At 46.4% G+C, this 71,820-nt stretch overlaps 1 protein-coding gene across 2 annotated transcripts; it reads left to right on the top strand.

The window, feature by feature from the left end:
* Window positions 1-22,976: 22,976 nt before the first annotated feature.
* Window positions 22,977-69,911, top strand: ST3GAL5 (ST3 beta-galactoside alpha-2,3-sialyltransferase 5; the record flags this gene model as incomplete). Of its 2 annotated transcripts, XM_079721371.1 has the most annotated exons (7): window positions 22,977-23,070; window positions 46,489-46,612; window positions 49,923-50,034; window positions 60,722-61,065; window positions 64,536-64,722; window positions 66,190-66,348; window positions 69,663-69,911. In XM_079721371.1, the coding sequence occupies 7 exons, from the start codon at window positions 22,977-22,979 to the stop codon at window positions 69,909-69,911; spliced, it is 1,269 nt and encodes a 422-aa protein (XP_079577497.1). The 2 variants fall into 2 exon arrangements, with proteins under 2 accessions (XP_079577497.1, XP_079577498.1); XM_079721372.1 differs by lacking the exon at window positions 66,190-66,348.
* Between the last annotated feature and the right edge of the window lie 1,909 nt (window positions 69,912-71,820).

The raw sequence follows: 71,820 nt of genomic DNA, 5'->3' as shown, positions 1-71,820 counted from the left end.
CTCCTGACACAGTTCTCAAGACAGTTTTTACTAAATCTGATAAATACTTGTGATATTACTTAGAAGCAGACTATTGTGCGGCAACAACCAACTGTTTGATAGAAATCAAAATGGGTACAACGTTAAACAGTCTAAAACTAAGTCTCTTGGGAGGGAGAATGGGGAGTGACTGATAACGGCTGTGGGTCCCTTTAGAGGTGATAAAATTGTTCTAATATGAGATAGTGGTGATGGCTGCACAACTCTGAATACATGAAAAACAATGAAAGTGTATCCTTTCAAAGGGTGAATTTTACACTCTGTGAATTATAGCTCAATAACCTGTTAAAAAAAATCGCTCACTTCTTCACTGTTTGCACCCTCGTGAGGCAGGTGCTATCATTTTCCCGTACGTCTCGGTACCTGAAACGAAGTCTCAGAGAGCTGAGGTGACTCTCTCAGTTTGTCTACCTCATAAATGTCAGAGACTAGGCTGGAACTTAGGTCTCCTGACACCAGTGCCCATGCAGCTCCCACTTCAATCCCCTCGGTGTGGTTCCCACCCCCGCCTTAGGGCTACAGGGAAACTGGACTCAGGGGCGATTTAGACAACACTGAATTGTGAGTAAAGCTCATTTTCCGCTCTTCCTTCTAGCACTTTCTCCTCTGGCACCCTCTTCCCTCCAGTCACTCTTTCTTATGTCAATGGCCCTAGTGATTGAACATCCCTGCCCACTCTATTTTACAAGCATTCTTGTCAAGAAATGTAAGAAGATACTTGACTGATAGAAATCAACATACGACGTAATTGCAAGTAATTTTTCCCACCTTGCCAGGTACCTCGACTCCCAAGTGCCCCTCCCCCACCACTCAGGTTGGATGGAGGTGGGGCACCTTTTCCTTTGGGGCTCCGTCACCTGCGGAGCTTTCAGTTGACAGCAACACACATTTACGGGAGGTCTCCTATGAACTGGCGATTTGGATGAATGCTTAAATACATTCTGACTTGAATTCCTGCACAATCCATAAAGTATGTGCATTCATGAGCCCATTTTACAGATAAGGAAACTGAAGCTCAGAGAGGTTAGGGAAGCTACCCAATTCTCGCAGAGAGTGAGTGATCAAAGCAGGGTCCGAACCCAGGTCTCCCAATTCGAAGTCCCACATCTTTTTCCGTATTTTGTATAAGCATTTGTTCCTCAGTATCCCCATGGGGTCTACCGCCGGCCTGGAGCAGAAGGGGTGCTCAGAAAGGGGGTGACAAGGAAGTGAATGAAAGCCAAGCTTTGCCAGGTTGCTCAAAGGCCTTTCTTCTTCAAGCAAGATTTTTTTTTTTTTTTGCGGTACGCGGGCCTCTCACTGCTGTGGCCTCTCCCGTTGCGGAGCACAGGCTCCGGACGCGCAGGCTCAGCGGCCATGGCTCACGGGCACAGCCGCTCCACGGCATGTGGGATTCTCCCAGACTGGGGCACGAACCCGTGTCTCCTGCATCGGCAGACGGACTCTCAACCACTGTGCCACCAGGAAAGCCCGTATTTGGGTTTTATAACTAAACATAGTCATAGGAATTTTTAGGGCAGTGAAACTATTCTATATATGATACTATAATGGTGAATCCATATCATTATACATTTTGTCAAAGCCCATAGAATGAACAACACAAACAGAGACCTCTAATATAAACCAGAGACTCTAATAACCAGGTATTATTGGTTCATCAATTGTACCTAATGTACCACACTAATGCAAGATGGTCATAACAAGGGAACCTTGGTGTGGGTGAGGGTGTGTGTGGGAACTCTGTATTTTCCATTCCATTTTTCTGTAAACCTCAAACTGCTAAAAAAAAAAGAGTCTATTAATTGAAAAACTAATAATAAATGTATATTAGAGGAAATGCTCTCATTCTTGCTTCTGTCTGCCTGTTATTACTCTTTCTCAGGCAGACATATCCTAACCAACAGACTGGAAAGATAAAGAGGAGGTTTTGTTGTGAGCTCAGGAGAAAGGCCAAAAGATGGCCTCGGACCCAAGGCCACCGTGTACAACTGCCCAAGGCACCTTGTGCCACTGCACAAGGGCACCACGTCAAAGAAGGAACGGTGTCCTTGTTGACATTACAGCTTTGTGTACTTATTGTGCAAAATCCAAGAGGTACATTTCCCTGTTTTGCTCTAGGCTAGTAGCCCTGTCTAGGCCCTAAACCTTTCCAAGGTGAAGAGGTGGGCCATGGGGCCCAACCTTGCCAACCTACCTGGAGGCAGCTTTGGAGTTTGGGGAATAAAAGCCCTTCTGCATTTACCTTTCTTCAGAACTTTGAGGTATGGCAGGTCGTGGGGAGACCCGTGCATGGGAAGCCCAGAATCGGACCTAAACGCAAAATCTGAAGCCCTGTCCCCCGGGTGCAGAGAAGGAGAGATTTCCCAGATCTGGTTCAGCCACAAGGTCAGGAGGAGCTGAGTAGTGCTGCTTCCTGAATGGCGGAACGAATGTCACATATGACAGCATAAGTGGCTTCGGGATGCTGACATGGCCGGGGGTGTAAAAGGCTGAGCGCCTGCAGCCCTTACCGCCTCCACCCAGGTTGCCGAGAGCACGGAGTCTCCTGCCTGTCCACTGAAGGTACAAAGGGGAGTGGCGTCCATCCATTCATCACCACCTTTCACGCGGCTTATGTGCTGTTTCGAGATCAAGGCCAAGTAGGCGCCCTGAGCGCACACATGCCTGTCCCCTGCACTTGACTTCAGGTGTGGCCTCGGGCAGGAGACGTGGGGTTGGCTGTGGCAGCTCAGGTGCATGGGCAACTCTCTCCATATAGATAAACGTCTCGTAGCCCACTAGCATACGTACAGTGATGCTTTGTAGGAAAGAATTTTAGGAGGAGACAATAGCAATAACATTTTGGAAGCGGGAAAGTAAAGCAAGGAGGAATAACTGGCCGAGCAGTCTTTTTAGCCCAATCCCAAGTCTGACTTGGAAAAGGATAGAGCAAATGTTTCACACCGCAGAATCCTCAAACGGAGGAAGCGGGAGCCCCAGGGACTACTGGATCCAGCAGGCAGATCACGTGTCATTAGGTCAGGACTAGGAGAAGCGCTGTTCGAGGAGTAGTCAATGTATGTAAATATATGTTTATAGATGCAAACAGAGCTAGGATATGTAAATTACCTTGGACTTACCATAAGCAGTGTTTGCACTGGGTAAGCAATCTCTGAGTGTCTGCTGTTACTACATTTCCTAGGTCCCTTGAGACCCTTTTTATTCCACTGGGCACCTACCCTCCTCTCACCACAGCAGAAATCTGGAGTTTTACCCTCTGGAGAGGGTAACAGAGTGGGCCTCTGGGTTGAGGACCAAGGCACAGTGCAGTGTGGGATGCAGAACAGAAGGACAGAGGATCCATGCCATTAATTTCTTCCACTCCACCCCCAGGCTGTGCTGTGTGGCTTGTGGGATCTTAGTTCCCCGACCAGTGATCAAACCTGCGCCCTCCTGTGCCTCGGCAGCGAAAGTATGGAGTCCTAACCACTGGACCGCCAGGGAATTCCCTCATGCCATTAATTTCTAAATTCAGGGAGTCCCAGCTCTTCTTGCCGCTCGGGGTCCAGACATGCTGGCAGCCTGACCCCACCTTCCAGGAAGATTCCTCTCTGGGCAGTCTGTGCAGCTCTGGGCTGAGCGGGAGACAACCCACCCAGATCCCCTACAATATGGTCAAGCTCTGTCTATACATGCTTGACTGATGAGGAAGTGCCATCTGAGATGGGCCTTGGGAGGCTTTAAGAGGGAAGTTAAAGAAATTGGGGTGGAAGGAATAGTATAACAAGTGTGCAGATACAGGATAGTTGAGGCCTTTGAGAGAGGCAGTGGGAGGGTGCTGGGCTAGGGAGAAGGGAGAATTAGGAGATGAGTTTGGAAAGGGTGTCTGGGACCAACAGGTGTCTGACAAAGGCACCGGGGTGATCAGGGCAACGGGGTTCACCTGCAGTTCAAATGCCCCTTTCTGAGCCTTGCGCCCCAACCTGGGGCTGCATCAGCCAGTGCAAACAGTGCGTCTGGCTTTGGGTCTGTGCTGGCTGTTGCCCTGGGGACCAGATGGAAGAAAGCCGAGCTCAGGAGATGGAAGTTATTTCAGTAGATAATGAGGAGCCTGATGAGAGTTTGGAAACAGGCGAGTGACATACAGAATTGAGTTAGACTTGAGAGAAGAATTAATTTATGAGCCAGATGCTGAGAAAGACGATGCAGGACTACACCAAGGAGAACTGGAAAACTCTGATGAATCAGTGTCCATATTTATAGGATAAAGAAGAGATCAGGGACTAGAAAACGGAAATCACTCAAAAAGGAGTTGAGCCCTTTGGATAGGAAGCAAGAGCTCTGATGGAATGCAGGAGGAAGGATTAAGCAAGAGAGAAAGAAAGCAGGTGCCAGCCTAGCCTATGGAAACAAGCACCTTGAACTTGACAGGCGACTGCAAACGTTACTAAACTTTTTGGTAGTTTTCTCCCCCTTAACCAGCCTAACACAGGAATGAAAGGAGAGAATTATTTCCCTTTCCCACTGCTGTGGTGTTTTCAGCTTTCCAACTGAAAACAGCCTCATGGAAGCATCAGCTTGTTCCAAGCAGCTGACCAATGGAGGAAGTTTGGGAAGTTGGGTTTCCCAGTGGGTGTCTTGTCCTTGGAAATTCTTTTCCCCTCAGGCTTCTGCACAAGAACTTCCCTGATGACGTAGATAACAAGGTCTGTCCTTTCATGAGGAGAGAGATGGCAATGCCAGCAAAGTCTCCCGTGAAGGAAGCAGGACCCTCAGAAGTCCCTCTTCTCCACCTGCCTGCAAACTTGAAATTTATTCCCTATTCTTTTCTCTGATTAAAGACATGGGAGGTCTTGGTTACAAATGCAAATAATTGTCCGGAAATGGAAATGAGAAGCTCGTTACTAACCATTCACACGTTGGTTCATGTAGCAGGGCCCGAAGGAAGGAAAGGGTTCCAGAGTAAATATTAGTAACATATACTGATCAGGCTTTAGAGTAAATTGAAGACGTTCACACTTATCAACTCGATCCTCAAGGTCACACTGAGGACCCTATAGGATTATTATCTCCCTCTGACAGCTGAGGGAGTCAAGACGCAGAGAAGTTAAGTGACTTGCCCAAGAATACACAAGTAGTTGGTGTTGGGAGAATTAGGACTTGAGGCCCCGATGTCCAGTTTGGTGCCCTTTCCCACGTGTGGAGGTGGTAGGAGCTGTGACAGTCTGGGTTATGTGTGGTGGAAGGGTCCAGAGGACCTTGGGCACACCACCACCTGCTAGGGGTTGAAGCCACAGTTAGGCTCCTCTAAATTTCACCCATTGCCAAGGCCTCTTCCTTCAGCTGAGTGAGACACAGTAAAGAGAAGAGAATAGTGGGCAGTAAAAACCTGGCCACACATCAGTCCCCAAACCCCACCCTGCAACCCAGTTCTTTTCCTCTAAAGGAGACAGTCCTGGAGAGCCAGCCCTACAATCACTACACGCTCCAGATTTCCCTGCCAGAGCCGATGTTGCTGTCTAAGAACTTGGCCCCTTTTGGGGAACTCTGTCCTCCTGACGTGTGACCACTTTAGCTCACAGTCCAAGGTCCCTGAGGTGCTCAGAGCAGGGAGTTGACTGACCGTGGGTCAGCCCACCGTCAGTGGTAAACACGGAGGCCGCTCTGGATGCTCTCCAGAAAGAACTTTGCCCCCCAAGCTCAGGCCCTGGACAGACGCTCACAGGAACGATGTCTGAAAGAGGCAATAACATGGCGATGACTCTGGATTCAAACACCTAGATCCCAAATAAGCTGCCTCTGAGGCCAACACGACCCTTCCTCAAGGCCCCCATGGGAGATCCATACAGACAGGAGAAGCCCAGCAAGAATAGTTGATAACTTGCGGGGGCTTTGACCCAACCTCAGACGTGGAGCTCAACAAGGCCACCTTCCTCTTCAAGGCCAAAGGAAGGAAGCGGGGAGGCCAAAGTGTTCTTTGGAGCTGAGTCCCTCTGGGAATTCAAGGAGAGCTCTGAGGCTCCCCCCCGACCCTCCCCCACCCCACTCCCCAAGGGACGCACTCACTCAACAGTTTGCACATGATTACTGGGGTTTACAGGGCCGGTGCTGCCCATCTACGGACCTCAGTTAGAGGACCCCGGACCCAAAATGAAACTGGGTGACCACTCCCTTGCCCCATTCCCTCAGGCCTCCCAGGGGAAGAATAAGAGACTGGGGAGAGGCCCCCCCCGGGATCCCACCCTTGACTCAGACCGTCTTATCAATATAGCATTTGAAAATAAATAATCACTAAAAATGACCAGGATAGGCATTCACCTTGGACTCATCAGAACATCTGTCACACTTTGATGCTCTTGATGGGCCCCATGAATGCAATTTAATTCGACATAGCACAGTGAAGGGGCTATTGGAGTCAGAAAGAGAAATCCAGCAAGACCATTCGTAGAAGCAGTCATAGAGTCGTCAGGAAAACACATACACAACTAGTCACCATTCAGGCCAGTGTTAACTTTAGAGTTTTGGGAGAACAGGGGAGGCATGATTCTTTCTGGATAGAGGAGAAAAGTTAGGCAGCGAGCATATATAGAGGAAGAGGTGTTTGGGTCAGGCCTTTGGGCCTCCCCTGGGAAGGCCCCCTGATCAAAGCAGAGAGGTGATGCAGGTGTGTCTGAGAAAAGGCAAGTACTCTGGGAGGGTAGACGCAGGACACACGTGAGTGTCGGGTTAGGGGAAGGAAGGAATGAGCCAGCTGTGATGCAGGTACATTTGGGGCCCAGCAACAGATGGAGAAGGACAGGGAAGGGAGTGTAAGAGAGAGATTGCTCAGGGGACTTGCAATACAGTACGTCCCCTACATACGAACGAGTTCCATTCCAAGAGCTCATTCATTAAGTCCAATTTGTTTGCAAGTCCAACAAAGTTAGCCTAGGTACCCAGCTAACACGATCGGCTATATAGTACTGTCCTGTAGTAGGTTTATAATACTTTTCACACAAATGATACATAAAAAACAAACAAAAAATAAAGAAAACATTTTTAATCTTACAGTACCTTGAAAAGTACAGTAGTACAGTCCAACAGCTGGCATACATACAGGGCTGGCATCGAGTGAACAGGCAAGAAGAGTTACTGACCGGAGGAGGGAGGGGAGGTGGGAGATGGCAGAGCTGAAGGATCCTCAGCAAGAGGAGACGGACAAGCTGCAATGTCACTCACGCCTCGCGTTGACGGCACAGGTTCTGGTTCCTTGCTGCAACCAGCTGCACATTCGCATCTTTGAAAGTTCGCAACTTGGAGGTTCATATGTAGGGGACTTATTGTACTGAACACTCGGGCACTGTTATCAGAACGGACCAGTTTCTCCCCTGAGAAGTAACATTTACGGTGAGAAGTGCGTTGAATCAGGGAGACCGTTCCTAGCTCTGGCACTCACAGCTGGGGGACCTTGGATGAGTGTGTTCCCCCCTGGGTATCAGCTAGCACCTGTACATGTGGAAGGAAAGGATGCTTACCATTGGTGATGTTTGACATCGCATCCCTCCTAGCAGGAAGCAGATGGCCCCATGAAAGGGAGAAGTTGAGGAGGGCTCAGGGAAGGGATTGTTGACAAAGGGATGGGCACAATTAAGGGTGCCAACAGGAGGCGGTAAAATGCCAGGGACTTGCAACATCTGGAAGCCATGACCACTCCTCGACCTGAAGGGATGTGTTGAGAAGCTAGAAGCTGGTGTACTGAATTAAGAATATGCCGATTATGGGGCTTCCCTGGTGGCGCAGTGGTTAAGAATCCACCTGCCAATGCAGGGGACGTGGGTTTGAGCCCTGGTCCGGAAAGATGCCACATGTCGTGGAGCAACTAAGCCCCTGCGCCACAACTACTGAGCCTGCGTGCCACAACTACTGAGCCCACATGACGCATCTACTGAAGCCCCCTGCGCTCTAGAGCCCGTGCTCCGCAACAAGAGAAGCCACCACAGTGAGAAGCCCACGCACCGCAACGAAGAGTAGCCCCAGCTCGCCGCAACTAGAGAAAAGCCCGCACGCAGCAATGAAGACCCAATGCAGCAAAAAAATAATAAATAAATAAAAATTAATAAATTAAAAAAAAAAAGAATATGCCAATTATGACCTGCTGAATGAGGAGACAGAACCACTCTTCAGGGGGGGCATGGCCCGGAGCTCCCTCAGCATCCGAGCTCCCACTTCAAGGAAGTGAAACCCGTGGGGTCAGCTTGATTGAAGGCACAGTTCTAATACACCCACACGAAGGAAATAGAGTCATAAGATTTATTATTCACAAGATTCTAGAAGCTGGGGGAGGGGCCGTCCTACATCCCAGGTCATGAGCAAGCAGCACAGAGAGAGCAGGGTAGCAAGCTGGAGTGCAGGTCACTAGGCTTTCCGGGGCTTAACTCTAAACGGTTATTTTAAAGCTGCCTCTGGGGATTCCCTGGCGATACAGCGATGAGGACTTTGTACCTCCACCACTGTGGGTCTGGGTTCGACCCCTGGTCGGGGAACTAAGATCCCACAAGCCATGCTGCTTGGACAAAAAACAAAAACAAGCAAAAAAACTGCCTCGCAAAGCGGGAACTTAGGGCGGGCAACCTAAACTCAAGTCCATAACTAAAATGTCCACACTCTGGGTGTGAACAGGGTCATCATACTGTAAAATGCCTAGGCAGTAACTCAGAAAAAAAAAAAGTTGTTTTTCTCATCACAAGGGGCAAGAAGATGAAACTTTAGCTGTGAGAGAGGGTCTGCCTGACCAGATCTGCGGCCTTTGATAGAGAATGTGGCCACTGCCAACTGGGGCAGGGCAGGGCAGAGGCCAGGGGCATGAGTACCCTGACCTCTAGCTACCCTCCAACGCCTCGCAGCTGAACACACGCAAAAGCCGAAAGGCAAGGGAGCTGCTTGAGGCAGTCTGCAGGGGTCAGCTTCCCAGACAGAGCAAGGCGGGGATGGACCAAAAGGAGACACGGAGAATACATCACACAGGAAGCAGGCTGACAAATTTACTTAAATAGTTATGTGTTTATTTTTTTTTAATATCTGTCTCATGTTTGAAGAGGAGGTTATTTGAAACTGTCGTCTTTCTTTTTAAGCTTTTAAAAATATATATATTTATTTTTTGGCTGCGTTGGGTCTTAGTTGCGGCACGCAGGATCTTTCATTGAGGCACGCGTGCTCTTCGTTGCAGGACGCAGGCTTCTCTCTAGTTGTGGCATGTGGGCTTCTCTTTCTCTAGTTGTGACATGCGGGCGTAGTTGCCCTGTGGCATGTGGGATCTTAGTTCCCCTACCAGGGATCAAACCGGCATCCCCTGCATTGCAAGACAGATTCTTAACCACTGGACCACCAGGAAAGTCCCCATGTGTTTATTTTAATGTGTAATAGAAAGAGCATAGCTAGCACATCAAAGCTATCTGTTCACAGCTGTCATTGTTTAAGGTAAGGCGGAAGCAGATCTTTAAATGATACAAAGTTAGACAGTGGAAAGAAACATATTAAGTGATGGTAAGGTGGTACAAGAACATGGCAAAAATCACAGCGATGGCATTTGTACAGTTGAAGTTTGGGAAATTCTGGGCTGGATGATATGTAAGATTTCTTCCATCTCTGACTCTCATTGAGTTTCTAAGTGTCTCCACGTAGCTATACTGAGTACAAGAACTATCTCAGATCATCCAGGTTCGGTAAAATGTTATGATCACGAGTGACGGGGTGGGATGATAGCGGGACTCCTAGTGACTTCACTACTCCCTTAAGACTCTTCTTCCTCTTCTTGAAGGTTAAAAAAAGGCACAAGGCCACCAAAACACATGAATAAGACCATTTACAGCACCACTATTTGTTATAGTCTCAAATTTGAAACAACTCAAATGTCAATCAAAGGGATAAAAAAATTGTCATATATCCACACTAGGCAGCAGTGAAAATGAATAAATTTAAGCTGCATTCGGCAACACAGATGAAACTCACCAACCCAACATTGAATGAAAGGAACCAGACACAGAGTCCATACAGTGGGATTTCTTTTGTATAAAGTTCAAAAACAGGCTAGGGCTTCCCTGGTGGCGCAGTGGTTGAGAGTCCGCCTGCTGATGCAGGGGACACGGGTTCGTGCCCCAGTCCGGGAAGATCCCACATGCCGTGAAGCGGCTGGGCCCATGAGCCATGGCCGCTGAGCCTGCGCGTCCAGAGCCTGTGCTCCGCAGCGGGAGAGGCCACAACAGTGATGAGGCCCGAGTACCACAAAAAAATAAATAAATAAAAAATAAAGGCTAAAATCTATGAGGTAGAAATCAGAAGAGTGGCTGCCATTGCAGAGGGGAGGGTGGAGGTGGTGACCAGAAAGGAGTCGTGAGGCAGGCTTTGGGAATGTAGGCTACGTTCTCTTTCTTGACATGGTATCTTCACTGAGTCAGAATTCACTGAGCTGTACCGTTGTGATTTTTGAACTTCTTGGTTGGTATCCTATACTTCAGTAAAAATTTTAATTTTAAGTGTATAGAAAATAGAAAAGCTGTGATTATTCCCTTGTTGATCCTAGTAAAATGGCCACAAAGGATGAATTGTCCTTCTGGGATAAGCAGAAGTGACATGTCCCTGATGGTTGAAGGAAATTTATGGGAATTGTCTCAGGCTTGGGTCTAAAAAGCATGTCTCTAGAGGTGATTTGCTTCTTACAGGGACCTGAGAGAACTACCAACCTAGGACCACTTTAAAAGGTTTTTGGTTCCGAAGGTGATATGAACTCCAGCCCCAAACCTGTATGAGTGCAGGCTTTTGGTTGAGAATTCTCAGGGGAAAATTTCCTTTTTATGTTGGTTCCACTCTGAACTAAAATTAAGTATCTTAAGGCAAGTAATTACCTATAGTGAGTATTCCACTGCTTCCCTTGGGGAGCGAAATCTGACTACACCCATTGAAACTTCTACCCTTTGAGGGTTCTGGGGTACCCATAAGGATCGCCATTCTAATCTCACATTCTGCTTCAGCCTAGGTTTTGTCTCCCATCTCCAATCTACTTGACAAGAATTAACAGATGGCTCCAAGGCAAACTCTGGTTCCCGCTCACCTCTCTGTAGTCACATTTTTCCATTGTTTCTGCCTCAGAGGGGCAGCTCAGCCTTCCTGTAAAAAAAATGCCTTTGATAGTTTCCTCAGCATCTTAAGGATTTTTAAAAATAAATTTATTTATTTAATTTATTTAGTTTTGGCCGCATTGGGTCTTCATTGCTGCGTGCGGGCTTTTCTCTAGTTGCAGTGAACGAGGGCTACTCTTTGTTGCGGTGCGTGGGCTTCTCACTGCGGTGGCTTCTCTTGTTGCGGGTCACGGGCTCTAGGTAAGCAGCCTTTAGTAGTTGTGGCACACGGACTCAGTAGTTGGGGCTCGCGGGCTCTAGAGCGCAAGCTCAGTAGTTGTGGCACACGGGCTTAGTTGCTCCGTGGCATGTGGGATCTTCTCGGACCAGCGCTTGAACCCGTGTCCCTGCATTGGCAGGCAGATTCTTAACCACTGCACCACCAGGGAAGCCCCCAGCATCTTAAGGATTTTTGACTTGGCAGATTTCTTCAGAATTTAGCCTGCCATGTTGCTGGAAACATGGCATTCACTTTTCTATTTTCATTCTCCAACGGTCTCTCGGAATCCTTTGCTAATCTTATTTCCTCTTCTTGGATTGATCTTCCTTGTCTTCTCCATTTGCTAAATCCTACTGTGGCAGGCAGAATTCTAAGATGGCTCCCCAAATCCCAAGCCTCTCGTGTACACATACTTTCTCCTGGTTATTCAATCAAACATGAATCTAGGTGTTGCTGTGAAGGGATTTTCCAAGTGTAATTATTTCCCAAATCAGTTAATCTTTTTTTTAAAAAAAATATTTATTTATTTATTTGGCTATGCCGGGTCTTAGTTGCAACACGTGGGATCTTCATTGCCGCATGTGGGATATTCTTTGAGGCATGAGGGATCTAGTTCCCTGACCAGGGATTGAACCCAGGCCCCCTGCATTGGGAGCACAGAGTCTTAACCGCTGGACCACCAGGGAAGTCCCCCAAATCAGCTGATCTTAAAATAAGAAGATTTTTCTGGGTGGGCCTGACTTAATTACGTGAGATTTTTTTAAAGCAGAGAGTTTATCTGACTGGTAGCAGAAGGGATAGTCATGGAGCTGTGCTCCGGCTGGTCTGGAAGAAAGCAAACATCCATGTTGTGAACTTCCTATGGGGTCAACAAAGCAAGGAACTGTGGGCGGCCCCTAGGAGCTGAGGGTGGTCCTTGGTCCACAGCTAGCAAAAAACATGAGGACCGCAACGCCGGAACTGCAAGGAAATCAGTTCAGCCAAAAACCAGTGAACTTGACTGAGGACCCAGAGCCCACATGAGGACTGCAGTCAAGGCCAACACCTTGATTTCAGTCACGTGAGATCCTGAGCAGAGAATCTAGTCACACTGTACCTGAACTTAAAGTGTGAGATAATAAATTGGTGTTGTTTTAATCTGCTGTTTGCGGTGATTTATGCAGCAACAGAAAATGAATACAGCCCCAAATGAATGTACCTGCCAGTCTACCCTACCCTACCTTTCGATGCCAAATTCAAGTTTCACTCCTCCAAGAGATGTCCTTGAGCTCTGAGGCAGATCCAGCCACGTCCCCGTGATGCTCCCTTGGTGCTTTGTTCATTGTCTTTCTCTTATATCTCGTGGCGTGACTGGTTTTGTTTGCTCATTTGTTTCTCAAGTGTCCTTCTCTTTAGTTAGACCATTTGGTCCTGAAGGTCCTGAAGGTCCTGAAGGGCAAGGATCATGTCTTAGGTGGGCTCTGGAGTCTGATAGCCTGGGTTCAAATCCTGACATTGCTACTTCTTAGCCATGTGATCTTGGGCAGGTTATTTCCTTTCCCTAAGTTTCCCCAGGCCTCAACTTCCTTAGATAAGACATCCCTCACCTCAAAGGGGAGTTGTGAAGATAAAACACAGCCCTGACCAACACCTTGATTAGCATAATACCATATACTACTAATAATTAAGGCACATAATAGGCACTTGGCAAATGTTTGTGCAATGCACATAGGGGTGGAGGATGGACGGAATGAGGGCCTGCTTGAGTCTCTGTGTGTGAAGACGTGTCCCACAGCTTCCAAAAGGATTCAGTCTGGGCGGAACTGTTTCCTCAATAAGCCGCCCTCTGCCAACAGACAGCCTCTCCTGATGGAACGTCTCTTTCCCTCCCTTGTGTTTTACTTCTGCTGCTCCCTTGATTGTTCACAGGAAACATTCCCAGTAAAACCTCAAGGGACCAACTTTCTTTGTGCTTTGGGGCAGCAGAGAGAGTCTGTGTTGTTTTGGCTGCAGCTGTGCTCCAGCCCCTTGGGGCTGCGGGAGGCACAGCACCACCGGAGGACTCGGATGGGGGTCGAACAGAAGGTGAAGCACACCAGGGGGAAAAGACAAAGACAGTGCCTGGGCCAGAACCCCCGTGAGGTGGTGGTGGAGGGCAAGGGATTCCTGAACCCTCACCTCACCTTCATCCTCAGTCGTGGCTGCTACAACTTCCTTCCCTTCTTTCCCTCTGGCCGCTTACAAAAGAGTTGCATCAGCATCACCACGAACAGCTTCAAGGATGTCAGGCCCTGGGGAAGGCACAGCTTCTGTCTTGGTGTCAGATGAGAGCCATTTGGCAGGTGAAAAGAAACAGGCCATCTGGAGAGGCCTCTGAGACCTCGGTAATTTGAACCAATGACTCCCCGCATTTTTATTTATTGTAAAAAACAACATTTAGCAACATGGAAGGACATTCCTTAAAAAGGAAGAGAAGATTATTCATGATCTCTCCACCTTAATGACACAGCTGGTTTCTTTTTCCAAGTTATCTTCCAGTTTTTGGCCACATGATAGAAATTTGCATACAATCTGTATCCTCTTTTTGTTGTTGTTTTTTCACTTAAGTTCTGTCTTAAGCCTTTTCCAGTGTTGGAGTAATCTTCACATTTGTCTCTCTCCCTCTCTCTCTCTCTCTCTCTCTCTCTCTCTCTGTTTTTTAACTGCAAATATTCCAACCAATTTGATTGAGGCGTAATTAATGATTCCTTAACCCTACCGAATGTTGTTCACTCCCCTGAATCTTTGAAGTTGACTCCTGGCAAAGCTGGAAATGAAAGGAAGTTTGTTTCCTAGGCCCATCTGCATGCCTTACAGATCTTACTTCCCTGCTAGCAATTTTAGCCCAAGAGTTCTCTCGCCGTGGGAGAAATCTGCTCTCCAATCCCAACCTGCAAAGCCTTGCCCCCATTCGATAGGCTATGAAAAAAATAAGAATATAGTTCTACTTTTTTCTCAACATAAAAGTGATACATGCACATGTTATCCAATCTGAGAATACATAAAAGCAAAAGAAAATAAAAATCTGCTGTAATCTTCCTATTCAAGGTCAGATGCACTGTTCCTTGTTCCTCTCAAAAATGTTGGCAGTTTTGACGTCACTCATCTGTGCTAGGTTCCTTTCCTCCCAGACCCTACTCTGCCTTCCAAGTTCACTTTAGAAGCTAATTTGTGTTGCAGTGATGAGGCCTGAATGAGTAAACCCTAGAAAGTATATTATCCTGAGGCCTTAGGCACCTGTTGAGGAAAAAAAGAAATACACACAAACAGGTACGTAATGCATCAATTGCGGCACCTGAGGTTGGCTAGTTTAACCACAGTGGAATTCGTTGGCTCATAAAACTGGAATGTGTAGAAGTAGGATGGGCTGCAGGTCTGGTTTGATCAAGTGGCTCAAAATGTCAAAAAGGAAATGGCTTCTTTCTAACCTCTCTCTCTGCTTTCTCCACAACATTATTTTCTTCTTAAGGTAAGTTCTTCTTACTTGGCTGCCTTATCAGCAATTTCTAAGACTACGTATTGCCTGGCTCCTGTCTAGCAGGATATGAGAGCATCTCTTTCTCACTACTTGATAAATTCCTGGGATCTCCTCTGATTGGATCAGTCTTGTTCCTATGGCCACCCATAAACCAATCCTAGTGGCAAGGAGGATGAGACAACCATGGGTGGTTGAAACTAGTAGGTCTTAAACTATAGTCTCAGAACTCCTTTACACTCACAGAAATTAACGAGGCGACCAAAGAATTTTTTTTTTTTTTTTTGTGGTACACGGACCTCTCACTGCTGCAGCCTCTCCCGCTGTGGAGCACAGGTTCCGGACGCGCAGGCTCAGTGGCCACGGCCCATGGGCCCAGCCGCTCCGCAGCATGTGGGGTCTTCCTGGACCGGGGCACAAACCCGTGTCCCCTGCATCGGCAGGCAGACTCTCAACCACTGCGCCACCAGGGAAGTCCCCAAAGAATCTCATGAAAATTATGGAGATTATATCTATTGATACTTGCCAAATTAGAAATTAAATTCATTGACACCGAAGAAATACGAAGGATCATAAGAGATTACAATGAACAATTTTATGCCAATAAAAAGGACAACCTAGAAGGAATAGACAAATTCCTAGAAATGTACAATCTCCCAAGGCCAAACCAGGAAGAAATAGAAAATATGAACAGACCAATTTCCAGCAATGAAATTGAATCAGTAATCAAAAAATTCCCAACAAACAAAAGTCTAGGACCAGACAGCTTCATGAGTAAATTCTACCAAACATTTAGAGAAGAGTTAACACCTATCCTTCTCAAACTATTCCAAAAAATTGCAGAGGAAGGAATACTTCCAAACTCTTTCTGTGAGGCCAGCATCACCCTGATACTAAAACCAGAGAAAGATACCACACAAAAAATAAAATTACAGGCCAATATCACTGATGGGCATAGATGCAAAAATCCTCAACAAGATGTTAGCAAACTAAACTCAACAATACATTAAAAGTATCATACATTATGATCAGGTGGGATTTATCCCAAAGGTGCAAGGATAGTTCAATATCCACAAATCAATCAGTGTGATTCACCACATTAACAAATTGGAGAATAAAAATCATACGATCACCTCAATAGAGGCAGAATAAACTTTTGATGAAATTCAACATCGATTTTTGATAAAAACTGTCAACAAAGTGGGTATAGAGGGACCATACCTGAACATAATAAAGACCATATATGACAAGCTCACAGCTAACATTATACTAAATGGTGAAAGCTGAAAACATTTTCTCTAAGATCAGGAACAAGACAAGGATGCCTACTCTTGCCACTTTTATTGAACATAGTATTGGAAGTCCTAGCCACAGCAATCAGACAAGAAAAAGAAATAAATGGAATCCAAATTGGAAAGGAAGAAGTGAAACTGTCACTGTTTGCAGATGACATGATACTATACACAGAATATCCTAAAGATCCCACCAAAAACTACCAGAACTCATCAACTAATTTGGTAAAATTTCAGGATAAAAAATTAATACACAGAGATCTGTTGCATTTCTATACACTAATAGTGAACTATTGGAAAGAGAAATTAAGAAAATAATCTCATTTACAATCACATCAAAAAGAATAAAATACCTAGGAATAAATCTAACTAAGGAGGTGAACGACCTCTACTTAGAAACCTATAAGATTATGATGAAACTGAAGATGACCCAAACAAATGGAAAGATATACTCATAGATTAGAAGAACTAATATTGTTAAACTTACCAAGCTACCCAGCGCAATCTACAGATTCAACACAATCACTATAAAAATACCAATGGCATTTTTCACAAAACTAGAACAAATAATTCTAAAATTTGTTTGGAAACACAAAAGACCCCAAGTAACAAAAACAGTCTTGGAAAAGAAAAACAAAGCTGCAGGTATTATGCTCCTTGATTTCAAACTATATTACAAAACTTCAGTAAGCAAAACAGTATTGTACTAGCACAAAAACAGACACATAGATCAATGGAACAGAATAGAAAGCCCAGAAATGAACTCACACTTATATGGGCAATTAATCTCTGACAAAGGAGGCAAGAATATATAATGGGGGAAAGAGCGTCTTCAATAAATGGTGTTGGGAAAACTGGACAGCTACACGCAAAAGGACCAAACTGGACTACTCTCTCACACCATGCACAAAAATAAATTAAAAATGGATTAAAGACTTAAATGTAAGACCTGAAAGGTCAAAGAGTATAGGCAGTATACTCTTTGACCTCAGTCTTAGTAATTTTGGGGGGATATGTCTACTCAGGCAAAGGAAACAAAAGCAAAAATAAACAAATGGGACTACATCAAACTAAAAAGCTTTTGCATAGCAAAGGAAACTACCAACAAAATGAATAGGTCACCTACTGAATGGGAGAAGATATTTGCAGGCGATATATCCAATAAGGGGTCAATACCCAAAATATACAAAGAATTCATACAACTCAACATCAAGAAAACAAACAACAGATTACAAAATGGACAGAGGATATAAATAGACATTTTTCCAAAGAAGAAACACAAATGGCCAATAGGCACATGAAAAGATGCTCAACATTACTAATCATCAGGGAAATGCAAATTAAAACCACAAAGAGATACCATCACCCCTGCCAGAATGGCTATCATCAAAAAGACAACAAATAACAAATTTTGGCGGAGATGTGGGGAAAAGGGAACCCTTGTGCACTGTTGCAGCCACTATGGAAAGCAGTATGGAGAACCCTCCAAAAACTGAAAATGGGACTACCATATGACCTAGCAATTCCACTCCTGGATATTTATCTGAAGAAAATGAAAATATTAACTCAAAAAGATATATGCACCCCTATGTTCACTGCAGCATTATTTACAATAGCCAAGATATGGAAGCAACTTAAGCGCCCATCAATAGATGAATGGGTAAAGAAGATGTGATACACACACACACACACACACACACACACACTGGAATATTACTCAGCCATTAAAAAAAGAATGAAATCTTGCCATTTGTGGTAACACATATGGACCTAAAGGGTATTATGCTAAGTGAAATAAGTCAGACAGAAAAAGACATAGACTGTATTTCACCTATATGTGGTATCTAAAAAACAAATGGGGCTTCCCTGGTGGCACAGTGGTTGAGAGTCCGCCTGCCAATGCAGGGGTCACGGGTTCGTGCCCCGGTCCTGGAAGATCCCAAGATCTCACATGCTGTGGAGCAGCTGGGCCAGTGAGCCATGGCCGCTGAGCCTGCGCATCCGGAACCTGTGCTCCACAGCGGGAGAGGCCACAACAGTGAGAGGCCCATGTACAGCAAAAAAATAATAAATAAACAAACAAACAAACAAACAAACAAAACCCAAATGAACAAACATAACAAAACAGAAACGGAGTTATAGATACAGAGAACAAACAGGTTTTTGCCAGAGGGGAGAGAGGTGAAGGGAGGAAAGAAATAGGTGAGGGTGATTAAGAGATACAAACTTCCAGTTGCAAAATAAATAACGAGTATGAAATATACAGTGTGGGGAATATAGTCAATAATTATTTAATATCTTTATATGGTGACAGATTGTAACTGGACTTATCATGGTGATCATTTTGAAATGTATAGAAATATTGAACCACTATATTGTATAACAGGAACTAACATAGTGTTGTAGGTTGATTATACTTTAAAAACAAGCAAACAATAAACAAGCAGACTCACAGAAAAAGAGATCAGGCTTGTGGTTACCAAACGCAGAGGATGGGGGGGAGGTGAATTAGATGAGAGCAGTCAAAAAGTACAAACTTCCAGGTATAAAGTAAATAAGTACTAGGGATGTAATGTACAACATGATAAATATAATTAACACTGTTGTACATTATATATGAACACTGTTAAGAGAGAAAATCTTAAGAGCTCTCACCATGAGGGAATAATTTTTTTTTCTATTTCTTTAATTTTGTATCTATATGAGATAATGGGTGTTCACTAAACTTATTATGATAACCATTTCATGATGTATGTAAGTCAAAGCATTATGTTGTACATCTTAAATGTATACAGTGCTGTATGTCAATTATATCTTAATAAAACTGGAAGAAAAAATTAAATTCTTTAAAAATAATAAAATAATTCATAAAAGATAATAAAATTACATGTTAATATGTTGGCAAAAAAGCCTGTGTTTTCCAGAACAAAAAGATGGTGAGAAGAATGGCTTTTTAAAAAAACATATTTGCAAGTCTCTTTAAGTCTGGCTTAATAGAATTAAGCTGGATTTTCATATCTGCTTCTGCATTCAATCTGTTGAAAATTGTTTTGGTTAAAGTACGTGAAGAAAACCTGCTTCACATTGACATGTAATTGGAAAAGTGAGGAATATTTTAATAGCCTTTTAGGATAATTGTGGATATTCTTCTTTGATAGTACACCAAAACTCTACAAGAGGTGATTTCTTAAAAGTTTGTTGCATTGTGGAATCTGAAACCTTATCTGTGAACTTTTCATACTGTTAAATTAAAATCCACTGGGGAATTCCCTGGCAGTCCAGTGGTTAGGACTCCGCGCTTCCACTGCAGGCGGCAGGCGTTCAATCCCTGGTTGGGGAACTAAGATTCCCATATGCCACGTGGCTCGGCCAGTAAATAAATAAACAAATAAAATCTGTTTTATATTAAAATATAAATAAAATAAAATAAAACCCATTGTCTGCCTTGCATTTAAAACGGATCTTTTACCCATACATGACTTTGTAACATCATGCATTAGCCATTTGGAAAACATCCATTCACTGAGTAAATGCAGGTCTTCCAAATATTGGCACACAATACATTATCCAATGTCCAAAAATCACCTTCATTTATATTATCATTGATCACATCAGAAAAGTCCTGAAATACTGACAAGCTGTCAAGCTGATGGTGATACAAGTTTTCCAAAATTCCAAATCCCTTTTGAAATCTGGAATTTTTTCACCATTGGCAACAAGTAGTCAATTGTTGTCCTTGAAGAGACAGGATTGCTTAGTTGATTTTCAAGAAAATGTCTACCAAATACCGAAGTTGAAACAACCATAAGTTGTCAGCTGTTTTCTCAAGCAAAAATGGTGCTCCATGAAAAAAACAAAACAAAAACCAACCAGCTAGTTCAGCTTGCAACTCAAATGATTGCATGAGTGCTTCTCCTTACACAACCATCATACTTCATTTTGCAGCAAAAGTGTTTTATGTGCAGTTTCCATTTTGCCATATAAAATATTTAAAAGGTGTGTACTCAAGAGAGATTGAGATTTTTAAAAATTATTTAATTTTTAAATTATTTATTTCGCTGCATTGGGTCTTCATTGGTGCACGTGGCTTTTCTCTAGTTGCGGTGAGCAGGGGCTACTCTTCACTGCGGCATGTGGGATCTTCCCAGACCAGGGCTCAAACCCGTGTCCCCTGAATTGGTAGGCGGATTCTTAACTGCTGCGCTACCAGGAAAGTCCCAGAGATTGAGATTTTAATGAGGTAATCACATCTTTGCTGCTCCATCAAGAACATTCTTAAATGAAACCACATTTTTTTTCACCATGAATGTGTGGTGGTGAAAATACTACTACAGTTGCATACCTTTTGCACACCTTTGCTTTTGCACCATCAGTGAGAAAGGTAAATAAAGTCTTAGATGATAATGAAATCATTTTGACTTCAGAGATACTCTGAAAGGTCCTCAGGGATCCGCTCCGCCCCCGCCCCCCCCCAGCCAAGGGTCTACGGACCATACTTTGAGAGCCACCAACTTAGACCAATCGCAGCCCAGTCATAGAGCTAAGAGTGAGGCAGACTTACCTAAACCGTATGTTGCATCACAGAGGGGGAAGATGGGATGGATGTTGGGGGCAGTGCCTGCTAGGAGAATGACCAAAGTAATGAGCATAAGGAACTAACGAATTACAAAATCATGGGTGCTGTCCCAGATTCACAAATAGCCCCACCATTTTGCTAGTCAGGGTCCAAAGGCTTTTCTGAGACCAGTCACTGACTTGAAGAGATTCTAGTTGAGGCTTTGAGATCCAGTGGCTGATTCTCATCTACCGTTTGGGGATCTCTGTCTTAACCCTGAACAGTAACTAAGGGTGGCGGGGACTCCCCTGGCGGTCCAGCGGTTAAGACTCCACGCTTCCACTGCAGGGGGTGCAGGTTAGATGCCTGGCCGGGGAACTAAGATCCTGCATGCCCTGTGGCGTGGCCAAAAGTAACTAAGGGTGACCCTGCAGGGCACGGCTTGTCTTGTTGCACAAGTGGGTCAGCTTCTCTCACTACCTTCCAAGCCAGAGTACTGCTGACCCCCATGCCAGCCATAAAGGGTGCCTGGGCCATGCCTGCCTCAGGGCTGGCTGAAATGCGGAGATGGATGGATGAGGGTCCTGTCCAGGAGAGGACAATGGTGGTGATAAGGCCTCATCATGGTTCTGCTAGTGGTGGATTGACTGGAAGGTCAACTGTTCCTGCTCTAAATAAATACTTTCAAACAAGGTCTGGCTTCATGGACAAGAAGTATCTGGGAGAAAAGGGGAAAAGCCGCTGAGGCAAGTAGAGGTAAAGAGTATCTGATAATCAGGCAGGCCTCTGCTGGTCTCCAAGAGAGAGGGGGTGAGGTGCTCAGCATTTTCCTTGCAGCTGTCACTGACCCCACAGACAACAGACAGGCTGCTGCTCTGTTGGCCAGCCTTGGCCAACACACTGGATTCAGATCTCCTAGTGACAGCTTTTCCTCCAACATTTTCAAAATGCTCATGTGTCTTCAAATTAAAATAATCCAGAAACATTTTTACTACAAAATCCCTTTGAAAGGTGTGAAGGCAGAGTCCTCCCACCCCTTCATCTCTGAGATTTCCCTCCTGATTTTGTTACCCAGATACCACAATTTTTTTTTCCCCAGCACCCCTGCCCGCACCGGGGGAAGAACACAGACAGTTCCAAACAGAGTTTGCAGCTATACAAACCGTGTACAAGCTGTTGCACAAAAAGAGTGACAAGACTCTCGGTGTACGAAATGTATTTTGCTCCTTGTCTAGGATCTTCTTTTTCAAACGGGAACTGGAACCGGTATCACAGGCACACGACTGCGATGCTCTGTGCTCACCGACCCGAAAGGAAATTATGAGAGCCGATCAACTTCACTGACTTTACTGACGAGTCAACAAGTCCCACGGCACAGAAATGTCCCAGGCGCATTATACACACCTGCCTGTGCTAAAGAAATAACATATCCGTGCTTTCAAGTCCTCTTAATTCCTGAATTTGGGGATTCACTAATATTCACACTTTAAAAAATTGTATGACACTTCCGCTCCAGAATCGAGGGGGACTCCAGAGTTATGGAAATGGGCGCTCCAAGCACAGGTTCTGATCCTGGCTCTGCCACTAAATGCCCTAATGATTTAGGGTGACTCACTTCTGCTCTCTGGGTCTCAATTACCCAACTGTGAAACTAGTGCTCCCTCGATTTTTTCTGATACGTGGAACAACAGAAAGCTGTTCGGCAAATGCCCAGACACACTCAGGCTGCTCTCATTGTGTCGAGGGCTCCAGGAACTCCAAACCAGTATTGCCTGCGGGTCCGTCCTAGAGAATAAAGCACGTGACTACATAAAGCCCCTTCACTCAGCGGCTCCGCATCTACGAGTCCTCTGTGCAATAAAAGCCTATAACCAGCCTATAAACACCTTTTGTTCCTTCGCCATCTAACCGCACGCAGAGATCCAGAGGGCGGTGGGTGCCCGGGACCCTCGCCCGGGCCAGCACACAGCCAAGCGCGTTTCCAGCTACGGGCGTCTGGCTGGGGGTGATGAGCTCCCCTAACCCCGCAGGGTGGAGCAACGGTGGAGCAGGGCAGCCTCTGGGGCCCTCGCGCGCTCCGATTGGTTCTCGTGTGCTCGTGACTCCAGGCCCCGCCCCACGCCCCTCCTCCGCATCTGAGCTGGGGAGCGGACGGTCCGGGACTGAATGGGCGCTAGCGCGGCGCAGGGGGCGGGCCGGGGCGCCGGGCCCAGGACTGGTGGCAGGCTGGCGCCCGCTCCCTAATATGCGGACGAAGGCGGAGGGCGGCGCGGAGCGGCGTCCCCTGCAGCCGCGGACCAAGGCGGCGGTGGCGGCGGCGGCGGCACCTGCCAGTCGAGGTACGTGGCGCAGCCCCCTCCTCTGCGTAGCGGGGCCCGCGGTCCGGGGGCGGCGGCGCAGATCCGTCCCTGCCCCCGCGTGGCTGGGCCCGGAGACTCCGCCCAAGCCCCCGCGGGCAGCGCCCAGGGCACGGTTCCCCCAAACGCGCCTGGCGGGGGCGCGGGCTGGGAGTCGTGGCCTCGCGCGGAGTGGACCGGCGGGAGGCGCCGCGGCCCGCGCAAGTGTGGACGCGGTGGAGGCGGAGGGGTGAACGACCGGGACGTGGGGTCCAGGCGCGGTGTCCCTTTCCCCTCAGTCTTTCACATCGACTTGGGGTTTAATTCATTGCTGGAAGCTTCCGAGCCCAGGAGAGCCGAGTTAACTCATTTCCCCGGGACAGAATTGGGGGACCCTATGACTAGCAGCTCCGGAAACTGTCCTTTGCATCCATCGGGAAAGCGTGCGGTGTCTGCAGGTAGAAATTCGCCAGTGATCATCTTCCCTGCTCCCTCTCTGCGGCCAGTCCTGCGGAAGAGCCACGTTTTGGTGACCTTTGGTTTCTCCTGAATTGTAAGCAATGGCATTCATATGAGCCTTTAGTGTGTAAGTCATGCAAGATTTTCGGGGAGCATCTTCGAATAGGAAGAGGCGAGGGGTCCTGCCCAACCCCACATCAGGTGGGTGACCTTGGCGGACACTGATCCCCCTGTAGGACTCCATCTCCTGATGTGTACTGGGAGGCTTGATCTGCTGATGGCCAAGGCCCCTTTCAGGCCCCTGGTTCTGTGGTTCTGACTGCAAAATGTGTTCGTTCACCAATGAAGAGGGTCCTGCAGACTCATTAGCTGACTTGAAAGACAAATGTATGTCCTCATGTCTTAATTCATGTTTATGACGTTGCTTCATTAGGAATCGTTCATTTAAAAGGGAAAATGGTTTTACCTGCTCCCCGTCATCTGGCACCCTCGGGTTGCCTGCTCATTAGGCCACGCACCATGCTGGGTTACAAAGAGAACGGAGACGCATCTCCTGCCCTCTGGTGTTAAGCTGAGCCCTCCTCTTGGTAATCCTCTTCCACAGAAGAGTGCGCTATCCTGAACCTGGAAGAGGAATCCTGTCTGTTGAGTGAAGGGGCACAGACTCAAAACTGTCAGGATGGGTTGTGGTTTCACTCACACAATCCTGAAAGCTTGATGGTTCAGAAGAGTGTCTTAAATTTCTAGTCGTAGAGCCAGGGGATCACCTAAATTCCAGTCAGTGCTGGGACCAGGAGAGACTAATGTGAACTGGCAGAGCCCTGTGACTGGAATGTCGTCAGCCTTTTCATGTGTCTGACCGTTGTCTGAGTGCCGCTGTTTCTGTAAGATGAAATGAACCTTGGTTATGATTAGTAGCTGTATCTTCCTCTAGGCGAGAAAAGAAATGGGCGAGGTGGGAAGGCATGAAGGTGTTTGTAGAAGACAGAGAGGGCCAACAGGCAGAAATTCTAAAAATGCACATTTATGACTACCTATTTTGAAAATGCTTATAATTTTGGCACGGACTGCCAAATTGTTTCATATTTCCACAATAGATTAGTATTGAATTTTTTAAATTTCATTTTTATTGGAGTATAGTTGATGTACAACGTTGTGTTAATTTCTGCTGTACGGCAGAGTGTATCAGTTATACATGTACATATCTCCGCTCTTTTTTAGAGTCTTTTCCCATATAGGCCATTACAGAGTACTGAGTAGAGTTGCCTGTGCTCTACAGTAGGTCCCTATTATAGTTATCGGTTGTATATACGGTAGCGTGTATGTGTCCATCCCAGTCTCCCAGTATATCCCTCCCCCCACCCGCCTTAGGAACCATAAGTTTCTTTTCTACATCTGCGACTCTCTTTCTGTCTTGTACGTAAGTTCATTTGTACCATTTGTTTAGATTCCACCTATAAGTGATATTATATGATATCTGTCTCTGTCTGACTTCACTTCACTTAGTATGACAATCTCTAGGTCTACCCATGTTGCTGCAAATGGCATTCTTTCGTTCTTTTTTATGGCTGAGTAATAGTATTGAATTTTAAGACTGTATTCAAGGCAGGATAAGAGCAAACCCTTTGTTCCTTGATGTGCCTCCTTCAGTCCTTCGCTGCTTTCCCTGCTGATCTGTTTGGCAGGAGTTTTATCTAGCAGGTTGGCTCTCGGGAGGTGAGTGGGACAGTTCTGGGTCCTCTGTGGGAGTCATCCAGGTGCTGAGGGCAGAAGGGGGAGTCTTGGAAGAGGGTCAAGCCTCACTTTCCACACCTTGCTAGTTCCTGAGAAGCGATTTAATCCATTTAATCTGAACTGCCTGTGGAGACACTCCCAGAGAGCATGCTCTGTGTTTCTGGTGTAGCTGGGAAGCCTTGGCAGAATTAAAGCAACTGGGAGTATACACACGTTACTGATGGTACGAACTCCCTAACTGCTGAGGAAGGAGAAGCCAGGGCTGGATCAGTCTGAGGGGTATAAGTTAGCAAAGGCATCCAGAAGTGGGTGAATCACTGGCCTAGTGTGGGAGGGAGCCATGACTGCATGACTGTGGTTGGTGACACGCAGGCTGTCCAGGGAGAGAGACCCAGCTTGAGCACACGTGCAGCGGGGGAGTGAGGAGCAGGGATAGGGGAGCGGGAGAAAAGACGAGGTTGGAGGGCTACAAGGACACTGCCGGGCTTTCCTCACCTGGACAGCTTTTTCTTTGTTTTTCTAAGTATAGCATACATACTAGGAAAGTAGGCATAAGTATACTACTGTTCAACAGATTTTCCAAACTCAGTAAGACGTTTTTGTTCCCTCTTTAGAGTGTGGAAAAATATCCAGGATTCAGTTATTGGATGGTTCATCAACTCCTTATACCCATGAATTCTTCCCCTTTCAAGTTTTAAATATCTGGAATTAATAGGTCAGAATCAGGTGGTAGGATTTGATTAATTTAAACAGGGAAACATGGGTACAAATAACAAATGTGTTTTGATGGAAGAGTAGGTTGTGTTTTGAACATGAAGTCTGCCTTTAAGACTAGGTGTCATTTTCATAATTAAAGGCTTGTATGTATGGAGCCCATCAACTCCTTTCTGCTTTTCACAAACGTCTTGTTCCCATTTCCAGTCTAGACTTCAGCAGCAAGAGAGGAGGGCAGAGTTGTGGTCCTTTTGCAGGGCTGCCAGTACTCTCCTGGCTTTGCTTGTCATTTTCTGCAGTCAAGTCCTTAGTCACCCAGGATTTGGTAGCTGGTTTTCTTGCTTTTTCTTCCTCTGGACCAGCTCTGTCCAATGGAAATATAACCCAAGCCATGTATATAATTAAAATTTTTCTAGTAGCTACATTTAAAAAATTAAAAGGAAACCGGTGGATCAGAGTTTCAGTTTCCCAGGAAGAAGAAAAAACCTTCTAACTCTTATGCACCTAATGGCACAGCTTCAAACTGTATAAAGTAAAAAGTGACAGATGACAAAAAAAGTTGACAAACCTGCCGTAATAGAGAGAGATTTTAGCATATCTCTTTCCGTAATTGATAGAACAAGCTTACTAAAAACCAGTAAGGGATTTTTTTTCCCAATAAGGGATTGATTCAACAAGCAACACAATTAATAAGCTTGATCAAACTGATTAAATAGAAAACATAGTTCCAGCAAGTGAAGATTATACTTTTACAAAAATCGAACATATACCAGGTCATAAAGTAAGTCCTAACATATTTAAAATAATCAGTATCGTACTGACTAAGTTCTCTGAACACAGTGAAACTAAATTATGTATCAATTTAAGAATATAATTTAAAAAATTAAAAAATTTGAATTTGAAAGATAAAGAAGTAATAACAGTGAAAATATATATATCAAAACTAGTAGAATGAATGGTACACGTAAGGCTTGTGGGATGCAACTAAATCAGTATTTAAAGGGAAATACACAGTCTTACTCATATTAGCAAGAAAATAGTCGAAAACTAATGAGCTAGTCGCTAAATTAGGAAGAAGTTAGGAACACAGCAATTAAAATAAATCCAAGGAATTAGAAGGAAGGAATTAAAAAAAAATGGTGAATTAATTTTAATAATATGTTTTAGTTAACCCAATATGTATAATATATTATGAAATCAATATAAAAATTGTTATTGAGCTGTTTTACATTCTCCTGGTCAAACTAAGTCTTCAAAGCCTTGTGTGTATCCTGTACTTTTATTAGAGCACATCTCAATTTGGTCTGGCCATGTTTGAATTACTCAGCAGCCACATGTGACTATCGTGCCTTCGCCTCCTGTAAATGTTGAGGAGATTTGTGGTGATAAACAGAACAGTCAGAGCTAACAGCAGTGGGGTTCAGTTATCTGCCAAGTGAATCTAAGAGTGTTTTGTGGTTGGCAGAGGGTGGCTCTTTTTGAAAATCTTATACACCCCCCCCCAACAAACCGACATGCTACAAAACATAGGACAGAAATAAAGATAAATGCTCTACTGACCCACTTTGTCCTTACCTGTTTTAGACATGTTACATATTATGTGTGTGCATATATGTGTATATATATATATGTTCTTTTAATTTTCACAAAAGCCATATGAGTTTGGTACCATTATTATCCCCATTTTACAGATGAGGATATTGAGGCTCAGGGAGGTTAAGAAACTCTAGGGGACAGAGCCGGGGTCCAGACTCAGGCAGTCTGGCCTGGAGCGGGTAGATGAGGCAAATGCATCCCTGTCTTTGCAGCGCATGGGCATTGCTACCCCACCCCTCAGAAGGGCTCCTGAGAGGGTGATCTGAGGTGGCTGAGGCAGCTCTGTTCCCTGGTCCAGGTTCCTGCGTTTCCAGACACAGCATTGTCACTCTGCTGGGTCTCCATGACAGCCTCCTCACTGGTCCTGCCTCACAAAAGGACTTCCCCATCTCCAGTCCTGCCTCAAGAGAGGTCTCTCCAAACTCCAATTCCAGTTCAAATCCACACCCCAACCCCCAGTTGCTTCTTTTATCTTAGGATAAAATTCCAACCCACCATGGCATGACCTGCTTCCTTTCCCAGCCTCTGGGTACGTTGTTCCCTCTGGGGCTAGACCTTCAGAAACTGCCCTCAACGCCTACTGGCCCTGCTCAGGCGGCACCTGTCTCCCCACCCCCAGCAAGTCCTACCCATTCTTTTCCTGGGGCGGGGGTGAGCCTATTCTAAGCCCCTCCCAAACACACACATACACACGTCCTCCAAATGTAAAATACCTCCTAACATTGCCCTCATGTCCAATGCAGAGTGAGTTAAAAAGAAAAATGAGGAAAATAATTACATTGGTGTTAGATCTACTTGTCTGATTTTGAAAATGAGATGAGAGCTTTTAGAAGAAGAGGCTGTTTCTGTGTTGCTTCTTGCTCAACCCCCAGGCACATCCTCCCTGCCTGATTAAAAACGGGGTTACGTGAATGACCGTATGCCCTTTTGGGAGCCTGCCCAAGTGCTGGTTTCCCAAATTTTTGGAGCAGAGAGTAAAAGGGACATGTGCTAGGGGTGTAAAAGGCAACTGTATGTTTTAGCCACGCCTCTTACAGACCTAAATACATGTTGTCTGTTTTAGGAACTCAAACATGCTTAACTTATTCTGGGCTTAAAGCGACCCAAACAAAACTTTCCTTTGTCTCCTGTGGTTGCTCCCTCTCTTTCAAGTCTCTCCACTGCCAGGGCCTGTCAGCCTTCAGGTTGTTCCCAGTCACTGTCCCTCCAGTTCCTTTTCTGGGGTCATTACCACTTTCTGGTAATGGATTTGGGGTTTTACATGACTAGTATGGTTCTTCTGTTCCTGTAGGACAAAGAGGGTTATTGAATACTGCCAGCCCTCCATATCAACCAACTGTGGATCAAAAATATTCAAAACGGAAACTTTCTTGGAAGTTCCGAAAAACAAAACTTGAGTTTGCCACATGCTGGCAACTACATACAGAGCATTTACATTGTGTTAGGTATTATAAGTAATCTAGAGATGATTTAAAGTATACGGGAGGATGTGCATAGGTTATATGCAAATACTGCACCGTTTAATATAAGGGACTTGAGCATCCATGGATATGGTATCCAAGGGGGGCGGTCCTGGAACCAATTCCGTGTGGATACCGAGGGACCACTGCACCAGATTAGTGCATAAACTGCCTATCGAATCCTCCACCTTCCCTTCCCCATTGACCAGCCAGCTGCTCCCTGAGGACTATTGCTAAAGTCCTGTTTGGGGATGTCTCTTCATAATCCCAAACCTTAAGAACCCATATCCTTACCCTTTCTTTTTGGGGTGGGATCTTGGTTATTTTAGAATTTGCACACTCACTTTTCCATCATCTCATACCTGGTGTTTTCCTTTATACTCCTGTTTGGGGGAAGGTCCCCATGTTGGAGCTTGTTTATATTGGGTCCCAGAGTTGCTTTTGTTAACTGTTCATTCTACTGACTTTCACTTTCTCCTATTAAGTATTATTTATTCAGCCTGACTACTTGTATTTCCTTTAGATTAAGAGGGAAATCTCCCATTAAAAAGGTAGCTTCTAGGGCTTCCCTGGTGGCGCAGTGGTTGAGAGTCCTCCTGCCGATGCAGGGGACACGGGTTCATGCCCCGGTCCGGGAAGATCCCACATGCCGCGGAGCGGCTGGGCCCGTGAGCCATGGCCGCTGAGCCTGCGCGTCCAGAGCCTGTGCTCCGCAACGGGAGAGGCCACAACAGTGAGAGGCCCGCGTACCGCAAAAAAAAAAAAAAAAGGTAGCTTCTAGATTTTGCTTTATTTATGGCACTCATGAGGTTGCCACAGACGAGCTCTGCTGTAGCATATTCTGCATGTCTAATTTGCTGTCACGTGGAGGCCCACCGCCAGAGAGCTGTTACGTAAGGTGTTTTGTTAGAGCTTGGAGGGGCCCAAGGAGGACAGGCAGTTTTCTGGGCACTTTCCTCAGTTTATGCCAGTGTCCTGTCTTATTCCCTCTGGCCTCCTCCTCTTTGATGGGTGCCCACACCTCGGCCGGGAAATCATCTCAGTGGATGGTGGAATGGTGGCAGCTGGTGGAGCCTTCTTGCATACTTTGCTTTTTTTTTTCTTTTTTTTCTCCCGTTAGCAGCCTGAATTGGTTATGCAGGCCGGATCTCGGCTGGCTGGGTGCGACAAGAACAGCCCCTGCCGGTCAGTCACCAAGTTCCGTGGCCTCTTCTTCCTCCAGCACTCTTGTCGGCCCCCACCTCGCCGTCCCTGCTCTGGCTCAGCTGCCCCATCACCCCTGGCTGCGGTGGTCACAGCAGCCCCTTGACCACTCCGTCCCGTGGCCTCCTACATCCCAGTGTGAGCTCTCCGCCCCCCTGCTGAAGAACCACTTAAGGCCGCCTCCTCCTCTGGGCCCAGTTGGGAGGGCCTGGTGCCTTCTCTGTCACATCTTCTGCCACTTTCCCCCAGGTCCCCTGCGACCTGGCCTGAGCAGCCCTCTCTGGGCACGTTGACATGCCCCTCCTTCCATGCGGAGTGCCTGCTCGCTCTCCTTTCTGTCTCTGAGGTCTTGCCTATCCCTCAAGGATCCATTTACACATCATGTCCTCAGGGAGGCCTCCTTGATTTCGTCTGATGGAGCTAGTGGTCCCTTGGCCCGGGGAGCTCCAGGTTCCTCTGTTATTTGCCCCTTTTTTTCTTTTTTTTTTTTTTGCGGTACGCGGGCCTCTCACTGTTGTGGCCTCTCCCGTCGCGGAGCACAGGCTCTGGACACGCAGGCTCAGCGGCCATGGCTCACGGGCGCAGCCGCTCCGCGGCATGTGGGATCTTCCCGGACCGGGGCACGAACCCGTGTTCCCTGCATCGGCAGGCGGACTCTCAACCACTGCGCCACCAGGGGAGCCCTCCTCTGTTATTTGGCATTTTGAGTATTTGACTATTTTTTGCTTTCCCAGGCTGGGTTTTTCATTTCAAGAGAAAGCCTGTGTCTTAGTTTTCTTTATATTCCCAGTGCTTGGTGTATGCTTATTAAATGTTTGTTTAAAGGATTATTAGGTGAACAAAGCAAATTATACAACAGTACAGACCAGCCCTCCCCAGCTGGGGCTCTACAAGAGAATTAAGCCCTAATGCGCTAAGGTCACCATTGTATACTATGAATTAACTTCTCTCCTGTGCTTCTGGAGTGATTCTAGTTATATACCATCCTTGGGAGAATTAAGAAAATAGACACTCAGGGACTTCCCTGGCGGTCTAGTGGTTAAGACTTCACCTTCCAGGGCAGTGGGTGAGGGTTTGATCCCTGGTCAGGGAGCTAAGATCCCACATGCCTCGCAGCTGAAAAACCAAAACATAAAACAGAAGTAATATTGTAACAAATTCAATGAAGACTTTAAAAATGGTTCACGTCAAAAAAAAAAACCTTAAAAGAAAATAGACACTCAAATCCTTTTCTGTAGGGCTTAGGCTCCAGTGGACCCAGCCTGAAGAAGGCTAGTGTAGGTAATATGATCCCAAACCTGATAAAATATACATATGCAAAGAGGAAAGGCAGATGGAATATAGACCAGAGGGTTAGCAGTGGATATCACTGCACTGTAGTGTAACAACCGGTGTGTGATTTCAAAATGTTCTTTCTGAAGTTTCTAACTTTGTGATAACAGAGTTGTTGTTGTTGTTGTTTTTTAATGTTTCTTGAGTAATCCAAATCGGAGTTCCTAAACCTGATTGTGCTTTAATATAAGGCAATGGAGAGTTGGAGTTTTGTTTTTAAATATAGCTCCCTGTGCCATGCCATAGCGGACCAGAAATCACCGAGCTGACCCCTCAGCATTGCCCCTGGAGAACCAGGCCTCCACATGAGGATGGCTAGCTGTCAGCCCTCTGACCCTGGGTGTTGCCACTGGACACTTGTAAATGAACGGCTGTGTCCAGCAGGCATGACTCAACGTAAGAGAAAATAGCATAGTCATGGGCACTCATGGAATACTCTCAAAAGCAAATCTAGAGGGGTTTTTTTCTTAATAGCGCAGAGTGAACATACCTTGTGGTTATTTGAATTAAGTCTGATAGAGGAGTCTCAATGCTAATTCTTGCTCGTCAGCTACTGCCTCAACCAGCCCTGGATTTTCTTCCTGAAGTTTGACCTTGCTTGACCTCACAGAATTTTATCCTTATCCTGGGTGCTGAAACCAGTAGACTGGATGAGGAACAGGGTAATTACTTAGTCTCTAAGTATCTCCCATCAAGTTACTTATTAATTACAAAGGGAAAAGGGTAACTTGACAGTAGTTAAACTTGCCTTACAGAACTTTGACCAATTGATTTAACATCACCAGTAATGGGACAAGGCAACATCAGGTGCCTCCTGAGAAAATGCACCGAGACAGACCAGCACCACTTCTGTGATATTCCTGCCGGAAATGTGTAACTTGAATCATGAAGAAACGGACAAATCTCCACTGAGGGACATTCTACAAAACAGTTAGCCTGTACTTTTCAAAAAATGCCAAGGTCATGAAAGATAAAGGAACTGTTTCAGATTAGAGGAGGCAAAAAGATATGACAGCTGAATGCCACATGTGATCCTGTTTTTGCTCTGAGGCCATTATTGGGACTGCTAAAGAAATTTGTGTGAGGTCTTTAAATTAGAAAACAGTATTAAAGTAACAGTCGTTTCCTGATTTTTATCATAATACTGCAGTTGTGTCTGGGAATGTCCTTGTTTTTAGGAAATACTAAAATATTTAGGGGTGAATGTCATTGTGTCCTCAACTTACTTTCAAGTGGTTAAAAAAGTAGTATCGGCTTCCCTGGTGGCGCAGTGGTTGAGAGTCCACCTGCCGATGAAGGGGACACAGGTTCGTGCCCCGGTCCGGGAAGATCCCACATGCCGTGGAGCGGCTGGGCCCGTGAGCCATGGCCGCTGAGCCTGCGCGTCCGGAGCCTGTGCTCCGCAACGGGAGAGGCCGCAACGGTGAGAGGCCCGCGTACCGCAAAAAAAAAAAAAAAAAAGTAGTATGTGCATCATATAATAGAATCACCAAGCAAATGTGGTAACAAGTGGGTAGTCTGGGTGAGGCCACTTCTTTTTTTTTTTTTTTTTTTTTTTTTTGTGGTATGCGGGCCTCTCACTGTTGTGGCCTCTCCCGTTGCGGAGCACAGGCTCCGGACGCGCAGGCTCAGCAGCCATGGCTCACGGGCCCAGCCGCTCCGCGGCACATGGGATCCTCCCAGACCGGGGCACGAACCCGTATCCCCTGCATCGGCAGGCGGACTCTCAACCACTGCGCCACCAGGGAGGCCCGAGGCCACTTCTTTGTAGTTTTCTTGCAATCTCTCTGTAAGTTTGAGATAATGTCTAAAAATAAAGTTTTAAAAACCCAGAAGCCTCCAGGTCATGGTGCTGCGGCCCGTGTAGCATCAGAGGCCAGCGCTCTCAGTGGCTGCCCTTTCCAGGGTTGCTACTGAATCATTTCCAGCAGCACTGAGCTCTCTTCAGAATTGGTTTTGTAGAATACAGGATAGAGACCACTCAGTGTGGTTTCACCTGACAGGAAGGTTCTTTCTCCAACTTCCTGTTGATGTCGCCACCACTGTTGTCCCAGAAGGCGTCACTCCTGCTGGTCATCCCCGGGTATCTGGTCAACCAACTCCAATGCACACATTTGCCTGGTTGAGACTAGACCTCCAGCTGTCCTGTGAAAGAGGCTTCCCAGGCAGAGTGTAACTTCATTATCACCCAACCTGCTTCTTACATGTTAGCAGACATCCTCAGAGAGGTGACTTGGCCACCGTGAAACAGGCAACAGCCAAACAGTTAAGTATTTTCTCCCTCTTTTCTTGAAAAACAAAATAGATCCAGTCTCTCTTTTATTTTAATTGGATTTTTCCTCAGCTTTATTGAGATATAATTGACATATAACGTTGTATGAATTTAAGTTGTACAGCATGTTGACTTGATACACTTGTATGTTGCCAAATGATTACCACCATAGCCTTGGCTAAAACATCCATTACTGCACATAATTATCTTTTTTTTTGTGTGTGGTGAGAACATTTAAGATCTTTTCTCTTAGCAACTTTCAAGTATGCAATACAGTATTATTAACTATAATCACCATGCTGTGCATTAGATCCCCAGAATTTATTCTTATAACTGGGCACTGACACCTCCCCATTTCTCCCACCACCACCCCCACCCCCGGCCCCTGTTAACTACCACTCTCCTCTCTGTTTCTATGAGTTAGGCTTTTTTAGATTCCACAAATAAGTGATGTTTCAGTTGCTCTTTTATTTCCTTGGTGGTGGGTGGGACAATCATCTATCTCCCTTCCTCACCCTTCCTCACCATACACACACAGTGATTCTTGTTTGAAAAAGGATTCCTGTCCCTGTTCTCTGTATGCCGGGTGTGCCCTGGAGACTGTACAAACAACCAATGATTGTGATATCTGGATGCATGGAAGGATCTGGTCTTCATGTCTGCCTCCTGTTAGGATCTTGCTGAGTTTGGGTTAGCTTTTCTGTGGGGATCTGGGTCCAGGCTGCTGACCAGTTCATTCATTTATTCATTGGTTCATTCGTTCAAGTATTTAAGTGCCTTTTACATGCTAGGCACTGTTTTAGGTTCTGAGGTTACAGCAGTGAACAACATTGGCAGTCTAGGAATCTTATGTTTTAGTGGGAAGAGCAGACAGTAGGCAAATATGTACGAGTCGTAATGAGTGTATGAGGTAAAGTAAAGCAGGAAAGTGAATCACAGGGCTTAGGGTGAGAATGCAGTGCTACAGAGGGTGATCAAGGAGGCGACTTTTTTTTTTTTTTTTTTGCGGTACGCGGGCCTCTCACCGTTGTGGCCTCTCCCGTTGCGGAGCACAGGCTCCGGACGCGCAGGCTCAGCGGCCATGGCTCACGGGCCCAGCCGCTCCGCGGCATGTGGAATCTTCCCGGACCGGGGCACGAACCCGTGTCCCCTGCATCGGCAGGCGAACTCTCAACCGCTGCGCCACCGGGGAAGTCCAGGGAGGCGACTTTTGAATAAAAACCAGGATAAAGATGGTGTGGGAGGGAGCCTTCTGGAAGAGGGGCAGAGGGAACCACCAGTGAAGACCCTGAAGTGGAAGTGGGGATGGCCTCCCCACCCCTTGAGGAACAGCAGGAGGCCTGCTAGGCTGAAGCGGAGAGAAGAGGAGAGTGATGAGGGGAGTGCGGGGACCGGGAGAGGGCTCCAGGTTTGACACTGCAACAGTCGATGTCCTGTTAGTATCTTTTGTCACTTCAGTAAAACCTTGGAGAAGTACCATCTGCAGTTGCCGGGCATGTTCTCATTTTGGAAAATGTTTACATACTGTGAGGGCTCAGTTAATTGCCTTTAACAATTTTAAACATATAAAAAGCAGGCGATTGAATGATAGTCATCATGTATTCTCCGCATTGGAGCTATACCAGTTGATTAGAAGTAGATTAAAAAGCATACCTCAGAATCATCTTGCAGTTGCTTGCATCTTGGTAGGTGGTCAAAATTAGTAGAGTGTAGACTACATAGTCGCAGAGCAACACTTTTATTTGCTTTCTCAGAAGACAGGTCCTCATAATTTTGTGCAGTTTGCAGGAGGATCTGAAAATCTTTAGGCTAAAATCTGTTATGGATCACAGCTTTGAGAAGCTTGCTCGAGAGCAAGGTTTCCTAAAGGGCCATACCCACATAACTCGGGGGAGCTTGCTTAAAATGCACATTTGGTGTCCTCACCTGGTCCTGCCAGGTGGGAAATTCTGGGGATGAGGTCTGGGAACCTGCATACGTTACAGCGGCAAGTGGTTCTTGTGCGTGGTCAGGTTGGAGAACCGCAGGCTGAGACGGGTGGAGGCATTGATCGATTAAATTGAACAAATATTAGAAGCTTTGGGGAGATGACTGAGCGTGATCTCAGCATCAGTGCTCTCACCAGCACTTTTGCTGTGGTTTTGACATCATGGGTGAAATCTCACATTCCTAAAATAGAAATGAGACACTGCCTACCCAGCAGAAATTGGAAGGTCCCATAGAGCAGAGGTTTGCACCCTTTGCTGGTGGGCGTGGACTGAGATGGTTAAGGTGATCTGCTTGAGTTGCATGGATCCACGAGTGAAAGCTGTCCTTCCTCCCCCATGCACACCTGTGCACCCGCCTCAGCAGGCTGGTGTGTGAATGCAGGGCTGTGCCTGCCAGTTGGTTCCTGTTCCATTGTACACATGAGAACACGACCACATATCTTGCTGAATCAGGATTTCGTGAGCTTATGCAACCCAAACCAAATCTAGAAAAAGATTGGATACTGAAGGTCAAGTAACGTCAATTTTTAGCCCACAGTCTTTGATTTTCAGTTTTTGCATTGTTTAATTACCTGCAATACTTTAAAAAATACAGCGGTATTGAGATTTTAATATATATAGTGACTTTATCCCAGTGGGTAAAGTCGGGGGCGATTTAGCCCTCCAGGGGATGTTTGGCAAGGTCAGAAGACATTTTTGGTTGTCACAACGGGCAGACAGGGCAAGGACCAGAGATGCTAGCAGCATCTAGTGGGTGGAGGCCAGGGATGCTGTGAAACACCCCACAATGCACAAGACAGCCTCTTTGCCTCCTACAACGAAGAATTACCCAGCCCCAAATGTCAGTAGTGCCGAGGCAGAGAAAGCCTGCAAGCGATCAACTACATGCCTCTTATCTGTGTTATATGTTAGGATTCTAAGTGAGTGTTCCTGTTTAAAACACAAAAAGAGGCTTCCCTGGTGGCGCAGTGGTTGAGAGTCCGCCTGCCGATGCAGGGGACGCGGGTTCGTGCCCCGGTCCGGGAAGATCCCACATGCCGCGGAGCGGCTGGGCCCGTAAGCCATGGCCGCTGAGACTGCGCGTCCGGAGCCTGTGGTCCTCAACGGGAGGGGCCGCAACAGTGAGAGGCCCGCGTACCGCAAAAAACAAAAACAAAAACACCAAAAAAACACAAAAAGAGTTCTATGGCTGAAACTGGTTTGAAATTAGCCACCTAGATTACATGAGGATGCCGGTCAGCTTGGGTGGACAGGGAGCACAGGTCACCAGGACTCTGAGCCCCAGCTAAGGCCCTGGCTGGTGTGCTCTTGAACTTTCCCAACTAGACCATCTTCCCCCCGCCACTTCTCCTTCCTGTTGGCTGGGGGCAGAAGAAAGGTTAGTTTAGAACTTCACCCTGACCCACTGCTTCCCAGCTTCTGGGCCCTAGCCCCGTGGCTTTTGTGGTAGTACCTGTGGGTGGGCTTTGGGGAGGCCACACCGAGTCTGTGTCTGTGCTGGATGTCAGGCACCACACTTGTGAACAGCCTCCTTTCCTGAAGCCCTCCCCACGCCGTTGGAGTTACGTTCCTATTGTCATTTCCCTGGACCTCGGGTTTCTAGAAAGCGGGGACTTAATCCATTTCATCTTGGCATTCCCACAGAGCATGTTGGAGGAACTGATGAAATTAGAAGTCACCCTTTTTTCTGTGTACAGTGGGGGCACCCATGTTACTTTTTTAGGTTAAAGCGATCCAAAATGCATTTTGTTTTAGGAACTGTTGTGCTCCTGTCTTAAATAGTTGAATTTCCGGAGTGTTACGGAACCCAGGCTTGGCACTGTCACAGCAGAGTCACAGATTTTACTTAAGGTTTCCTTTTGTGATTTCCAGCAGTACCTTCTGTGCTTCTTCCTCACCTCTCCAACCCCTAGAAGGCTCTGCCTTTTGTTCTTCCCCTTGGAGATCTAATCTCTTTAGAACAGCCTTAATGGTTCCTTTATCTAAATAGCCCCAGGCCCTTATCTCGGCTGTGGCTGGCCCTACTGCTGATTCAGAGATTCCCTCTCTCCCCTTCTGTTACTGGCAGAATCCTAATTTTGTGTGGAAGCAGCCTGCCCAGTTTGTGAAAAGCTCCTGGCCAGCTTTGAGGCTGGGGGTAGTCACGTGATGCAGGTCTGGCTAACAAGATGGAATTGGAAGCCGGTCAGGGATTTCCGGGGAAGCTTTTCGTTTCCTGATGGAGGTGCCTCCCCTTCCTCTCTGGCTCATCCCTCTTCTCCTTCCTGCTTGGAGTTTGGAGCAGAGGCTAGTGGGACTCGGACAGCTTTGCAGAGCCACTGTGCCTCTTCTGTAAGGAAAACACGCCCGGGGAGTTCCCTGGCGGTCTAGTGGTTAGGACTTCAAGCATCCACTGCAGGGGGTACGGGTTTGATCCCTGGTTACGGGGGGAACTAAGATCCCGCATGCCTCGCGGCATGGCCAAAAAAAAGAAGGAAAAAAAAAAAGACACCCCCAGTTGGCTGAAAGCCTTGGCTGGCACCCAGGTTTCTGTTACGTGCGACCAAGTGCACCCCTGACTGATACTCCAGCTCAGATCCCTCCCCAGGGCTCCACGCTGGCATTTATCAGCCTAATGGCCCACTGGCATTGGGGGCACACGTGGCAAGGGCACACGTCCTCCTTGTGGCCTCCCTGACACTTGAGCTCTCCTCCCGCCTGCCTGCTTGCCACATCTGACCTGCCTCAAGCCCTGTCTGTTCTGTAGCTGGAAGGCCTTCCTGCCCACCTGGCCACAGCATGGGGGCTGGGGCACAGGCTCTGCGTCTCTGGCTCTCCCCCTCCACCACCTCCCTGCTGCCTCCCCGACGACTCTCTTCCACATCTCGTGACCCCCCTGAATAAAATCTTCAAGGGCTTCTCAGGATCGTCCGTGACCTTCTGCCATCATCCATACATTGACCCTGCTGACCTGATGACCGGTCTTAGGTCAGGTTCTCTAGAAGCAGAGCCTGGAACAGGAACTGTGGTCTCAGCTGCTTCCCCAGGGAGCTCTGGAGCTTGAATTGCTCTCCAGGGTCATCCCAGGCCTTTTGTCCCCCTGTCAGTCAATCGTTGGCTGGGGACAGAGGGCAGATCCTCAGAGAAGGGGGCAGCGGTGTGCTGTCAGCAGTCAACACTCACAGCCGAGATGTGGCACCAGCCCTGGGGTGTCCGACGAGACCACGGTATTGCCCTTAGCTCCTGCCTGCGCCCACACCCCAGGCCATACTTTCACAGCTGCACCTGGTCACTCGCTCTCCGGACTCCCCAGGCCTCTGCTTTGCTCGTTCCTGCTGCCCACAGGGTGGGTCTCCCCTCCTCACCCAGCCCCCTCTGCCCCTGCTGTAGCTGGCTGTGTCATCCTTGGCCCTGGGAGATGTTTAATCTCTGCGCACTCCGAAGCCGTCTCGCCCTGAGACAGGCTTTCTGTCTTGTCTCCTGTCCTCCTTTATCAAGTCCAGTTCTTCATCTAAAACATAAAATCCAAGCATGATTTGAGTGACTGTCTTCTCCACTTCCCCGTGGATGACGTGTGACTTGTACCAGTCGAGATTCACAGGAGAGAAGTTAATCACTCTCGGACCTGCCAAGAAAGGCTGGCTGGAGGGATGGGCGTTCTGGCGAGTCCAGCTGCATCCTGGGCATCTTTGTCTAGTTATTTATCATCTCAAGTTCATCACCTCATCATCACTAAACTACAAAAATTGACTTCCAATCCTATTTCTTTCCATAACCGGGACCCAGACTGATCTTTGCCTGCTTCTTTTTGGCGCTAGTCTGCATCATTTCTTTTTTCTTTTTTTTTTTTTTTTTTTTTGCGGTAGGCAGGCCTCTCACTGTTGTGGCCTCTCCCGTTGAGGAGCACAGGCTCCAGACGCGCAGGCTCAGCGGCCATGGCTCACGGGCCCAGCCGCTCCGCGGCATGTGGGATCTTCCCGAACCGGGGCACGGACCCGCGTCCCCTGCATCGGCAGGCGGACTCTCAACCACTGCGCCACCAGGGAAGCCCTTCATCATTTCTTGATCGATCTCTGTCCTTATCCCATCCTCTTCCTCACCAGGATGGGCCTCAGGCGCCCTTTCCACCCGAGCGTCCAGTGTCCTGCCCCGCTGTCCCCGGACAGCCTAGGGTGAGGCTTCCTTCTCTCTCGCTGTGAAGTCCTTCTCAGGACACCTTCCACCTTGAAGGGCATGCTCTCTCGGCTGCCGTGTTAATATCTAAGCTGTACCTGCTTGTCTTCCCAGATTGTCCACTCCCGCTGTGTCGGTTTTTTTTACTGCTTTGTCAGTTTCAGGTTTTTGTTTCTAATAATCTGTGCTTTGGCGTGCCTTTATGATTAAAAAAATAAAGGACCAAGAAAACCTTCACATGCAGGCATACCCACCTAATTCCAATATCTACCCTTCCTGAGTACCCCCAGGTGGAAGGCCGTGGACTTGGACATGGATAGACGTTGGTTGGAAATTTCACCTCCCTACTTGTCTATGTGTGACCTTCGGCAGGTTAAATGCAGATAGCAATTCAAAAACGCAGGTGTTTGGGTTTTTTTTAATATGGATTGATTGATGTGGCTGCATCGGGTCTTAGTTGCGGCACGAGGGATCTTTGTTGTGGCATGCGGGCTTCTCTATAGTTGTGGTGCGAGGGCTCCAGAGCGGGTGGGCTCAGTAGTTGCGGCGTGCAGGCTTAGTTGCCCCGTGGCATGTGGGATCTTAGTTCCCTGACCAGGGATCGAACCTGCATCCCCTGCATTGGAAGGTGTATTCTTAACCACTGGACCACCAAGGAAGTCCCCAAAGAAGGTGTTTTTTGGATTTAATGATATCGTGTGGAGGCTTATTCCTCCCAATAAATATTAATGTCCTACCCTCTCTTGCACCAGTAACTGGCTGTACAGTTAATCTGACAGTTTGTCATGTACTGCTTTGCAGCGTCTGTTGTATTCTTATCTTGGATGGTTAATTCTTTTTTTTTTTTTTTTTTTTTTGCGGTACGCGGGCCTCTCACTGCTGTGGCCTCTTCCGTTGCAGAGCACAGGCTCCGGACGCGCAGGCTCAGCAGCCATGGCTCACGGGCCCAGCCGCTCCACGGCACGTGGGATCCTCCCAGAACGGGGCATGAACCCGTGTCCCCTGCATTGGCAGGCGGACTCTCAACCACTGTGCCACCAGGGAAGCCCCTATGGTTAATTCTTAATTTGAAAATGTTAGTGCCAGTTCTACAAGTGGACTGAAGGCCTGGACCTTGCCTTAGTATTTCTTCATTAGGGCCTTAATAAGAATGATTTCTTCATCAGGTATACAGGCATTTGAGAAGCATCTGTTACAGTTTTACACGTGAGTAGAAATATATAATTTTGAAAGCCAGGCCTTTTCTGCCTAGAAAGGGTTAGTGGAGGCTCTTCCTCTGGCAGTCTGAATGAAAGGAGGGACACATTTATGAGCCTTGGGATCCTAGCACTTAGAAGGAGGTGGTAGGGGACGAGCTGCCCATGAAGGAAATGGAGAAGCAGGGCCAGGAGAGTGCCACGGGACAGATGGTGATGGCTTGCCAACACGTCCTTGGAGGAATGCCTGAAACCAGCATCACCTCTGAAATCTCATAAGAAGCTTGAGTATTTATTCAGTAAATATGTATTAGTTGCCTATTGTGTGCCCCTTACCATCCTAGGCACTGGGAACTCAGTGGTGAGCAAAACAAAGACCCCTGCTTTCATGGAATCTACATTCTGGTGGGGAAGCCAAGAGACAAATGTATATTAAAAAGACAAAAATTATGTGTAACGCGTCTCATGATGCTAAACATTTTAATTGAACTTTTAATTGCAACCCGTCCTCCACCAAACAGCACATTAAAGACAAAAGCAATGAATGGACACAGTGCAGACGGTGCACAGATGAGCAGGACTAGAAATACGTAAACCCCGGGTTCTCCGAGGGAGCATCTTAAGGCCACCCAGCCGTACATCAATTGCACGTGTGTGAAGATGACTCTGCCTGGCCCTCCTTTTGTCGTGTTGAATCCAACTGGTCCCTTCTAAATTGGAAGAAGACATTCCAACCCAAGTAGGAGGATTCAGTGACTTCACGGGGAATCAGATTCTCCCACCTTGAGTGGGGTACCCTAGAACATGATTATAGGTATATATACATAATTTTTACAGACCTGCTTTTTTCTTGCAGTATCTTTCTGTGCCAATAAACGTATGGACCGAATACCTTGAGTGCTTCTCAAACTTGAACGTTCATATGAATCCTGTGATTCAGCAGATGGAGGGGGCAGTGCTGAGACTCTGCATGTCTCATGTGCTCCCAGCTGCCGCTGAGGCTGTGGTCACACATTCCACTTCATGTAGCAAAGGCTTTAACAACTGCAGAGTATGCTAAGTGGTTTGCAGCATAATTTACCGCAAATTTCCCTGTTGCTGCACGTGTTAGATGTTTCAGTAGAGTTTACACTTTGCTCTTTGCTCTTAGAATTGCTGTTAACATTCAGTTTTAGTTTTAATCTTAAATATCATTGGGAAAGTACACTTGATGGGGGGGAGTTTATCTTGTTTGATAACAGACCATAGGCGAGCCATGCACATTCCGTTCCATGTGGGATGTTTCTTAAGGGCCTGCTGTGTGCCAAGCCCTATCCTAGGTGTCAGGATTACAAAGATGAGCAGAGCCCCGGCCCTGCAGCTCAGTCCTCCAGGTGCTTGCAGAAAGGTAGAGGAGACCCAAAATGTACGCAGAACATTTCAGTTCATAGTGGTAAACAGAGATGGGGAAGTGCCCAGGGACGGTTATGGCGTTGACAATGATCTTCGCAGAGAAGGAGAAGGGTTTAAGGATGAAAGGAGACACTTCACCAGGCAGATCGTTGTGGGGAGGATTCCCACCAGGATTCCAGACTGGGCGTGCATCTGTACAAAGGCATGGAGGCAACAATGTGGCACATCCAGGCTTCTAACAGTACTTCTTTGTGACTAGAGTGTCACAGAAAAGTTTGTCACCTGAAGTCATAGCACCTGAGATGAGCTGGGAGCCACTAAGCAGATACATATTTTAGAAAGATGGCTTTGAAGGGACAAAATTGAGACAGGGGAGTCTGGGTAAGGGACCTCCACTAAGAGAATGCCCGTGGGCCCGGGAAGTTCAAGAAGGTATGATTGAGAGGCCCTGGGGACTGATTGGGCCTGGGGCTGCCAGGGAGAAGTCTGGGGCTGACCTGCGAGTTTTGGCTTGGATGACTGAGTGGATGGTACAGCTACCAAGTGATGTGAGAAAAGATTCTGCTTTGTGATTTTCTTTGAGGAGAAGATAGCAGGCAGGTCGTTAGCTAGAAAGGTCTGAGCTGGGTGAGAGGCCTGCACAGGGAGATGGATTTGGGGTCTGATCCCTTGAGGAGGAGGTGAGTAAAAGGCAAGTGGTGAACCTTGTAGTGAATATATGTGAGCGAGGAGGAAATGGTGCTGAGGGTGGGAACCGGGACCCTGGAGTCCTGCACCGTGTGTAGGGGAGTTTCCCATTGCAGAGGTCGGGAGGGAAACGTGGTTCTAAGGCACCCGGCATGGCGCGCAGACCGAGTGGAGGAGCCGCTGGGCCGTCACGGTGGGGAGGAGAGGCCGGTGAAGGAAGCTGGACGTTTAGAAAGGGGTTGGGGAGAGAGAGACTGACAGGGACCTGACTGGGTGAGCGCAGGAGGGCCTTCGGGAGGATGCTGCCTCTCCAGAGATCCCCAGGAAGGGACATGGATAAGACCGAAGACAGGCCCCTGATAGGGCTGGAGCGGAAACCTGTGGCCAGAAATGAGAGTGCCTACAGGATGCAGATGTCTTAACGCCCTGTCAGATAGCTGTATAAAATGCCTGTCACTTCCCTCTCTGTGTAACAGTAGCAACAGCCAGCACTGAGGTAGTGCTTCTTATGTGCAACCACCATTCCCACATGAATCCTGGGAGGTAGGTAATATTGGACCCATTTTCCAGATGAGGAAACTGAGCTACAAGAGTTAGAGCCAGTTGCCCCAGACTTCTCAGGTGGCAGGTGGAGGAGCTGAGCCTAGGGGTCTCTCCTGAGATCCCCTCCAGTGTGATAGGAAAAACAAAACAAAAACACAACTGTCTATTTCTTTTCTTTCGTTTCTCTCTCTCTCTCTTTTTTTTTTTTTTTTTTTTTTTTTGAGCCTTTGAATGACGCGGGCATGTGTTGTGTGGCAGTAGTGGTGAGAAGAGGAAGGAGTCCAGGACTGTAGACCCTCCTTTCACCTCCAGAGCCTCTTCCTGTTTGGTTCCACTTTCCTAAAAGTAGCAGAAGAGAGTCATCTGATGTCCCAGTCCGTATCCAGCAGGAAACCAGAAACCATAGAGAGATGAAAGGCTGCTCCCTCCCTTCGCCTTCCAGTTTTCCACCCAGACGGCACACAGTCACAGTTCCTCCTCAGGAAGCTGGGTGGCACAAGAGAGAGTCTGGGAATGCAGTTTGCAGGCTTGCAGCCTGAGTGGCAGAACAGATGAGAAAGAGGGGTCAGAGTACAGCCCAGAGCCCACAGCGCCGTCCAGCGCGCCAGCCGTGGGCAAGGGTGGGATCCCGGTTCCAGTACCACCGTCTGCTTTGTTCTCGGGAGGTCCACGCGGGTGTGAAGTGTCATTCTGGTCATAAAAACAAGGGCATCATAGAATCTTCCTTTTAATAGATGCCCGGGTCATAGGCAGCCCCCTAGGACCCACCGCTTGGCTGACTGTGCATCTAAGTAACCACAAAGTTGTGGTGATTGAAAACCTTCCAGGGTCTCAGTTGATCTCGCTTCTCCTTTAAGAATTCAGTAGATTCTTCAGCAGAGGTTTACTAGTGAGGCACTTGGCTCAGTTTTTTGAAACTACTCAAAAGGAGTGATGCAAGTCTATGAAAATTCTTGTACTCTAGTGTTACACAGTTAAAACTGCAGTTGAGGGAGAGTGTTTACAGTAGCAAGCAGTCAAATACTTGGATGTCAATTTGATAAAAGATTGTTTTTTCACAGAAAATGGCACAGCACTAATGGGGGAAATGAAGTGAATAATGAGATATAACTTCCTCCTGGCTTCAAGACTAAGTATAGTAAAGACATTATTTCTTGAATTAATATGTAAATATCATAACGCAATCAGTGCCTATATTAGCTGGGATTTAATTAACAGTTGCTTCAACAAGATGGAGGTTTATTTCTCCGTCATGTAAGAGTCCAGAGGCAGGCAGTCTAAGGTGGATTGGCAGCTCTGTCCTTGGGGTGGTCCAGGGACCCGGGCCCCTTCTCTCTTGTTGCTCCTCCATCCCTTGGGTGACATACTGTGTGGTCCAAAGTGGCTCATCAAGCGTCAGTATTTCAGCCAGCAGGAAGGGAGATAAAGAAGAAAAGGGCGTATGCCAAGGAAAGCACCCTGAAAGTTCTCTGGGTCACTTTTGCTTGTGTCCCATTGACTAGAACTTAGTCACAAGGCTGTACTTAGCTCCAAGGGTGGCTGAGAAATGTAGTCTTTATTCTGAGGCCATGTGCCCAGCTAAAAATCCAGAGGAGAGAGGAAGGGGAAAACTGATATGAGGGGAGATGTTTTGATTTCTACTACAATACCCCTTGTAATATTGCTTAAAAATTGAAAATTTGAGAATAAAATTAATTCAAAAGAATAAGTAGGCAAGAATACCAGAGAACATATGTATTTTTTAAAGAAGACCTCTTTTAAAGTTGCCGTTAACATGTTTTTTAATTGCCATGTTTTCTTTTTCTTTTTTCTTAGTGTAACCCTCTTCCTGTTTTTTAATATACCACTTTCTTTTTAAACTTTTATTACAGAAAATTTCAAATAGTTTTGAGAATTGTATAGTGAGCCCCATGTACCCATTGCCCAGATTCTATAGCAGTTTAAAGCGCAACTTGTGTCAGCTATTCCCACAAACGCGTATCCCCTTCCTGGTTTTTTTTGAAGCAGATTTCATTTCTCCTGTTTCATCTGTAAATAGTTCCATAAGTATCTCTACTTGTTAAAGACTCAACAAAAATTAGACTTTTACTTTTGGGATAGTTGTAGAGTCACATGCAGTTGTAAGAAACAACACAGATTACTCACTTTCCCCCCGATGGTAGCATCTTGCAGAACCGTAGAATAGCACACCTGGGATATTGACAGGGGTGCACCTCGAGGTACAGAATATTTCCACCCCCAAAAGGACCCCTGCTCTTGCCCTTCCATAGCCACTGCACCACCCCCTCCCTAACCCCTGATACCTAATCTGTTTACATTTCTGTAATTTTGTCATTTCAAGAATATTATATAAATGGAATCCTGCAACATGTAACCTTTTAGCATTGGCTCAGCATAATTGCCTCGAGATGCATCCAGTTGCGTGTATCAATCGGTCGCTCCTTTTTTTGGCTGAGTAGTATTTCATGGTATGGCTATACCACATCAAAGCTCTTTAGGAAATTCCCTGGCGGTCCAGTGGTTAGGACTTGGCGCTTTCACTGCCGAGGGCCCAGGTTCAGTCCCTGGTCGGGGAACTAAGATCCCGCAAGCTGCGCAGAGAGGCCAGGAAAAAAAAAAAAAGCTCTTTAAAAGTATAATCTGCTGAACTCACTTTCCTCTTTCCCTTCTCCTGCCCTCTCCTCCCTTCACAGCAATGCCAAGCCAGTACAACCGTGTGAAGCTGAAAAGCGATTGCTCGCGGCCCTCCCTGCAATGGTACACCCGTGCTCAGAACAAGATGAGAAGACCCAGCTTGTTGTTAAAAGACATCCTCAAGTAAGCACGAGCCCTCAGGCCGCAAGACACCTCTGATTTGGGTCAACTGGGTAGAACTGGGGGAAAAATTCAGTGAGAGCTCTGAAGATGGCTCTCATCCGCGGTCACACATGTTCAGGGATCATTTAAAGGCACATCTGAGTCAAGGCTCAGAGCACAGGTGCCGTGTGCATCAGGCTGTGCTTGGTGGCAGCACAGCGCCAGCCAGGGAGCCTCCAGGCCCCACAGCTTCCAGTGCACAGCCCTTCCAGCCGCTGCCTAGTGCAAGAGGGCTATCCCCTTTGCCTTCGCTATTTCCAGTGAATCTAAAAATACAGTTAATTAAAGTCCCCTACAGGCATTTGAATAACATTGAATATCAAACACTAAAAAGGATGAGAGGGGTACCAGCCAGGTCACCTGTACATCCTAGTAAGAGACAGAATTGTTTTTTTGTTTTTTTAAATACTTTATTATATTTATTTATTTAATTTTGGCCACTCGGCAAGGCTTGTGGGATCTCAGTTCCCCGACCGAGGATTGAACCCAGGCCACTGCAGTGAAAGCGCCAAATCCTAACCACTAGACCACCAGGGAACTCCCGAGATAGAACTGTTAAAGGAGGAACTCGTCAGTTTTACTTGGTACCAGCCAAACTAGGTGGTAAACTACCCTTCCTTTCATGCCGACAGGTAGAAATCCAGCCCTGAAATCTAGCCGCCCATCTCATGTTACTAATTCGGGAGGTGTAGAAGGGGAAAGGTGGGAAAGGAAATGTATGTTAATAAGCACTCAGATCATTTTCCATCTCCTTTTGTCATCAACCAGTAATTATCGAGGCCCCCATATGCCTGGCACCATGCTGGGTGCTGGCCACACGGGAGATAGACCTGGGCCCCGCCGTGCTGCTTACAGTGTGGCTGAGACAGGCTGGCAACCAGGAAGTACAGAACAACGGAATCAGTGCTGTAGATTCTGGGCCTGCTTTTAACTTTTTCTTCCTTCCTTTTTTTTTTTCTTTTCTGGCCACACTGCACGGCTTGCGGGATCGTAGTTCCCTGACCAGGGATTGAACCCGTGCTCCCTGCATTTAAAGCTCGGAGTCCTAACCACTGGACCGCCAGGGAATTCCCCCTTTTTTTTCTTTTATAATCAAAATAAGGGAATTATGAATGCACTGAATAGAATACCTTTTCTGGGGCTGGAGAAAAGAATAGGTCATACTGCATTCACAAGATTCAAAAGGTATTAAAGGTACTCAGTAAAACATCTTCTCATCCCTGCCCCCCACATTTCCTCTTTCCACTTAAAGACGACCAATAGGGGCTTCCCCGGTGGCGCAGTGGTTGAGAGTCCGCCTGCCGATGCAGGGGACATGGGTTCGTGCCCCAGTCCGGGAAGATCCCACATGCCGCGGAGCGTCTGGGCCCGTGAGCCATGGCCGCTGAGCCTGCGCGTCCGGAGCCTGTGCTCCGCAACGGGAGAGGCCACAGCGGTGAGAGGCCCGCGTACCGCAAAAAAAAAAAAAAAAGATGACCAATATTAGCAGTCTTGTGTATGTAAGAAATACTGTGTGTGTGCATTCCCCTCCCCCGACCCTCTCTTTTTTATGCAAATGGTTGCATCCCATTCACTTAGCATTGTATTTGATCCCAGGGAAGAATTAAGATGCTTGTCCAAGTTTTCATGGTAGAGTCTATTGAAATGAGAATCAAGAAGTCTTGAAAACACTTCCTAGCAATACTTTCTTGCAACATAATCCTCAAATATTAAGAACTATTTGGCATCTATTGTGTATGGTATACTATGCTAAATGCTATATATATATATATATATTTTTTTAAGTTTGAAAATTTTATTTATTTATTTATTTATTTATGGCTGCGTTGGGTCTTCGTTGCTGTGTGCAGGCTTTCTCTAGTTGCGGCGAGTGAGGGCTACTCTTTGTTAAGGTGCGTGGGCTTCTCATTGCAGTGGCTTCCCTTATTGCGGAGCACGGGCTCTAGGCACGTGGGCTTCAGTAATCGTGGCACACAGGGTCAGTAGTTGTGGCTCAGGGGCTTAGTTGCTCCACGGCATGTGGGATCTTCCCGGATCAGGGCTTGAACCCATGTCCCCTGCGTTGGCAGATGGATTCTTAACCACTGTGCCACCAGGGAAGCCCTAGATGCTATAGTTTTTAAAGTGCCCTTTTCTTTAGAATATGTTTTCCCCTTAAGGTTATTCCTTGACTTCATTTTTTCAATAACGCAACTTATTTAAAGTACTGGTTCTTAAACTTGATTTAAACTTTTTTTTAACCTTTATTTTGCCAGTATCACTTGGGGAGCTTATTAAAAATGAGATTTCTAGAACCAGGACTAGACTCAGTTCTTTTCTCCTAGTGTGTGTGTGTGCGTGCACACATGTGTTTTAAACTGTAGAATAGTTTGAATTTATCAGATCTTTAAAAATAGTTTTCATAGGTGGTCTTAAAGGTGACTGGTGTTACTGTCTTAACTCAGCCTCATTTCTGAGTAGAATTGTTTAGAAGAAGAATAAGAATAATAAGTAGATTGTTTATTTTGTTTTCCTTTTTTTTTTTAAGAACTCACTGTATTTTCTCCTAATTTTTTTATTGTGGTAAAATAACATAACATAGAATTTATTTATTTATTTATTTGGTCACACCGGGTCTTCGTTGCGGCAGGTGGGCTCCTTAGTTGTGGCTCGCCGCTCCTCAGTTGTGGCACGTGGGCTCCTTAGTTGTAGAGTGAACTCTTAATGCAGCATGCATGTGAGATATAGTTCCCTGACCAGGGATTGAACCCAGGCCCCCTGCATTGGGAGCACAGAATCTTAACCACTGCGCCACCAGGGAAGTCCCAAGACTGACTTTTTTTTTTTTTCAATTGAGGCAAGGAATATGACTTTATTCCGAAAGCCAGGCATCTGAGAAGATGGCAGACTAAAGTCTCAAAATAACCATCTTCAGGACTGACTATTTTAAAGTGGTAAAAAATTAAAGCTGAGATTCTATAGTTCAAAATTTATTACTTAGTTTTTTTTTAAGTCCAGTAATCTATATTGTGATTCAGATTTTATTGCGGTACCTTTGCAGAAAAAAGTTTTTTCTATATTTGCTTATAACAAAGACAGTCATAAATGACTAATTTATCTTGTTAGAAAAATAAGAAATGCTGCCTTAAGTTAGGAGGTCATCTTAAAGACTGTACTTTTATGCTGAGTGGCAGGCAGACTCTATTTGGGTTAGGTTTTCAGTTATTTCACACGATCTCTCTTGATTATCACATGACGACATCATTATATGTAATTGATTTTTTTTTTCTAGGTGTACATTGCTTGTGTTTGGAGTGTGGATCCTTTATATCCTCAAGTTAAATTATACTACTGAAGAATGTGACATGAAAAAAATGCATTATGTGGACCCCAACCGCATAAAGGTTAGATATTCCATCAGTGTGGTTTCAATTAGAATATTTCCAAGTGTACGCTTAAATAGTAATCTTGTCTCTCAAGTGTTATAAATAAATGTTCATGAAAGTTCTAAGCAGAAGGGAAAACACTTAACCTTAGCACTTCAAAAAACACCCACCTAACACTCACTGTTCTTCTCCCATTTACTGAAGTCGTGGGGTGAGGTGAGTTCCATTTGACCCTGTAGGGCACCTGTCCTGGAGTTAATACACCATGATGCTGCCAGCGTACCTGTTCTTAAAGCAGATCAGGAAGAAATTCTTTTAGTATCATTTGTCATTTCTGTGTTTTATTTTTCGTTTTATGATTCCCCATTGTATTTCAAGATTTTTCCGTCAACGTGTATTTATTTTTTTTAATCAATTGACCTATTAAATCTTGATTTCACTGATTGTTTGAGTTGTAAATTATCTGATACTGTTCAGCCTTGGACAAAAGGCAGATGATTTTAAGTAAAGTAGCATGGTAATAATGATAACCGACACGTATGGGTGCTTTACATATATTATCTCATTTAGTGATCATCATGACTGAGAGATATCCCAGGGTTCTCTGCATCTTACAGATGATGGCCTGGGAGGTTAAGCTGCTGGCCCAAGTTCACACCTAGTTTAGTTAACTAGTTTAGTTCACCTAGTTTAGTATATACTGTGTAGCTGTTCTGAAAATGCTTTAGCAATAGAAACTCGCTTAACCCTCATAACTGTCCTGGGGCTACAGCTACTGTTATTATCCCCACGTCATAGATGAGGGTAGGGAAGAACCTTACGTAACCTGTCGAAGGTTATCTCAGCAAGTAAGTGGTGGTGTGAAGGCTTGGACCCAGCAGTGTGGTTTCAGAGTCCAGTCACCTGATGACCCTGCTCTCTGCTGGGGTAGGAAGCGTCCACAGAGAGGAAGCCAGAAGTCATAGGTGGCACGATGCAGAGGAGAAAGCTTAAACTTCTGACCTGGATTCAAATCTAAACTCCACTTCGTAACAGTGAGACCTGAGGCAAGTGACTGAATCGTTGGGAGTCCCAGTTTCCTCAACTGTAAGGTGTAGACAACAACGTCTGTGCAATGGGGTGGTCATCAAAGTCCAGTAAGATAGTATGCACAGGGCTTCCCTGGTGGCGCGGTGGTTGAGAGTCTGCCTGCCGATGCAGGGGACACGGGTTCGTGCCCCGGTCCGGGAAGATCCCACATGCTGTGGAGCGGCTGGGCCCGTGAGCCATGGCCGCTGAGCCTGCGCGTCCGGAGCCTGTGCTCCGCAACGGGAGAGGCCATAACAGTGAGAGGCCCGCGTACTGCAAAAACAAAACAAAACAAAACCAAAAAACCAAAAAAAAAAGATAGTATGCACAAAGCTCCTTTCCTAGTCCTGATTTTTATTCACGTGTTTCTATTCTGTATACGCTTTGAAGTACCTCACATTTTTCATAGTACAGACAGGTATAAACATGTAAATGAAAGGAGTGTATTGTAGTTACTAAATGCACAGGTTGGCCTGTGCAGAACCCCCATGTCTCAGGGGTCTTGCCGATCACGGGGCCTTCCTCCCCGGCTGTTTCTGTCCCTCAGATGTTGGCCGACTCGGTTCGTCTCGGCTGCATTAGCCCGTCTGCTCTGCTGGAGCAGGATGTGGTCCCGCATCATCCGCCCGGGCTTTCCCTCCCGAACGGCTGGCCTTGCAGACATTCCCAAATCCCTTTCAATTCCAAGGCCTTCCACAGCTCGCTTGGATAAACTGCAGACATCCTGTCTCTGTTTTTTGTCTCCTGGAAAAACCCTGAAATGCTGACACTTGATACTGTGATATACGATGACCGGCATCTGTGAACTCGTCCCTTTGCTACACTTCCCCACCTTCTCTGTGCGTCCCCTCTGTCCTGTGCATTTCATTCATCAGGCCGTTGACCTTCTGACCAACAACAGAGATCGTTGCCCTCGAGTCTGGGCTAACTGAGGAGAGCTGTGAGCTCTCTGTGCAAGTACACTGTGTGCACTTGTGAGGTGGATGGAGAAGATGTGGTTCGGTAACACCTTGGGTGAAATCAACTGAGTGGTTTTTGTGCCTGACCAGCGCTGTCTGCGTCAACTGTGCTGTGACTGCCTACAGCTGTTTTCTTTTTAGAAAACATTAGTTTTTTACATTAATAGGCCAGTGGTGGTCTGCTCAAACCTGCCGTGTTCAGACAAGTGCTCTGGTCATTATGGCTCTTTAAGTTTCCCCTAAGGAATTCTAGTGACTTTAAAAATTTTTTTGGCCACACCTCATGGCTTGCGGGATCTTAGTTCCTCAACCAAGGATGGAACCCGGGCCCCCAGCAGTGAAAGCGCCAAGCCCTAACCACTGGATCGCCAGGGAATTCCCTAGAGATTTCTGAGAAGGACCAGAGAAGAGATTCTAGACCTTGTCCCCGAGGAAGCTTTGAAGGGATGGGAACATCTGCATAGAGAAGACCAGTGCAGGACACATGGCAGCTGCTGCCAACAAGCCAGAGGCCTGGCCCGGGGGAAAGTCAGCCTGCCCGGGTGGCAGTCAGCCTGCCCGGGTGGCCTCACTGGAAGAACTTTGGGTCAAGGGTGACAGCCAAGCTGAAAGGAGAAGGGTTTGATGGTCCACGACGTCCAAAGATGGAAAAAATGAGCTGCCTTTGTGGCGAACCTCTGGAGGTCTTTGAGCAAAGCCAGGATAACTATTTTGGGGTAGAACTCAGGCATCAGACAGTTGGTGGCTCAGGGGCCTTCTGACCCCTTCCAGCCCTGGAATTCCGTGGTTCACTGCAGTCGTCTAGCACCTGGCTGGAAAGTGTAGGCTGGTTTCGTAACCTGGGTTTTTCCTGTTCTGAATGCAGGCACGTGACACCACTAGTCCCCACTCGGCGACGTTCAAACTGAACCTCAGTGGTCTTTGAAGCTCCTCTGAAACTTACCAGATTCCATCTGGTATTATGAATGTTTGTGTAAGCATTTCATTGTCCCATCTAAAGCATGTTATTTGAGAAGCAGGGCTGTGCTTATAAAAATATATAGTTTCTAGGATTCTGGAAAAAGGAATAATGATCCAGGGTTGCCCTTGAAATCCTCTGTTCTCTCCATTGCCCCAGTTCAGTGTCTCCTTACCCTCCTTTCTGCATTCAGGCATGCTCATTATGGCGGAAGTAGTATTTCTAATAACTGAATCTGACATGTTGCTTCCTTGCTTCAAACTCTTGGATTTCTCTCCTTTACCTTCAGGAGATTATCGATACTCTTTAGTCTGGCCTGTAGGGCTCTTCATGACTTGGTTCCTGCCGATCTCTTCAGCCCCCTTTTGTCACCGCGACCTTCGCAGCCCTGCCTGTATCAGGCGCACGAACCCCCTCACAGGTCCTTGGTGAGCTTCCTTCTTCCTCATTATGGTTTTGATCGGATAACTAATGACGTTGACCATCTTTTCATGTACTCATTGGCCATTTGTAGGTCTTCTAAGGAGAAATGTCTATTCAGATTCTTTGCCCAATTTTTCATTGGGCTGTCTTTTTATTATTGAGTTGTTTAAGTGTTCTCTGTTTATTCTGGATACCAGTTCCTTATCAGATGTATGATTTGCAACTATTTTTTTCCCATTCTGTGGGTGGTCTTTTTACTTTTTTTGATGGTATCATTTTTAGCACACAAGTTTCTAATTTTGATGAAGTCCAGTTTATCTACTTTTCATTTTGTTCCATGTGCTTTTGATGTCACGTCTAAGAAACCATTGCCTAATGTTTTCTTCTAGAAGTTTTCTAGTTGTAGCTCTTATATGTAGGCCTTTGATCCATTTTTGAGCTACTTTTTATATATGGTGTGAAGTCGGGGTCCAGCTTCATTCTTTTGCTCGTGGCTTTCCAGTTGTCCCAGCATCTTTGTTGAACACTTTTCTCTGTGTTTGCTGCGTTGTGTTTTTTTTAAATTTGTTTTATTGAAGTAGAGTTGATTTACAATGTTGTGTTAATTTCTGCTGTATGGCAAAGTGATTCAATTTTATATATTTTATATATACACACACACACACACGCATATATTCTTTTTCATTCTTTTTCCTATTTTCCATTATGGTTTATCACAGGATATTGAATATAGTTCCCTGTGCTCTACAGTAGGACCTTGTTGTTGTTTATCCATTCTCTCTGTAATAGTTTGTATTTGCTGCATTCTTTCTTCTGCCTGGAGCCCTTCCTTTGCCTCTCTGTTATTCATCTTTTACATCGAATCTCAGCTCAGGGGTTCCTTTTTCTAAGATCCTTCTCCGATCATCCTTCTCTCTTGTCTTCTAAGAGCCCCCCTCATACCTTAATCTTGACAGTTACCACTGTGGTACTTTAACTGTTTTGTCTTCCCCACTTGTCCTCCAGGCAAGCCCTTGGGAGATAGGGATTGTGGGATAACATTTTACATTAACGAATATGTACTTATACATATTGAACTCCAGAGGGAGGAGAGATATTACTCAAACCTCAGCACGGTGTCTCATCTTTGAACTCAGATTGTACAGAAAATCCACAGTTAAATTTTAACAGGCAATTCTTTGAGGACTTTCAGTTATGTACATTAAGTTTAATATCCCTTTGAGGAATAGGACAGATACCTCCTATCCAACTCTTCATATCCCCCGGTAAACAGACTCTCCCTTCTCTTTCCCCCTAAACCATGGCATGTGAGTCCCCCCGCTTTAGGCTGGTGGGACCAGTTTTAAACCTAGGTTCACTGCTGGGCCAGTAACAGCCTCTCATGGGTGCTAGTGCCCTGTCCCGACTGGCTCCAGTAAGGATTCCTAACTCATCTCTGATGGGGGGATGGAAGGACCTGACGAGTGGGATCAGCCTCCCAAGCCCCACTGCCCGCGTGGAGGAGGGGTGACGGCTGCCTGAACGCAGGACACTACGGTTCCCGAAGAGGATGGAGCAGGAAGTGGAGACCCAGGAGGTAGCCCACGGTGACCGCCACATCAACCCGTTTCTGAAAGACTTCTAAAAGAGCATTATTTTTTCCAATTAGAAAGTCCCCCGTAATGGTGCGGAAAGGAGGAGTGGGGGGCACGGTGAAGTCAAACAGGTTTGTGCAAGTCTCCGTTCAGAAATTAATGAAGTAGAAAGTGAAAGCCTGTTCTAACCGTGATGGAAGGAGGGGTGTCTTTTATTCTAGTGCTTGAGACTTTTTTTTTTTTTAATGTAGCTTTTTAGCACTCTTGACTCTGTCAAATTGCCCTGCTTTTTCACAGTGGTCGTGACAGCGTGTGCAGGAAACACATGTCTCAGCGGGCTTTGCAAAGTAGAGGAACAGCAAGAGCTAGATACTGCTGAGCATCTGGGGTGGAGAGTGACAGGAAATGAGGCTGCAAATGAGACAGGACCAGAGCGTGAGAGGCCTTGAGTGCCACACTGAGCAGTTCCTAACTTTGATATCTGGTCACACATCCCTAAACAAGAAGAGGAATCCTCTCTCAGGTCCCCAGAATAGAGGGAATAGCCAGGAAGCCGGCTGGTGGGAAGGGCTGGGAGATGGTGTTCAGTATGAGCTCTCGACAGAGAAACCCTGTCTCCAGGCTTCGGTGGAGACTGAGCCTTACTGCCAAGAGAGTTTGGACGCATCTGAATGGTTGTGGTTGTGTATTAGCAGAAGAGGGTCTCAGAGTCGTGAGAGCGGGGCCCTGCGAGCTTTGTTGATGACATTCAACAACTTGCAAGGTCAACAGCCCTGTTGGACTCTGAGCACCTGGTTGCATTCTGCCTGTATGTATACAGCGGAAGTGTGGCCATGTTTGCTGTGGGTTTTCTATTTTCTATTTAAAGATGTCCCGGAACGTGCCATTTGTGGAAAAAAAAGACGAACAGTGGTCTCTGCAGGGATGCTTGGATAGTTTGAGTGTGGTGCAGCTGTGAAATTGCACTTAAAAGACGTGTGAAGAGAGACAAGAGCACATTCACATCAATTGAGGTTCAGACCTCATGGTAGCACCAGTTTGAACTTGGCCTTCTCTCGGGAACTAAAGACCACACATGGCCCTGGGGACTGCATCCTGGGCTGTGTGGTTCATCATGGCCAAGTTTACATCTTCACTGTGACTCCATAGACCTACACTCACGTATCCAAAGTAAGCAGAGTAGGACTCCCCTGGCGGCCCAGTGGTTAAGACTCTGCGTTCCCAGTGCAGGGGGCACAGATTCGATCCTAGGTCGGGGAACTAAGATCCTGCAAGCAGTGCAGTGTGGCCAAAAAAAAAAAAAGTAAGCAGAGTGACCCTGGGCTGAGTTAAATCAGTCCAGACATTCGCGCTTCCAAACCGATCCCTTTCTCTCCTGGGTGCTGCTGTTGCTTTTCCCAGACCATTCTTCAGTGGTCTCATAGAGGTGAGGAAACTGAAGGCTTGAAAAGCCTTAAAGTTCATGCTTTAACCAAGTTTACACTACTGATAAAGAGATCTGAAACCGGGTCTAGATCCAGATCGTCTGACTGTTTGCTTCTTAACCGTGTATTGTGATAAAATATACATACCATAAGACTTTCACCTTTTAAGCATCCAATTGGAGGAGTGTTAGTAACTTTACAGTTAAATTTCCGCCATCGCCACAATCCTATTTAGAATATTTCATCACACAAGTTAGTTCCCTCTCACCCCTTCTGTGGTCAAACGCTACCCTCAACTACCAGCCCGAGGCAACCATTGACCGGTTGAGATTTTACTGTGCTATTCTCTCTGTGACTTGTTTATTCAGAATTTTTCTGCTTTTAACCAGGTAAAAGTTATAGACAGCTAACTCATGGAAGTTAAACCAGAGTTTACAAACGTGGCAATGAAAGTGTTGTTGCATAACTCATACCCTCGGTTCATGTGGTCCGTGGCGGAGTTGGGCTCCTACCCAGGTCCAGTCAGCTCCAGGCCCCAAACTCTCCTTCATCCCAAATGCTGTGCCCTGTCCTGGGTTTAAATCAATAAATAAAAGAAAACATTTCCTTTTACTAAGAATTATGCCACTTACCTATATTTCTGAGAAGGATTGTCCTAAAAAATTATGGGGTAGAAATGAAAATGGAGATTTTTACTGAGGGAAATTCATTTTTTAATATCCTTCAGGGAATTCTCACACTGTGGTTTTCCATGGCACATCGCCACATCAGTGACAGCTGAAACTGCCTGATGTCTGTTTATTCTCAATTGTGGGCAGCCAGCAAGCTCAGCCTTGAAGCCTTTCAAAAAATGAAGCTCTTGTGTCCATGCCTCGATTTGGGGGAAGAGGGGTTCCTGTATCTTTGAGGAGGTCACCAGTCCTCTGGTTCCCAGTGGTTCTCATCCGAGACGGATGCCATCCGGACCCCACTGCGTCCTTCCTCGCCAGCCTGCTCTGGCTCCCAGGTTTGACACTGTCCGCAGTGGAGAAGAGGAAGGTCGAGATGCTTGCGGTCTTGACCGCAGCTCCACGCAGCGAGCTGTCCTCCCGAGGCATTTTTTCTTCTGAGCTTTGAAACCTGAAAGAGGAAGGAGGGAGGCTGAGACACCTCTGGGGCGTGTTACATGTTTAAACAAGTGGAAACGAGAGAAGAAAAGGAATTGCTGTGGCTTTGGCCATTTCCGGTGGCATTTAGAACCTTGTCACTGGGATTGATTTATTGCACCTGCGGAGGGAGGGGAGGGGTTACCATCAGAAGATGCTCTGCCCACAGTCTAGAAGATTAAGTTTGAAGCCTGAGATGGAACTCTTTGCCAGAATGGAAATGGAATGAAATGTCACTCCTTCCAAATGAAACTAGAAAATTTGGCGCCCAGGAGAGTCACGCTTCAGTGTCCGGCTCCGTCACCGAACCTCTCGTTCCAGCCCTGAGTCAGGCACTAAGCTTCTGTCTTTGGCACTTCTCGGATGTTCATTTCTATCCCAGGAGATTTGTAAAACAAGATGCTTGGGATGTCCTTCCATAGTGAAGAATTAGACCTTTTGTTCTCTAAACACTTGTTCACAACCCCCAGGCCCGGGGTGTAGAGACAAGTATGGATAGTACATGTGGCTCCTCTGTTTGCCCTGCCCCCCAGTTGGGCATTAAGTGCCTGTAGGTGCAGAGTGTCACCAACCTGGAGGCCTGGTCAGGGCGAGCCCTCCACTCAGGGGCTGTTCTGGGTTACGACCGATTCCCTGCTTAGCTTTCCCCTGGATTCCTCGCTTAGCTTTCCCCTGGATTCCTCACGACGATGCTCATTTGCGAGGTATCCGTGGTGTATCAGAATATGTATCAGTGGTGGTGTTTGTCACCTGCTCTCTGTAGGCAGAGGCTGGGACTGTAGGGGTTTGGGAGGTGATCAGGCGCCGTGAGCCTGCCAGCTCAGCCCTCTTCCTGGGTGCGCCACCTGGAACCCATAAAGCGAAGACACTCAGGACCGTCTTGCGAGGTGTCCTAGGTGTCGTGCCGGTGACCTCAGACGGTGACCTCACGTCGTGTCTGCGGCATCTTCTGAGGCTGAAAGAAAATCCATTCCCTTCTTCAGACCTGGGGCCAGATTCTTAAGATGTAAACGGCGTGCTCTTCCCAGTACTAAGACCTTTTTGAAGCTGTAATTTAAAGAGAAGGGAGTGGGGTTCTCCTGCAGTAAGATTATTATTTCTACAAAAATTTTATTATACAAAACTCAGACAAGACTTTGAGGAAAAACATGGTTGAGACAAACATTTAAAACTGTATATGGCAATAATAACCCTCATCATAGTACTGACACAGTTCAAAAGACATATTCAATCCTAAAAATAAATATCCCAGCAAATAAAATAGAGGAACACACACACACATACGCACGCACGCGCGCACACAGCGTGGTGAGAGGAGGGATAAGGTAGGGCCAAAACTGCTGCACGTGGCTATGAGGACAGGAAGCGCAGTGATGCTGCCAGATGATCCCGAGGCAGCAGTTGGCCAGACTGAGCCCAGGGGCAGACTGTGGGGCACGTGGGGGTCTGTCCCTTGTTTCTCCGTGTCTTGCCGTGTTCAGCCGGGCTAGTGTACTTGGCCTTCAACAGTCATTTCTTGTGGATGCAAAATATTAACGTGCAGGGAAGCTGGTATACAAAACCAAGGCAACTTCTCTGTTGACCGGACACCGTTGCAGGTTCCACCTGGTTCCCATTCCAGACTGCGTGAAGCTCATTACTCCATCTGATAAATAAGCCTGTTTCTCATCCAACTAGATAGGAACCTGAAATAGGAAATCTTTTTCTCTTTTGGCTGTGCTGCACAGCATGTGGGATCTTAGTTTCCTGCCCAGGGGTTAAACCCATGCCCCCTGCATTGGGAGCTCGCAGTCTTAACCACAGGACCGCCAGTAAAGTCCCTGGAAATCATTTTTTTAAAATTGTGTTTAAAAAAGAAACCCACATAAAATTTACTGGCTTCATTATTTTTAAATGCAGAGTTTGGCCCTGTTAAGTAGATTGACATTGTTGTGAAACAGATTTCTGGAACATTTTCATCTTGCAGCACTGAAACTCTGCCCGTTAAACAGCAGTTCCCCATTTGCCTTCCCCCTCAGCCCCTGGGAACTACTGTTCTTCCTATTTCTACGAATTTGACTGTGTTAGATACCGTCTCTAAATGGAGCCCTACAGTATTTGTCTTTTTGTGGCTGGCTTATTTCACTGAGTATAATGTTCTCAAGCTTCATCCATGTTGTAGCGCATGTAGGATTTTTTTTTTTTTTTTTTTGTGGCCGCACCACGCGATTTGTGGGATCTTAGTTCCCCGACCAGGGATCGAACCCAGGCCTTCAGCATTGGAAGCACAGAGTCCTAACCACTGGACCACCAGGGAATTCCCATGTCAGGATTTTATGAAACATGAAATCTTAAACACCTCAAATTTGAACAGCTTAAAATAAACACCTCAAAATTTATTCAAAATTTATTTGTTCAAAATTTATTTGAAAATTTGTTCAATTTTTTTCAAAACTTGTTCAAAATTTATTTGAACACCCCAAATTTATTTGAACAGCTTAGGCTAGGAGGGTAGGAAGTGGGGGTCCTTCCTTGTGCCATGAAATAAATATCCTTGTTGAGTTTGTCTCCTTGTCATGTGATTCTCCCAGGTTTCCCCCTCAAGTTTCTAGCATAAATTAACTCTTTAAAGCAGATTTTTGTTGTTGTTGTTTTAAATTTATTTATTTTATTTATTTGCTTTTGGCTGCGTTGGGTCTTTGTTGCTGCGCGCGGGCTAGAGGGGGGCTACTCTTCATTGCGGTGCGAGGGCTTCTCATTGCGGTGGCTTCTCTGGTTGCAGAGCACGGGCTTTAGGCACGCGGGCTTCGGTAGTTGTGGCGTGTGGGCTCAGTAGTTGTAGCGTGTGGGCTCAGTAGTTTTGGCGCATGGGCTCAGTAGTTGTGGATCAAGGACTCTGGAGCACAGGATCAGTAGTTGTGGTGCACGGGCTTAGTTGCTCTGCAGCATGTGGGATCTTCCCGGACCAGGGCTCAAACCCGTGTCCCCTGCATCGGCAGGTGGATTCTTAACCACTGCACCACCAGGGAAGCCCCCTAAAGCAGACGTTTTGTGTTACAAGACAGTCATCCACAAGGGAGCTACATCAAACATCGCAGGAGAAAGTGTCACCTGTCAGAGTATATTTCTGATGCATGAGAGCCTTTGAAACTCAGGTCTGTGTGCTTCATTCCAGAGAGCCCAGCAATATGCCCAGCAAGTCCTGCAGAAGGAATGCCGGCCCCAGTTTGCCAAGAGGTCGATGGTGCAGCTCTTCAGGCGCAGGTACAGCTCGGACCTGCCACCTTTTGTGACGAAGGCCCCCGCAGGGAGCAAGGCAGAGTACAAGTACGACCCTCCTTTCGGATTCCGCAAGTTCTCCGAGAAAGTCCAGACCCTCTTGGAACTCTTGCCCGAGCACGACTTTCCTGCACACTTGAAAGCCAAGAGCTGCAGGCGTTGTGTGGTCATTGGAAGTGGTGGAATCCTCCACGGACTAGAGCTGGGCCAGGCCCTGAACCAGTTCGATGTTGTGATAAGGTACGTTGGCTTTCAGACCATCCTCTCCCCTCTGGACTTTAGTTCTCTGCTGTGGGTCAGGGCAGCACCCAAAACAGGAGGGACCCAGGCAGCCCTACATGTCCCTGCCTTCAGGGGACTCACTGTTTGAGGAGTTGAAACAAAGACATGAAAGGACTGGATGCCCAAAACTGTGCAGCACTGACCCTAATTTTGGTAAAAACCCTTTCAGAGGAGGTGAAGGTTGGAAGGATCGGTAGATTCAGATAAGCCAGCAAAGGTGGAAGGCTGTGCTAGGCAGGGCCCAGAGGAGGCTGCAGTGCAGGGAGCTTGAGTCAGTGGGACGCCTGGCTCCTGGGAGCAGGGCTTGGGGTGGATGAGCCCTGGAAGGTGGCACCGGCTGGGACCAGAAAGCACACAGAGGTGTTTGAAAGCCACGTAACAGGCAATAGGCAATCATCCTACATTACAGAAGTTTCTGATAGTTTGACGGTCATGTCAGGGGACACCAAGATTTCTAGTCTGGGGTCTGAGGCGTTAGTGGGACCGCTGTCAGAAATGGAGAAGTTGAGGAAAATCTCTGGCTAGTGGGGGAGGATGACAAGATCCATCTCAGATATTTTGAGCCTGAAAGTGGTGCTATATCCACATAACGCCTTTATCCCCAGCAGCTGCGACCTCGGGCAAGGTTCCTTGCTGTCCTGTGCCTCCGTTTCCTCATCTGTAAATGGGGGCAGTGATGGCACAGACCTTACAGGGTTACTGTGAAAACAAAACGAGTTAACATCTAGATGTAAAGCACTTGGAACAGTGTCAGACTTGGGGTAGATGCTCAGTACATGTTAGCAGCTATTTTGGGAGAACGTGTAGGAAGCTAAGGAGGAAAGGACACGGGGTGTAAGATGTTTGTAAGAAAGAACCAGACTTTTGTAAGGGCCAAGAGATAGAAGAAACAAGGAAGAACTACGTTTCAAGGCGAAAGGTGTGAAGTGAGGGTGTGGGAGTGGGGTGGTGCACGTTGGTGGGGTGAAGGAGGAGGTAACTGCTTCCTTTCTCTGGGTGCTTCCTGTGTGCCAGACACTTGTCACGTGCTCTGGATGGTCTCGTTCCATGGTGAAGCCATCCCCTTAGCCAGTGTCAGGCATGAGGGCACAGAGACACTGTAGGGCACAGGGTCCAGGCCAGAGCCTAGCATTCCAAATGCAGGGTTCTGAGGCTTCCAGAACCTCACCCTGACTCTGTGTGAGCAGCTGAATGATCAGCCGTGCACATGCAGCACTGGGGGAGGCAGACAGGACCCCATATGCCCTTCTAATGGTGTACGACCGACCGATAGACTGGAGGAGAAGAGGTAAGAAACTGGGGTGCGCACTCCGGCCCAGAGGAGAGATGCAGTGGAAGAGAAGGGCGGCCTTGAGCTGACCTTGAAGAATGCTGGGATTTAGCCCTTTAGGAAGCAGGTGGGCAGGAGATCTGGATGGGGAACCTTACCTGGCAGGAGGAGCGAGGGCCTGGGAGAGGGAAGGGGGCCTGGGCAGGTGGCTCGATGCCCCGTGATGGTGAGGCCAGACTGGACAGCATGCACCTCCGGCACGGGCACTGGGGGCCACAGAGCACTGGGGACCAAGGAAGGGGACTTAGCCTGATTATGATGGAGATCAGCTGAAAAACTTTTTGGGGGTAACTTCTATTTATTTATTTTTAAAATTAATTTTTATTGGAGTTTAGTTGATTTACAATGCCGTGATAGTTTCTGCTGTACAGCAGAGGGGATCAGCTGTATATATATGTATATCTCCACTCTTTTTTTAGATTCTTTTCCCATATAGGTCATTACAGAGTACTGAGTAGAGTTCCCTGTGCTATACAGTCGGTCCCTATTAGTTACCTGTTCTATATATCGTAGTATGTATATGTCAATCCTAATCTCCCAATTTATCTCTCCCCCCTGGGGTAACTTTTAGGTTTAAAGCAATTCTGAACTTAACAGGAAAGTTGCAAGTGTAGTACAAAGAAGTCCCATCCACCCTTTTCCCAGATTCCTCAGTTGATAACCCTGTATCACACTGGCTTTATAATTTTCTCTCTTTATATGCTATTATTCTTTTCTGCACCCTTTGAGAGTTGGTTGCAAATCTCAAACTCCTTCTTTACCCCTAAATACTTCAGTGTGCATTTCTTAAGAACAAGGACATTCTCTTACAGAACCGCATGACGATATTCAGAATTAGGGAATTAACACTGATGCAGTACAGACCTTAGCTACAGTCCTTATTCAGACTTCACCAGTTATTCCAGTCATGTCCATTATTTAAAAAGAAAGGAAAAGAGGGCTTCCCTGGTGGCGCAGTGGTTAAGAATCCGCCTCCAAGGCAGGGGACACGGGTTCGAGCCCTGGTCCGGGAAGATCCCACATGCCGTGGAGCAACTAAGCCTGTGCGCCACAACTACTGAGCACACATGCCACAGCTACTGAAGCCCACGCACCTAGAGCCCGTGCTCCACAGCAAGAGAAGCCACCGCAATGAGAAGCTCGCGCACTGCAATGAAGAGTAGCCCCCGCTCGCCACAACTAGAGAAAGCCTGTGCGCTGCAACGAAGACCAAAAAAACGCAGCCAAAAATAAATAAATAAATAAATAAATAATAAAATAGAAAGAAAGGAAAAGAAAAAGAAAATACCTCATCCAGGATCATGCTGTGCATTTCGTTGTCATGTCTAATAATAGCTTTTAATAATCCAGGAGTTAGGTATCTGAGATCTGGAAGAGGAAGTGGCAGTGGAATAGAAAAGAAACGTTTATACAGGCGTGATAATACAGGGAAAGAACCAAACAGACTTTTTTTGAGATTTCAAAACTGCGTACCTGTGTGAGTGGTACTGCTTTGGGAAGAATTCTTAGCATTTTCCCCAGAGCATCCACCCTGGCAAAGCCTTCATTGATCTAACAGTTCTAAGTGCCCCAGATTCCTGCTTGAATTTACGACCAGGTTGCACTTGGACCCAGTGCCCTCCTCGGGCCCAACCCTGTCTATATAACTATGGTTTGTGTCTGCCTTTCCCCAGTTTTTAGGTTTTCTTTTTTGATTACCTTTTTTGAAATTCTGGCAAGAACCACTAATATCTAAGCACAATGGGAAGCTTTCAAGGAAACATTACTAGTGCCCAGAGTGTAATGTGTTTGGGTTGGCTTAAAGTGACAGGACTAGATGGAATTGCTTGTCACTCAGAAATTGGATACGGGAGTCTTTTGCAGACTGAAGACTGGCGTTCACCAAGCACCTGGAAAGGGCAGAGCTGAGGGATGACAGGGCTGCTGGGAGGGGTGCCCTCCCCACAACCACGGTGCCCTCCCCCCCAACCACGGTGCCCTACCCCCCAACCACACCCTCGTTCCCAGTCCTAAAAAAATGTGGAAAACACGCTGCAGGAATGTGGCATGTGTTAAAGTGGTTAATGTCAATTTATCTTTGTCCTTTTTACTTAAATAGGTTAAACAGTGCACCGGTTGAAGGATATTCAGAGCATGTTGGAAATAAAACTACTATAAGGATGACTTATCCAGAGGGTGCACCACTGTCTGACCTTGAATATTATTCCAATGACTTGTTTGTTGCTGTTTTATTTAAGAGTGTTGACTTCAACTGGCTTCAGGCGATGGTCAAAAATGAAACCCTGGTAAGCACTAGAAATTCAGCTATCAGATATGCCTTCGTAAAAAGCGAAGGGGTCTCTGATTGGAATTAACAGGTTTTTATTTTTAAACTAACACACATGCTTTCAAATAAACACTCCCTTTGTAGAAGCCCCTCAGAACTTCCCCTGGAAATTGCTTTCAGAACTTGACTGAGTCACATGTGGAAACTGGGATCATTAGTGGAAATAACAAGCTTGGGACCAAAATGGCTATTATTGAGGTTGACCACCCACCTCATTCACCAGACTTGAATTTACATGGCTTCTGACTATTTTCAGAAATTAGATTTATGTGCATGAATATAAACCATTATTGAGGCTATTCAGAAGAATATACATAAATTCTCTGAAGAGTATTTTCAAAGAGATTCTCCAAAAATGCTTTGATTGGTGGTGTTCTTTCTTTTTTCTTTCTTTTTTTAATGTTTATTTATTTATTTGGCTGCGCTGGGTGTTAGTTGTGGCAGGTGGGCTCCTTAGTTGCGGCATGCAAACTCTTAGTTGCAGCATGCCTGTGGGATCTAGTTCCCTGACCAGGGATTGAACCCCGGGCCCCCTGCATGGGGAGCGCGGCGTCTTATGCAGTGCGCCACCCGGGAAGCCCCTGGTGGTGTTCTCGTTGGAGTCAATTCACAGCGTTCCAGAGGGGCAGATGTGGAGGAGACGGCCCCAGCTTGGTCATATTCCTTTTCTTTGTCTTTACAGTAATCCATCACCTTACTTTATAGTCCCCCAACCCCCCACATTATGTTGAAATAAATTCCAGAGCTCAGCTGTTAAGCAGTGTGTGTGCGTTTATATGCACTTGCACAAACCAGCTGACTGTAAAGTTAACAGGACATATCACACTTTTCACAGAAGCTTCATGTGCTGGAGAATTTGTATCTCCAAAGCTCGATTCCATACAGGTTATTGTGGTCCTCTGGATTTTCTCTCGGGTAGTTGTTCTAGTTGAAAGATGAAGCACATATGAAATGACTTACAGTCAGTTACCAAGAGACATCACAGGACTAGGAAGTGGAGTAAGTGGAGAAGGGGGTGCATGGTGGGGGCCTGAGCACAGGCGGGGCACCCAGAACACTTCATGCCCTCGAATTGGATCTGTTTGCTTGGTTTTCCCTGGGCAAAATGGTGGCTTTGGATCCTAAAAAGGCTGACTATCTCAGGTCATTACCTGAAGAATTTCTTCCCCAAATCAATAAGAGCTGCTTCTGCAGTTCCTTTCCTTGTCCAGTGCCACCTTCATAAATCAGATCCTTAGAGTTGCTTGTCTGAGTTGAGGTACTGGATTTGCATAGATCTGTGACTTTGCCACAGAATGCAGCACACAGACCCACAAGGGGCCACACCACGGTTCTGGCCTCATTAGCAGGGGATGCACTCTCCCCCCTCCACTGATAAGATAACTTTATTAAATCCCCCTAATGATTGCTTGCTTTCTTTCCTTAGCCGTTCTGGGTGCGACTCTTCTTTTGGAAGCAGGTGGCGGAAAAAATCCCACTACAGCCCAAACAGTTCCGGATTTTGAATCCAGTTATTATCAAAGAGACTGCCTTTGACATCCTTCAATACTCAGAGCCTCAGTCAAGGTTCTGGGGCCGAGATAAGGTATTTTTGTCGCTACTGAAACTTAACTGTTCTTCTCTGTGCTGGAAAGGAGACACCTATACAACTTTCAGTTAGAAGCATCTTTCAGGGATGAAACTTAGTCATTGATTAGATGTTCCATGTGTTTTTCCCTCTCTGCATCTTCACCTTAGGGCTCCCCACTGTTTAATCCCCCCACTCCCGGTGGCTCATCTCATTAGTATAGTCAGCATGTTAGCACTTCGGTCACTGAGATATTATTTAAGGTATTCTTACTCCAGGACTCCATATAATTAGCTGCAGGACACTGAAAGGAACGTTGGTGGTCAGAAAGTTCTTTACATGTTAACTCTACAGGCCACTTGGGTGAAAATTGACGTTTATCATCCCTTTATAGGTGATAGTAAATAAGCAATCCTCTAGAGCAGTGCTTTTCAGTGGATGCCTGGAGCCCACCCCAGACATTCTGATTTAATCTGTCTGTGTTGTGGTCTGTACATTGGGATTTTCAAAGTTCCCTGGGTGATTTTTATTTTTCAGCCTGCTTTGAGAACCTTGGTGCTATAGGCTGTTCACTGCAGTAGATTCTTTACCTGCAATTAGCCTGTGTTGCTACTGGGGGGAGATGCCTTTATTACCTGTTTCTTCATGATCTGAACAGCTAAACCTGTGTCTTTAAATAAAACTTTTTAAAAGCAGTGGAAATCGTTTAAGCAAAACATTTATATTTAAGGAAAAGCAAGGAATTTTGAAACGTGGGGACTGCTACCCACACTGGGGGCCTGAGATGCCTCCTAGGAGATGGGGCTTGTCCAGGGTGCAACTGGCAAACACAGAGCTAGACTCAGGGGTCCTCATCCAATAGGCAGATGAGCAGGGTCTTCTATTTGCCCTTTGAATCAAATTCTAATTAGAAAGATGCTTTAACACAACTGTGTAAATTTTAAAGGAAGAATTCTGTGCTTGTTAAGGAAAACAAATACCTGGATCGTCTCCTTAAAATAAAAACCTGGTTCTTCACTGTGATCAGTAAGAGCTAAGTCCAACTCTGCCTCCAACTTCAGGCTTGAACACCCAGCTCGGGTGAACTGGTTCACATAGTGGAAGCTGTTCCCTTCGCAGTCCGCCATTTTCCTCCAGGGCTCTGGCCTCTCCATCCGTGGGGAGCCCAGGAGGGCCATGTAGTTTCTGCCTGTTGCAGGAACGTGTCCAGAACCCATGATGTGTTTTCCCTCTCCTAGGAGAGCAGCCCTACCCCCGACCAGGGACTGTCAGGTCTCTGATTGGCTTTAGCTGGCCTCCCACACACAGAGCACGTGGGTCCCTCCAGAACGTGGGCTTATAACTTTTAACCTGTTGGCATCACTTTTAACAAAACAATTTTATTAAAAAGACAACCTACTTTGGCAAGATTCTTAAACTAAGTTTTAAAGAGGTTTCACTGTAAATGCACTTAGATTTCTGTATTTTTTAAACTGCCCTGTTTCTTTATTAGATTCCATAGTATTTTTTGAAACACAGGCAGATGCTCATTTGTTGGTTTGCAGGTCGATTTTATTTTAAAAATTAACCTTTAAAAAATGGACAGGTTTAATTATGTGACATACCAAATTGCTGAATGGCGAAGGGTATCAGAAACAAAGTTAGTGGGGGAAAATTTATCATAGAAATCGCAGAGTAAATATTCTCAAAGCATTTAGAGACCTTATCAAATCTAAAAGAAAAAGATGAGCCAATAAAGAAATGAGGAAAGGATATGAACAGACATTTCACAAAAGAAATTAATACAGCCCAGATATACATGATAAAATGTTCATCTTCACCAGTAATCAAGTAAAAGCGAATTAGAGCCACAGTGACATTTTTTGCCTGTTTTCTTAGCAGAGATTTAAAAGCTTGATAACGTCCTTGTTTGGCGGGAATGTAGGTAGAATTATAAGCTGGCACTTTTTCCAGAGGGTGGTCTGACAATACGTGTATCACTTTAAAATATGAATCGTCTTTGACCCCGCAATTTGACTCTAAAAATTTTATTATAAGGAAATCAGAGAAAATCTGCAAGGCTCTTCTAGGATGTTCAGCATAGCATCGATAGCAAAGGACTAAAAACAGCCTAAACATTCATCATTAGAGAACTGTTTAAACGTTATGGTATAGTCGATGCAATATCGTGTGACCGTTGAGGATGAAGAAAAACTAATGGATATGAAAACACCTCCACAGTGTACTAAGCAAGAAAATCAAGTTACAGAACACTTATTTAATCCCGTTTTTGTTTAAAAACTAAAAATGTATATATATAGTTGCATAGGAAAAAGCTTGGATGTTGTTCCAGTTTACAGAAAAGGAGAGCTGTGTATGGAAGTCACAGACTCGGCTGAGATGAGCCAAGGAGGTATATTTGCACATGAAAGATGATACAAAAGAATATCAAGTACTAGACGGGCAGCAGTCTCCAAGGAAGGCTTAGGCATTGCAGGGCTTTCTGTGTTCCTGTCTGCCGCCCTGTGTGCTGTCTTTACCCAAGTCTGTGAAGGAGATCCAGAGAACCAATTCCAGATTTACAAGGGGCAGGATGTTGGACGTGAAGAGGGAGTGGTGATACAGTCAGAATTCACAATTTTGGACATTTGGCATTCTAGGCCAAAGTCAGCAAGGGTACATTTTGGAAAAAAACAAATGTGAAAGCCCGTAATTTGAGGCGAAAAATGTACTTGCCTGAACAGAGAGTGAGCAGAAACTGGCTGAGCTGCAGGACATGTGAAAATGGCCCGGGGGTGTTATTTGCCAGAAAGGCAAGTAGGGGTGAAGTAAGACTGTCTTCACAAGTAAGAGGTGAAGACAGTCTTCACCAGCGAGAGCCGAGTCCGCTCTGTTCTCAGGCAGAGGCTGTACAGGAGCCAGCCAGGACGGGACGGGTTCCCAAACCACGTCCGGAGAAGGGCTTTGGCCACTTGTCCCAGAGCAGACCTTGTAGACATTTGTCACATGAGAGAGGAAATGGGTTAGTCTTGCTATTATGGTCATCCTGTGCAGGACCGGTGGGTGGAAGTTTTAGAAAGAACACCTTTTAGCTTGGTGCAACAGGACCTGCCAGGCTGCCTGTTGCTTCTGTGTTAAAAGAATTCACATCACAGACCATGATTTAGAGTCTAGATTCCTGACTTGGATGGCAAGTCAGACTTTAGAATTGGATGAGACTCGAAATTGTGTGATGTATAAAATTGCAGCCCCCAGTGCCACTTTCATCACTTTGCATGGCATGTAGCATACCTGTAAAGCAGTGACTTGTGCTAAGACCTTTTTTTTTTTTTTTGGTCTTTTCTCCTTTCCAGAACGTCCCCACGATTGGCGTCATTGCCGTTGTCTTAGCCACGCATCTGTGCGATGAAGTCAGCTTGGCGGGCTTTGGCTATGACCTCAGCCAACCCAGAACACCTTTGCACTACTTTGACAATCTCTGTATGGCTGCCATGAACTTCCAGACCATGCACAATGTGACGACAGAGACCGGGTTCCTCCTGAAGCTGGTCAGAGAGGGCGTGGTGAGGGATCTCAGCGGAGGCATCCATTGTGAATTTTGAACCCAGAAAACCTCACTTGAAAATGCAGTTCTGACCCGGAGGGCTGTTTTTCACAGCCTTCTTGACGTATCCTGCAAGAACTTTGAAGTGCAGCTGGTGTTTTGTAACTTTTAATTTAAAAAACAAAAACAATACACAAAGTTCTGCTCTTCCCACTTTTTTTACCCTATTTATTTGAAGCCAGTGTTTTTGCACAAAATTGTGTAAGTTCATTTTGAGAACGGGAAAGACTTTCCAAAGAGAATTGTATGTAATGATGTTTTATTGTATTTGAAGAAAGTTATTTAATTTGTAACAACTCCGTTCATGTCTACTGCACATAGAATCCCAGGTCGTTACGTGGAAGGAGGGAGGCGACTCCTTTGATGGCAGCCCTGGATGCCTGATTCTGCTTCTCCGTTAGTCTGTTTGGTGAGACAGATGTCAGAAGCACCTCCAGGGTGACGTGCTGGGTAGCGAAACCACTGGGACTGGTCGGGCCATGCTGCTGCATGAGGCCTGGGGCTGGTCGGAGAGGTTCACAGTCCCTCTCCATTGATCTGCCTTCTGCAGGAAGACTTGTAGGAATCAAGCAGGGGGTCCCAGGTCACAGAGGGACACAAGAGACATTTTCTGGGTCCTCCAAGTACTGCAAAGCTGCCCCAGGCAGTAGAAGCCACGGTCTTCCCCGCAATTAGGACAACTCTTGGATTTCTTGAGAGTGTTTCACTGCCTTCCAAACACTTAAATGTTAACCCAGAGTATTCCACTGTCTGAGGTGGCTTATAAAAATGAGGACAAAACCTCTGTGCTCCGGAGTCGTAGAGGGATAAACTCTTTCCAGGAATAATCATGTTTTCTGAAACACTGAAATGAAGTCTTCCCAGTGTTATAAATTGCCTATTTAAGAAAAAACGTTTTTTTTTGAATGCCCCCTTGGCAGTGTGTACCAGGCAGTGTGCTGGTCCAAAAAGAATAAAAGCTTTTGAGGAACTCTTACAGTCTAGTTAATTTGAGTGCTTTTTTTTTTTTTTTTTTTTTTTTCCAGAAAATACGTTTATACGTCTAGCTAAAATGCCCTTCTGGGATGCCCCTGTGAGGCAGGACCTCACTGCAGAGGCCTGTGAGGAGGGCTGGAGGATGACGGGGTCTCCTCCGCTGGCTGCTGCCGCCGCCCCTCCCCCAATTCTGTTTCTCCCACAGCCCCGGTGCAGCTCTGACTCCCAGGCCAGGCCGATGGCTCCCACATCTGCCAGCTCCTCGACATAATGCGGGGCAAGGAGCCAGGTCATAGCTCTGAATGAGTCCCTTGGATCTCCAGGGTTCTGGGGTCAAGCTCAGAGCAGCCTGCGTAGCAAAATAGGATTTCTCTGGTTTTATGTCTTTTCTTAAACTTTTCTATGGATTTTGCTTTCTACTCTGTAAGACACTGTTGAGGAAAAAGTGCTTTAAAATTCCTATCTGTTAAATGGTGAGACTTAGCTCTGAATATTGAGACTCAGGAAAATGGTCCGCAACTGTCCTGTGTTTCAGGTGAGGCCAGGCCTGCGCCACACACCTCCACCCCCTCATCCCTCAGGGGCTACTTAGAGAAGCCCAAATGCTTATTAGAAAAGACAAGAAACAGCCAGGGTCCAACACTTGGAAAGCTTTCCCAGTGCATCCGCTCACGGGTGCGCGTGGTCTCGTGGTCTGGTTTCCCCTGCCTTGCACAGCTGCTGGGAAGTAGCCAGTCCAGCACTTTCTCAGCTTTCAACAAATACCAGACCTGGCCTCATCCCTCCCCTCCTCTTCTGTGTGTCTTTTTTTTTTTTTTTTTCTTTCATTTTTACATTGCTTTGCCTGTGCCCCTCAACGTTTAATTACTGGCAGGCAGTAAGTACCCTAAGTGAATAAAAAGACGTATTTTTTTCAATGACCTTTCATGGTG

Source organism: Hyperoodon ampullatus (genome assembly GCF_949752795.1).
Source record: "Hyperoodon ampullatus genome assembly, chromosome: 15".
Lineage (NCBI taxonomy): Eukaryota > Metazoa > Chordata > Mammalia > Artiodactyla > Ziphiidae > Hyperoodon > Hyperoodon ampullatus.
Note: the sequence above shows the minus strand (reverse complement) of the source record. Positions and strands in the feature narration are given on the sequence as shown.